This window comes from Battus philenor, unplaced genomic scaffold, assembly GCF_028537555.1.
Source record: "Battus philenor isolate CCGP_79_NKW_IND1 unplaced genomic scaffold, ilBatPhil1.0.hap1 SCAF_28, whole genome shotgun sequence".
Taxonomy (NCBI): domain Eukaryota; kingdom Metazoa; phylum Arthropoda; class Insecta; order Lepidoptera; family Papilionidae; genus Battus; species Battus philenor.
The window spans coordinates 5,260,671-5,332,759 of NW_027181691.1; the positions used below are offsets into that span (position 1 = coordinate 5,260,671).

General features: G+C 33.5%; 2 protein-coding genes across 2 annotated transcripts; one reads left to right on the forward strand and one right to left on the reverse strand.

The window, feature by feature from the left end:
- Positions 1 to 3,822: 3,822 nt before the first annotated feature.
- On the forward strand, positions 3,823 to 30,760 carry nst (phosphoglucomutase 3-like protein nst). Its single transcript, XM_068769314.1, has 12 exons — positions 3,823 to 4,014; positions 9,418 to 9,488; positions 20,128 to 20,260; positions 20,974 to 21,069; positions 21,936 to 22,087; positions 23,518 to 23,720; positions 24,459 to 24,583; positions 25,393 to 25,552; positions 26,180 to 26,334; positions 27,258 to 27,447; positions 27,853 to 28,023; positions 28,671 to 30,760. The coding sequence occupies exons 1-12, from the start codon at positions 3,911 to 3,913 to the stop codon at positions 28,755 to 28,757; spliced, it is 1,647 nt and encodes a 548-aa protein (XP_068625415.1). The 5' UTR covers positions 3,823 to 3,910; the 3' UTR covers positions 28,758 to 30,760.
- Positions 30,761 to 35,530: 4,770 nt separating this feature from the next.
- On the reverse strand, positions 35,531 to 38,554 carry LOC137925958 (2-aminoethanethiol dioxygenase). Its single transcript, XM_068769455.1, has one exon. It carries the CDS (start codon positions 38,552 to 38,554, stop codon positions 37,685 to 37,687), a length of 870 nt encoding a protein of 289 aa, XP_068625556.1. The 3' UTR covers positions 35,531 to 37,684.
- Between the last annotated feature and the right edge of the window lie 33,535 nt (positions 38,555 to 72,089).

The following is a 72,089-nucleotide window of genomic DNA, read 5'->3' on the forward strand; positions in this document are numbered from 1 at the left end:
CAGGGCCAAAAAAATAGCCGTACATGGTCTTGATCGGTTGCTATTGCCTGCCTGATAACACTATTATCACTCCGGGAAGCGTAAGCGCTGGGAGAAGTTGCGTAAGAAACTTCAGCAACGTTTCTTTCTAGTATGGGCATTGGGTGGCGTTCCTTGTGGTATACAATCCTTGTTTTTAACAAGGCCGGTTGGATATCGAATGGCGACGTTCACGGTGTGTAGTGTACGTGGTTTGTCTGATTGTGCTGGCGTCATTCGGAAACTTGAGTACATGTCACGGTGTCAGGACGGTGCCGCGTGTGAATGTACAGTGTGATATTGTATTAACACCTACAATCAGTGAATTTATGTATTGAACGGCAGACTTAAAGAAATCAATCAATATCTGTTTCAGTAACTTGACGATTGTTTATAGTTCCAGATAGACAAGCTGGTCTTCGTTACGTACTTAACACGGCGCGCCCGTGGACCTGTTCTGTACGACCAAGCGAAAAACGTGTCTAATATCAGCTTTGTATTGTCACCTTATTTCATTTATTCGACAGTGATTCTCCTACTGTTTAGAACGGATAGAGGCGGCCGAGTATAAAGGCTGTCTTCTTCGCGCCCTGTTTACGTGCACACTGAAAGTGAGTTTGTCAGCCAAGACGACGTTATAGGTGTCGCCCATGGCACGGTACTGTCCATGAGTGTGAGCGGTGCTGATTAGATAGCATTACTTAACCGTACACATGGTCGAACTGAAATTTACCAGGCAAACACTAAGTCGAAATATTTCACATATTAAAAATAATATTTTGACTTTAATTGAAAATTGCATGATATAATTAAATAAGGATTATTATAGTTTATATAGTCACAATATCGGTTAGAGGTTCTTCGGTGTTATGTTGAAAACGATAGTTAGTCAAAACGTACTGCAATATCCTATACTTTTTCAAATAATAATATACTTATACTTGCCCGGCATTCCTACGGTATAAGCGCACCGCTCTTAAATCAATTAGCTACGACATGAAGACATGTGTCCTTATTTATCTAAATTAAAACAACACAGGAGATATTATTAGAAGGCGGTTTTCTTTCCCCGTCGTCACGGCGCGTTAGCGTCCGAACGACTGCGGGCGCTTAAAAGAACGTAACCGAGGCGGGCTGTTAATCGCGCGTTTCCGAAGTAATGAGCTCCCTCCTCATTTGTTGTCGTTTCTTTAATGACACTTTTGTTAGCAAAGATATGATACAACACCGTGTTATATTAAAATTGTGGTTCGTCTCGTTGTCTCATATCGACGGACTGGCTTATAAACTCAGCACGGCAGCGTTTGCAATAAAAAAAGATAAGATCAGTCGCCGATGTGGATAACAAATCGCATAGCTTTTTCCAGACATTTTCGCATAATTACGTCGTAATGTGGTAACAAAAACACGATTTCTGGACTGCTGAAGAGAGATTCGTGGTTTAGTTTATTTGATATTCTTTATTGCACACGCTAGAATAGATATAAATGGTTTCATGAAAATAAACAGAAAAGTACAATGGGCGGTCTAATCACACGTGGTAATTTCTTACAGACAACCATAGCATAGAAACAGTAGAAGTATAAGCAATTGGTGGTTAACGTGTATAAATCATACAAATATGTGTGTAGCATATATATCGTTGTTTACAATTTAAATCGTAGTGTCATAAAAAAAATCAAAATATAGACTATCGCTTTAAATACATGTATGTAATTGTATTGCATGTATACAAAAACATTACCGATTTTCCCAGAGAACGTGACATATACAATATAAAAACCTAAAGTATACACGAATAATTTGTATCTAAGACTTGACTGGCCACCACGAGCTGTAAACAGCAAGGTTAGGTCCATGCACTAGGACCAACAACATGCGGTGCAATACCTGTCACTGTAGCGATCTTTGGGGGAAGCCTATGCCTTGCAGTGGGCTTCTATCAGTTGAAAAGAACAAGAAGGAGACTCGACTTCATTGGGTTAGCAAATTTTTCCTTTGGGCAATGTAAACACTTTTACAGTATAATACCAGGACATTTAAAACTCATTATTGGGTTACTATATTGAAGACAGAAGACCTTGGGAATGATAAGTTTGCGTGTGGTCTATATCAATGTTTATTAAATTAGGTAATTGCATATTATTAAATAAAAACGACGTAGACGTTCTCAAGTCTAAGGCATATCAACCGAAGAGGTGGTAAACTCAATTCGAAGTCAATAAGAGATGTAATCCATTGTATGTTGAATAAAGAATTTTTAATTTCGATTTAAATTGTGATCAAGCCCTTGTTTAAGCTAATTTATACGGCTACTTTTCCGTTATCTGGGTAACAACGCCAAATAATATCTGGTTTATATAAATAAGTTAATTTTTACCGACATGGCTGAAATTTTTGTATAGTGCACAAGCTCTGTCTTGCGATTTATTTAAAACTAGGAACATTTCTTTTTTTCAACTTCTTTTTTCTTGCTTCAATTTTTTTAAGAAAAAAACGAAAATTTAGAATTTAGCTTGAACTAAATATACATGCTTATTATACGGCTATGTTGACAATTAGAGATATTTGTGACCGTCTAATGGATGAATACATTTGTTAACAATATATTTTTATTGAAAATATGATAATATTAGGTTCGCTGACTAAAGTTTATATTACACTATTACCTAATTAGAGAAAAAGGAAATAAATCACCTAGTTCACTAGGTAAAAAAATTAATAAAAACCAAGGTGGTTATTAAATTTACAAAATCTTAGTTTTTCAATAAAATTTAAATCTAAATGTAGTAAAACCTTAAATGTATTTAGCATATTTAGTCACCTTAATTTATTAAATATATGTTTGATCATGACTCATATGTTGTTTCTATTCATTTCATATCAACGTTAAAATACAGGCCGTCTTTATTCAGCTTTGAATCAAAATATCAGGTAATTAATGCTTTGCGGCCATTACTTACTACATCATTCGTGCGAAGCTAACGGCATCTGTTGCAAAATTAAATTAACACTGACATGTTATCACTTCTGATTTATCACTTTAATTATATGAGTATGAACACCGATTCTAAAATTGAGAATCAGCAAAATAAAAATTAAATGATTTATATATGGTAATTAAAATAATCAAGTAAAATTAATTTTCTTAAATAACTGAGTATGGCTTGTTTATAAGTTACGGAGTTTTTCATTGCTTTTTTTCGTGATATTGGAGACCTATCATTCAAAACAATTTACAAAGTTAATAAACCAAATCGCCTCTAGCAAAAGATGGCGGTTACTTACGGTCCATCATTTTATATATTTTTTAATTTAAGCTTTTAAGGAGAAATAGATAATTAATTTGATAACTTTAGAAACAGTTAACAAACTTTACAAACTTTTCTCAAAATCATTTTGAAGAGATGTTTGTGACTGAGTCCTAGCAGAGATATCTCTTATTGTTTAATTTCAAAATATATAAAATTTTGATATTTTTAGCAAAAATTAAAACAATATCCACGACGGCTGTTTTATTAAAAATTGTGAATAGTGCTATCTGTTAAAAAATAGATACAAGATTAAGCCAATGCATTAAAACTGCCATCTAGCATAAAAATTTTACAACTTTGCAGAAAATTTTACTTGACATTAAGATACAAAGTCTATTAGCCTACAAAATCAAAGAGTACTGTTATTACTTCTATTCGTTTCAAAAATTAATGAAAATTAGTTAGTAATGTGGACATTTCAAAATAGTCGGGTTACACTATTCAAGTGACATTAAGCTTGGCATTTTGATCCAGTCAGTGGAAGCTTGCCGCTGTCAAAGTGGGAATGTAGAGTTCTTGTTTGTTGATTCCAAGTGATTGTATCTGCGCGGCCTTATAAATTAATTTCACCCAACACGATGCCGCCGAGTAGCCTTCGAGTCGTGTACGCGTTCGCTAGAGAAATGCATCCAAAAACAAGTGATGTTTTTATTCAATACGGAACCGCCGGATTCCGAACCAAGTGAGTAATATCTTTTGAATTATTTAACACAAGTGGTTTTTCCAGCCCAAATGTTATAAATTATCTTTTGAAGCCACTAAATAGTCGATATAAGCGCGCCTTATTCTAATTATGCAAAACTGTCACGTCGACAAAACGCTAAGTTTAGTATTAGACTTATTTGCAAATGCATAGAATAAAATGAGTCACGTATAATATTGTTTGCAACGGGAAGTTGCCCATCACTACGTCCGTATAATGGTCAATGACTTTACTATATATAAACGAAAACATACATATATTTTTTTACATATAGTCTAATTAAGAAAGCAACATGACGGTTTTAATTGGAAAGACCTCATTCACTCGATTGTGTTTTTGCAGTGGAACTCGACATTGAAACAAATTGAAACATTTCCAGTTTCCTTTTATGTAACTTTTTACAGCCTTGCCTGGAAACCTGCATTGCAGTGTTGGCTAACTCATATTTACCTTGATTATGTTTTGATTTACTGCTTTAAATTTCAGTGTAACGTAATAAATTTCTTTTTATCTTTGTTAAATTTTCTCTTAACTTATCTATCATTGTGTTCCAAATTAAGCATTTAAATTTTATTACCTTTGAAAAAATAAAGCCTATCATTATAAAGAACAGTTGCTGTATTATGAATAAATAAAAAAAGTTATTTTTATGTAAATTTATTTCACCTAAACGGTAAGAAATACCATTTAGGTGAAATAAATTTATGTTATGTTATAGAAATATTTTTTTTGAACTTGGTTTTTCTATATGCCTCTCATTTCATTGCTATGAAGTTGTAATTTATGTTATGCTTTTCAAAAATCCAGGTATAGCTAAAATGATGAAGATACCAGAAAATGAATGATTTGGTACAAAAATAAATAATACTTTATTGGCATCCTGCCATGCACTTAGGCATGATGGATTCTTCTTATCTAAACACTATTGGCAACCAATTGTAAAAATAGCATCCTTATAAATAAAATGAAATATGTTTTATAAACTTCTTGGAAGTATAAATTTAAATTGTCTATTTTACACATGTACTATATTTTTTTTTACAAAATAAAGGTACTAAAGATTTTTTAAATACATGTCATATTGTTTCGAAACTAAAACTGCCATGTTGCAAGGGGGGCCAGCCTACAGCCTGCAAGTCAGCTCTTTGACAGATTATATTTGACTCTTGATAAATGTACTTCACATTTTTGTTATTATATTTTAATATATTTTGCACAACTTTTGTGGCCTTTGATAAACTTCAAAATTTGCAAAATATCTTGGACTATCATAAGCTTGGCCACATCTGTAATAGTGCAATGCCTTGTATTACTTAGTTCTCCATACCATTTATACATATGTACAAAAAGACATTCTTAAAAATATAATGATTTTAAATTACATTGATTTAATGTGCAGTCATTGTGAAGGCCACATAACTGCAAAAACACAATGAAGGTGTGAATTTAATTCTCTTATACTATTCATTATATTAAGCTCTATGTTTAACAATTCTTCCACTGATACATTATCAACTTGTATATCACCCTCCATATATTTTATTTCATTGTCACTTGTCCAGCTCTTTTAAGGGATGAGTGCTTATTCCATGAAAATAAGATTGTTGGGAGCTTCCCATTTGTCATAGGTAATATCAATATCTAGAATATACTCTTAGAACAAGTGATGATTACATATCTGCACATTGTGATTTTAGCTGGATGCATCGTGCGAGCTGTATTCCGGGCTGATGACCCATATAGTAGATATAAGGAAATTTCTATTAGCATTCATCTTAACTGAGTCAAATCCTCTCCCGATCTAACTAAATCTTAAATAATCATACCAATGCTGCTTTAGCAGCTCATTCAGGAAAAGTGCTATTTCCTCTGGACATGCCTAAATTATTTAGTAGGTTTTAGAGAGATTTGGCTTCTGTCTCCAACCATAATTGATCCTTAGATTTACCATGGTTCCTTTAAAATATATCTTTGGTATCTTTCATTAGGTTAATTCTATACTTCAAAAATTACCAAGAAAATTTTGTCAGTAGAGATAGTATACTAGAATCTCTCTCAATTTTTGTCCTTTATTGCATATTAAGGAACAATATTTTTTTGAATTTTTTTTTGTGTAGAAGCAGTCGTGTTACACTTTACACTTTTCTTTTTTCATTGTATAAAAAGGAATAAAACGTTTTGGTAGTGTTAATCTAATTTAGAAAAATAAAAATACTAATAACTAATGATTGGTTTTTTCTGAGAAATAGATAATAGCGTTTGTATAAAAAGATAACAATCAGCAACCTAATGTTGCGGGACAACAGACATAACATTTAGATTACTAGAACACTGACGAGGGCAATATACGTCTTATCAACTGTTCCATGAAACAAATTGAAACGAACCGACGCGCTACAGGTGGTTGATATCACGAAATTTAATTCTGATGAATAATTATTTAGGTACAATAGGTATTGATTCTTAAAATCGCTATGGTTACGCGAAAACAAGTCAATATTTTGAATATCACAGTTTATTGATAAATTTTTTGCCATTTGTTAAAGTAATAGGTACATATGAAGATGTTTCTTATAAACTGTGCCATTTCCATATAAAAAATAATTTTTTGTACAACGTTTTTAATATATGTCAAAATTGTTTTTTTAACATTATCCTGTCAAAGATCGTTATCCTGATAAACTTGATGTACTTTATTATCAAGTATTTTTAATTATTGTGTGCGGGAACGCTATCAAACGCTGCTGATACGATCAGACTAATCGTCTACTGCTATATATAGGCCACCCCCATAAATTTCCAATAAGAGCGGTTGAAAGTGGACTGCATCTTGCGTCTTCTGAGGACCTTAATAAAGTCAAGTGTCCATCTTATAAGCGATCAACGTTGGGATTGCAGGTCCGTGGTATCCACTCCGAAATCTTTGGCCCTAACGGGCTTCTGTTCTGTGTGCTATCTGCCCTTTGTCCTTCGACCTCAATTTATTAACCAGCTATAAATTGGCTATAAATATTTTTATTTAATTTGAATTCCTTATGCGAAAAAGTAAGCAGTGATGGTAGGACGAAGGTTCGATTCCCACGATACAATCTTATATATTTCACACTTTTTACATTAATTTATATAGGATTGCCACTGCATACAAACATGTTTCCAGAGGATGGGCAGAAGCATTCTCCGCGTACCATAATACCACACTGCGATCGCCAACCCGCGTGCCAAGCGTGGCGATTATGGTACATCCTACCACAGCTCCCATCTTTAGGGGAGGCCTATATCTTGCAGTAGGTGTCTCTGGGCTGTAATGACGACGTTATGAAAGTTTATAATAACAATGAGCGAAATAATGTAAATATATACATCATCTGATATTTACAAAATGTTTTAGTGTTGTTTTCTTTCATTTGCGTAAACTTGTATTCATTCTGCTACAATAGCTGATCTTCTGACACAGTTTTCTAATGCGAGCGTTCTAAATAAGTAACAATATAATGCAACTACAGAAGCAGTAATGTAACCTACAATAAACAAAAAGAAAATAGCTGCGCTCGTAACAATGCATTCACAGTGCGGTGAATTTTGTGAACCATTTATGTGATCTACCTACACTGTACTATTTGTTGGACAAATACCAGAAAATGGGGAACAAATCTCATAAAAATAACTAGAACAAAGATTTGTTTTCACTGAGATTTACGGTAGATGACTAAGACTTGCGATCGTTGGTCGCGAGTTCGAATCCCGTAATCTTATATCATTCACATTTTGTGTATTCATTATATAGGATTGGCACGGCTTAAATAAGCTTACAGAGGACAGACAGCAGCTTTCTCTGCGTACCATAAAACTACACTGTGTTCCGCTACGGCCTATCCTCCATAGATATTTAATCCTATGTTCTATGTCTTACAGTGGATGTCTATGGGCTGAAATGACGATAGGCCTAGCCGAGGACCTCTAGAGGGCCATTGACTAATCACACTACTGAGCTTTCGCCTCTGCAATTTAAGAGCTAGGCGGCCTTGGTGAAACATAGTATGTTGCAGCGACCCGAGCCAAACGCTCTACCGGGAGCCCTTGTGCTTCGCTACTGTCAGAGATCAGAGTCCTAGGGAGAAAGTCCCCTTCGACTTGAACTTCCGGACCTAAATAAAAACTTCATTTTATAATTTAGTCATTTCACTAACTCAACTTTTCTAACAAGCGTCCAACGGACATGGTGCGGAGGGTTAAATATCATTTTTTTCCAATGTAAACAATCGTTGGCCTTTACTTTGTCTAAGTAACCGTCATAGCAGATGTTGAATGCGAATACATCACGATCCATATAACACCGATTGTACGTATTTGGGAGCATAGATAGATTCCGTCCTATTATGTATGACTAGGAGATATAAGGAAATGACACGGGTCCCGATCGTATTTCAACACTTAATAAATACCCCTTACTCATATCATGAGACATCACATAGTGTGTTCATATCACTGGCATATAACACACCACAGTTTTGCATTAACAGCACTGAAAAAAAAATGTATTTGTATGGAATGGAAATAATATAATGAACAGTCCGTTCACGTTTTTGCCTTTGTTTTTCGAAATTAGCCATAAACTGGTCACAATGAGATTTACTTCCTAATTACGATCGATTTAATTGCAGACAACGACGATACACTGCATTGTTAACGCTATCACAATTTGGTTCAAAAGGATTTAAAGTCAGAGATCACTTTCAGTTTGATTATGAACTTACTAACAATATCAAAGAGAAGTTAAAATGCCAACTGATCGAACAAATAAAAAATTAAAAGTTCTACAAACATGTCAAATTTGGTTTCCATATTTGAATTCGTTGATTAAATACTTGAGATTTTTAAAATTTTACGCAGTTTTTTAACGGATCCTGAATAGGAATATAAGATCATAGTATAAGCTGAGGTCTTAACTCTGTTTTCAATTACACCACGGTACTTCTCTCTAAGTTACTTAAAAGATTAGCTACCTCCTAAGTCAGTGGAATAAATAATGTAATGGAGGCTTCCCTTTGCCTTTTGAGGACGCTTTCGGGCTTTACTATTGCCAAGATATAGGCTAAGCGCCACCGGACGAATAACATTTGTCAATCATAACAATTAAGATTTTTTATCTTTCTGAAGCATCATCAATATATCAGCTAATAGATGCCCACTGCATAGTACAGGCCTTGCTAATAGGTCACCACCATAACTGGTATTTCGCTAACCGTATTCAGAGACTTCCCGTGACACTGACCATGTCGTCGGTCCATCTAGTGGAAGTCCTACCAACTAATTTTTCCTTTAATTTATAAAAGCCTAAACTGTATTCAAATGTTTGTATAAATATATTCTTTGTTTTACCAGAGCCAACCTTCTGGAGCACGTGGTTTATCGCATGGGCCTCTTGGCAGTTATTCGTTCGCGGGTCAAAAATGGTAAGTTTTATTTATTTACTTAGAAAAGAAAAACTTTTTACACATTTTAAGTACAACAGTGAATTTTATGCCGAAGGCATTCTCTACCAGTTAACCACTAGGCGGTGCAGAGATCTTGTAATAAAGGTAGGCGAAACAAGTCAATATCATAAAATAAAAAATTAATTAAATAAGTATAATCAAATTGAGAGGGAAATTAATCACATAAAAACCCTTTATGTAAATATACTAATGGGTACTACTTATTATAATTATATATAAATATACCATAATTTTATAATTAAATATCTACATATACCATTTATATAAATATATGTCAACTTGTCAAGCAACAGCTTTCGAAACTTCGATTTAAATGCGCCACGATTGCTGATCATCCAAATATCGAGAGGGAGCGCGTTTTAGAGAAGAATAGATTGTATTGTGAAGGAGGATTGAGTAAGGTCGGTAACTTGGGGAGGACATCTAAGTAGACTATTGTTCGTGGAGCGAAATGTGTTTTTTCGTATGTACTGGTTGGAATTGTAACTGGAATTGAGATGTTAAGCAGGAAGAATATGTAGGAGAAGAGATTAAAAAGAGAAAAGTGTAGTTAGTTTTACAAATACGTGTAGCTCTCTTGTTATCATTCTTGTGTCGGCATTGTTACTTGTTGAATTAAATCATCAAAGTCAAATTATTGTATACTGTTTATAATACCCTTTCCGTCTAATGCAAATGAAATTTAAGTATCATGTTGTTGTGCGGAAAATTAAAACATGAACAATTCTGTAAAGGCTCAAGTAAATTTGTAATATAGCGCTACAGAACTTTAAGTGTGCGCGTGACGAGACGGGTGGGCGTATCAGCCGGTCCGTACTGTTAGTCTACAGTAAACGCTCGCGTCGGGGCTGACGCACGTTTTTTCCTATCTGCCACTTCGCCGCACTTTCCCATAGAGTGATACAGCAGTTTCGGTGACAGATAACAACACTTGTATTCTCATACTAACCATAGAGTAAATTAAAATGTCCCGAGCTTCGAAACATCTTATGTCAATAAAAACCAAATAAAGGCGTGAAACGATTAATTATTACAATGAAAATATCTCATTATTACTAATATTTTGGCGTACGAAATACAAAAATATTTTTATTAAGTACCTTGTTTTTGTTAGACATTAAATTAACAATGTTACAATTTATTTTTTCTATTGGACTGCGACAAGGCAACAGTTTTAAAAAATACGAAGTCTGTTGGGGTAGCTAATTTATAATACGAGTGACTTCGTCGAATCAACGTAAATTGTATAAAATCACCTTAAAAATAAAGTTTAAAATCGCTTGCTCTGGATGTACTACAGGCCACAGAATCATAAACAAATCATTTAAAAGATTCGTTCCTAACACTGACAGGCGACATGTTGCGGCACACGAAGGGTTAATCTTATGTTTTTATATTTTATTTCATGTCTGCCTATTTTTACTTAAAAGCTCTCATTTATTCATTACGCCCTTTTTATATAGAGCTTATTGGCTATAGACAAAAAGGCACTTATTCCCAGATTCCTTACAAAGTGAACGCTGAAATATGTTACATTAATTTATTTTATCTAAAGAAATGCGACAGTGCAATAACTGGCATTACCAAGTTTGCAGGGATAGGTAGTAAACAATAATTGATTTTAATGTACAAAAATAAAAAAAATATTAGTTTTAGTTTTAATAAAAGTTTCTGAAACCATTAATTTTTGGATAGAGTGTACCATACGTAATTGATACCATGTATACCTATACATTCACCACTTTAAATTTTTTGCACCCATAACTCGTCATCCTGTATGTTGACTATATTTGTTTAGTATGAACAATCGATAAACATTGTTACGTTTAAGGAAGTAGTCGATTGTGTGATAACAAAAGGTTATTGAACTTCAACCGGACTAGGTCACACAAAAAACGTAACCGCAAACATTTCATGTAATATATATATGCATATCAATATCTTAAAGCATGGCAAATGAACGGTGATTGGTTATAGGTGTAAAAATTTTAAAGGGGTGAAAGTATTTGGTCTTTACAAAAAAATCTATGGTTTTCGTAATAATAAACACCGTTGTAATATTATAGGAAGGAAAAACATTTTCAAAATACAGATTACTACATATTAAAATTAATTATTGTCTTCTACTTGTCCCTTCAGTCTTTGTACTGCTAGAAGTTATTGGTCTGTCGCATATTTACGAATAAAATATAAATGAATGTAACATATTTTAGAGTAATCACTACAAAGTGATATATGAAAGGTTAATTGGGAATAGCTGTATAAGCTTTAAAGGTTTATGCTGACAAATGAGCTAAACTTTCGCCCCTTTTCAGCTTTTCCACCTATAATCAACTACTCTATATATATTTTTTAGTTTTAACAAAAATTTTTAAAAATGCGGTCGTATTACTTCTGTAACTTTCTTTTTTATAATTTAATAATCGGAAATTAAATCATAAATCGCGGACTAAGATAGTCATCTCCCGTATCGTTTGAGGATGTGGTCAATTGTTTGATTATACAGTTTGTTGCACTGTCTGGACTAGAATGCACTTATCAACTGCATCGCAAACATTTGATGTGATAATATTATATTTATTACTTTATCGGTGTTTACTTTCAATACAACTATGCTGTAACGTGTGCTGCCCAGACAATACCGACTGACATTTGGCAAACAGGCAAAAACTAGTGATGAAATTTTGACGACTTTTAATAAAGAATTTGTGTCGTAATGCTTTGGTTAAATAAGATTTAAATTATCATTCATCATCACTTTAGCCGTGGGACGTGCTGGACATAGGTCTCATCCATAGATATGGATGATAGATAAATATATTCAATTTTATTTAATCGTTAGTTTGTACGTTTTTCAATGTAACTGGACACAGACTCAGAACCCGTGACTCCAAGAATTAGAAACTAAAAAGACACTGAAGTAAGTTATTTTAGAAATCATAACTGTAATCACTATTCTTTTTCAACATAGCCATTTATTTGCAGCTGTGGTGTAAAGTTATATTGTGATTGTATAGTTTTTGTACAATATGGATTAACATTTGCTTTATTGTCGCTTCAGCAAGAACAATTAATGTTTGCTGCGGCACAATACCAATAGTAATTCGCAGAATTTAATAGCTATTCTGTTAACAGCTCAAATAAACGAATCTAGTAGTTATTATTTGCTGTTATACCCGTTCGTTCTTGTACCTGAATATGTATTTACGATGTAAAATCATTAAAATGTTATAAATAAAGATGACGGTAGGGGACTACAGACCGAATGTTAGTCAAACGCGATCTATTGTAATAAAGTGATTTGAAATGATTTGCCAGAACGTCCGAATTCCTGGTAACCGTAGGCGATTCAAATTTCAGTCAAGCGGCTAGATTCTTAACAGGGCGGGGGCTCGGCTGCGGAAAATGTCGAAAATTTCGATCGAGAGACCTATGTCCAGCAGTCCATCTGGACTGGTTGGAAGTGGCCTGCGACCAGCGCCTCCCGGTGACCTTATCAAGGTTTTCTGCCCACCTCGTGGTTGGATGTTTTACCCTACGGACTTAAGACCCTAGCGGCCATCACTTTATCGCGCTATATGGCCTGCCTACTTCCATTTAAACCTTACCAAACCTCTGTACTATATCGGTCACTTTCGTTATTCTACGGAGAAGATCCGTAGATCAATACTGCTTCGATCTCGTAGAGAAATAGCATGCTCTTCTCCATGGGACAACTATAACCTTGCTAAAAGATCCAGAGTTAGAGGCCACGTTTCACTGCCGTAAGACCTACCTTACCGTACCAATATAAATTTTAGATAAGATGGATTCACCAGTTCACCATCGTAAATGGGATTTTGCTCTGTTCTGCATAAAATTCTAAATTATATTTATACTGTACTATATTAACATCATACATAGCTAGTATGTTTTAGTATTACTCCTCAAAAGTTGCGTTGGGACTAGCTTGTATTAATATTCATCATGATATAAGCTAGATTTCAAATAGACCCTCTGTAAGGTATATACCTCCCCCAAATATCGCAACGATGACCAGTCTTGTGCCGACTTAAATATTATTCTTCATTTGAAAGATAAATTTGTGTTTTCTAGGCTACAAATTACATGTTACATGCTAAAATAAAACAAGCATGAAATGCGGGTACTTTCTATTTCAATGGCCGTGTTACCTCGCTATGATGTAGAAATATTCGGTACGAAATATTACGAAATGTCTCGTTATCGCATAACTGAAATAGAATCGCTTTGCGGCCTGAAGTTTGTCGTAACTATCTCCAGTGGGTCAATATTTTTATTGTCGATTTCATTGGTCGTTACTAACTCATGTGTTTAGTTTCTTTATATCTTACTCTATTATTAGCTCAGAAATCTCTTTGAAACTGTTATTATACAGAATGTCCCATAAATCAATGACAGCGCAGTATTATTTTAGGCAAGTCTCATGTCTATAAAGCGATTGTTCTAGTATCTACTACCTATTGTACAGGAATAAAACTTAGCAAGAATATATTTTTCTTTTCTTTTCTTCTTTTTTCAGCAGATAGACTTCCACTGCAACGCATAAGCCACCCCCAAAGATCACGTTAAAACTTACCAAGACTTGATTTTATGAATTTAAACCCACAAAAGCCAGTGTAAGTATCGCGAAACAGGCGGGGATATATCGTAAATAATAAAACTACCCTAGGCTAGGCACCCGGAGGATTCAAAGAGCTTACTGTAAAGATGTATAAGGCAAGCGTCTTTAACCTTTTATTTACAGCCTTTTTACAACCGGTGATGATATACTTGTCAACGGATAAACAGCAGTTAAAGTCGAAAGCGAGCGTTCATATAGCATAGGTGTGCACGGTACCTGCGTCCCGATCACATGTCCCCGTCGCAATCCAGGCCGAGCTAAATTTGGAAAACGCCTCCTCATACCGAGTCTCCTATCTGTTCAGCGGCGTCCTTAGCGGACAGATGCAATATTACATCGAACATTTTCTAATTTACTTTCTCTGCTTAAAACTTCCGAATTTTAAAATTACTTTTGACTCTAGTCTCTTTTAAACATCATACTGACCGACAATTGCATGAAAAAAACCGAATGAATAGTAGGTCAGGGAAAAAGTTTCTTCGCATTTTATATGAATATTCGAGATATATTTTCACAAAATTTATTTACATTTAACCATAGTACACAGGTGGCATTTTATTCGAGGGTTGGCCTTCTTATAGATACTTCTTTTCATTAAAAAAAACGAGACAAGTTGTTTTCGCAGTACCCTCTTGATGTTTACCTAACGTTACTTAACCAATCTATCAAGTAGAGACACAAGAAAGTGTAAAGATATAAGGTCAGGGCTACTTTTCTGATGCATTATCAGCTCAATCCAAACTTAAAATTTTTGCAGAGTGGCTAACGATGTATGTGGTCTTGCGTTACTATGATTTAAATCACAACCTTTCTATGAATCAATTTTTCTTCCAACTATTTGCTTTAACCCTTAATTAGGCGCATTAAGAAAATCACTCAATTAGTAGGCGCATGGGGTCTTAAATGACCCCAAAAAAACATTGGAAAAGGAGTATCAAAAAGGAATAAAACTTAATGGATTTCTATAGTAATTAATAAAGTTCTTTAATATACTTAACTTTAAGAAACAAATACTTACTATGACATTAGAAATATTAAAAAAAAAACAAAACAGTAAACCTCTCTTTAAACTAATTTTTTGGCATAGCCGAGATCAACTTAAGAAATAAAGTTTATTCAGCCTCATCAGCGGAATCTTCTGTTCTGCATCCGACGCAGTAAATCCTTGAGTGTTGCTGACAAATAAATTTACGACACTTGAAACATTTTGTTGGCACTTTTTTGACGTCCTTTCTAGGACATGGAGAACAGCACCCGCGCTTAGCTGTCGATTGATAAACCGCCTTGTTCACATTATAAACTTCATGGAGCCGTTTTTTTTGTTGTCGCTGGTACAGCACGTAGTTGTATGCGACGTTTTTGGTGATCTTCCACAAGTGCCGCAGCTATTTTCTCCAAGAAAATCCGTCTTGTATATGTTAAAGTCTTCTCAGTATTCGCTTTGTTTATAACAAATGGGTTGATGCCAGGTATGTTTATACTCCAGGTAAACGTAAAATAATATTTTGTCCTCGGGTCCTTACTGCGTTCGATGGTGGTACTTTACACCATTTCACTTTCGGGACATTTCTCTGAGTATGTCGAGATAAAAAATAATTTACTTCTGTTGTTACAGGGATGTCTTGAATATGTTCAGACTCCTCAATTTCGCTTTCTGAATTATGAGCACTATCAATAACAGCATCGTTTAAAGTTTCGTCTTGCGAATCCGAACCAGCAACATCTTACTCTTCATCAAGCACTTCTTCCAGCCATTGCACTTGTTTGTCGTTAGGTATTTCAATTCAAATAAAAGAAAAAGCATAGAAAAAAACACAAAAATACATAAAGAAATCATACCGTATCAAAATAGACACAAACAAAGATAAATAGTAAACAATATACTAATATAAACACAAAAAAATCACAAAAGTAAAAACTTACCTTTGCCAAAAAATGGAACGTAACTGGGCGCATGGGGTCAGCTTTCTAAAGGACAGCGATGTGTGCGCAGGAGTTAATGTTCTGGATGCGACTTATTTGCGTACCCCGCGGTCAGTGAGGAAGCTAGAAAGAGCGTTAGCACGCTCTGAAGACTGTAAGCCATTATTTTTTGAATTTCAAGCGGCCCTGACCCCATGCGCCTAATTAAGGGTTAATCGATTAGAATCGATGGTTCCGTGCGAAGGTTCCTTTTTTTAAATTGTGACCTTTTTGACGTCACTAAAACCTGCCAGTTACAAGTAGTAACACCCACAGAGATTTTATTTATAATAAAATCTCTGTGGGTGTTTATATATATTATTTACGAACCGACCTAATATTCCAGTTATGATACATATAATATCTATAATTGGTTTTAAAGATCCTAATAAAATTGAAGAACATTTGTATTATGTAAGAGGTGAGGTAAAATAAGTAATATAGCCTAGCCAATGTTTACAAGTGAGACCTCGATCTTAATTACTGCAAAGAGATATGGGCTAAGGGCTTTCAACGCTCTACTACACCAGATCCGGTAAAGCTGTAAATGTCAGGCTGGAGCTTCTGTTAATGAAAATAAAACAAAATAATATGCTTATATGACATACACGTCTGACATTCGTCCGAATGTACGCATATGTAATAAAATTACATATTAAACAAGTCTTATCATACTATTCGAATTTTTTTAACTAATTAAAATGTGTGGAAATTGGTTTGTTGACTTATTTAAATGATTCATTTAAAAAGAGCAAATGCGCAGTGCTTGTAAATGCCTACTCGAATAAAGATTTTTTGTAATTGTATACAGTGCCAATTTATATTTTATTTAAAGAAACTTTAATTTTATCACTGATATTTATATCATGTACAAGTGTTAAAACAATTTTGTGTCCATTAAAACGCGACAAAATGTTTATGATATATGTACACAGCTAGGTTCATGACCCGCGTCCTGTGGGGTTGGCAACTATATGTTATTACATATTATTATGACTCTAACAGTGTGCCGATGACATCGCTGGGGATTGAACACGTTATTTTTGATTGAATATTTTTTTAATACAATTCAATTACAAAGTAATAAAAATTGCACCATGTGTCTCAGTGTTAAAATAGAAAAGGAGGATAGAAGTTTGTAGAAGGAAATATAATTTACTTTAGTGTCAGAACGCTAAGTGGGTATTATCGACCAGTGACAACTGTTCATCCTAGCCACTCCATGGACAGTCAGCTGGTGATTTAAGAGCTTGTCGGGCTCCCTTTCGGGTAAAATAGGAGACTCTTCCGGGAACCCTAAAATCTTGCTACCTTTAGAGAGGTCTAAGGCTAGGCGCCTTCTGCGCCTTGTTGCCTCGTACCCGCGGAATTTGGAAATGTCATTTGAGCAGTAGTGAAAGTGAAACAAAAAAAAACGCATTTTACGATATTGAGTAAATATAAGTAATATTTTTAATTTTTACATATTTGGGAAGTTTACTGCTTATTTACGATATACGTTAAAACTTATATAATCATATTCCACGCGTAAAAAAATAGTACCAATGTACTTAACAATATTACTTTAAAGGTAACATATTTATGTTACATATAGATTATGATGACACAGATATCTTATAAAACAGTCGGATTGTTGATATATACTTGTCGTTGCTTCCACTATTTTATTATAAGTTTCCTCCTACTAGGATTGCACGATTCCTTTGTTCATTATTGAAAGCACCATAACACGAACCACTGGGTGAACACACACCTATAGTCAGAATATCGTACGAGCATAAAGAACTCGCAGCTGTCTCACCAGAAAATAATGTTTTCGACAACTCTTTATCGAAATTTAAACACCTCATTAAAAAATTGTATCGGTACGTAAACGTTGTAGAATAATTTCGAGCATTGATTTGTTGTATTAGGTCGCGGGTTCGATTTCCGAAGTACTATCTTTTATAACCTTCATTTTGTGCATCAATTATTGGACAGGATTGCCACAGCTCACAATCAAATATCCATAGGGTGCGCAGGAGCATCCTTTGAGAACGTCATCAATACGATCACCAACCCGCGTGCCAAGCGTGGCGATTATGGTATATCCCCCTATAGATATCTTTGGGGTAGGCTTATGCCTTACCATGGGAAACAACACACGACTGTTTGTTTGTCACGTACAATTGTTCAATTTTGTTTTTAATAATTTTATAATTTAATATTTCATATTCTATCTATTCTTTTATGTAATGCATACTGTGTTTTCTTTGACTTGAAATACAAAAAAAATAATATAAATGTATTGGTCTAAGATCGAATCATTGAACTACGTTGGGTCGTAAATAATATATATATACCAATAAGGTACGTCCCTAAGTCAAAATTCTTAATCACTAAGCTAGCTACCAAAGTACGAACACTGAGACTACAAAACTGTAATAGCCTTCACATCCTGTGGGCGGAGAACACTTGACCGTCTTCCAAATGAACTAACGACTGTCGCTCGACAATAGTGATTGATAGTTTATCCTGCCCTGCAGAACACGGAAATACTTGTAAAGGATATAAGCATCCTTTCAATTCTGGCTTTGAATATTCAAATATTATAAACAAGTATTTTTAACCTATTACAATACAGGGTAATTGGTTGTAGATATAAAGGTTTTAATTAGGTGAATGTTTAGTAGTGTAAATTATAGTCTGTCAATTAATGTATTATACAGCTTATATGAAAAACAATTTGTTTTAAAACTAATAAATATGGTATTGATAATATATTAAAAAGTGTCAAAAATCGGGTTACTAAATATTAAAGTTAATTATTGTTTAGTACCAGAAGCTATTTATTGGCTTATCGCATTCCAATGTAAAAAACAAAAAACAATGTAAAATATTTCAGAGCGATTCTGAGTGATATGAAGATATAGATGATCAAAGTTTTCATTCATCTTTTTTATAAGCTTTTCCTAATACTTATTGAAAGGTTGTTATTAAAGTATTCTAGTAGAAGAGAATGAAACTATTATAAATACAGGTATTAAAAGTAAATGTACAAATAAAATTGATTGTTATTTAGTTTCATGTTTTTAAACATCTGCATTGCCAAATGGGTTTGAAATTCCGCAAGTTTCCGTGAAATAATAAACCTAAAATGGGAGATCTTTGCCAAGTAGGTCTTGCATTCAAGAAGTATAAATAAGCGTTTCGTGTGTAATAATGTACTGAAGCCGTGAGTCAAAGATGCTCTGGTGGTTGAATATTTATGAAACATAAATATCTTCCTTTGTAGTTTATATGCTCGCTGTTTGTATCTTATGTGTGTCAGCGAGGCGCTGTCGAAACGTTAACCGGCACGAAGGTTAAGGTTATTGATTCGATTACATTATTTTCTTATTTTCTGACCCATTGAAGATATAAGCCATAGTATTGCTATATTTAGTTGTAAGTATTGCTATATTAAGAAATATGTTAGTAGCCAAGATTGGCAGCACACTTTATGTGAATTATACAGGATTGTTTGTTTTGAATATACAAACTACCAATCAATCTGTAATAATTGGCCAATAAGTTATGGCATTACAAAGTCTGATAATTGGATTTTGTAATTAAAAGTCCCAGATGTAAGAATGTGACTAATTAATATTAGGACTACATTCTTTCCGGGTGCTCAAAGTAGTTGATTTTTAATTGCGTTCAAAATATCATTTGAGCCGTAAAATGTCCATCACTGGACATAGCACTCCTCCATAGATATAGAAACGGCCTACTTCCAAAGTTTTCCGACGACTATTAAGATCCACCTTTTAGGTGGACGTACTACGCTGCGTTTGACAGTCCGTTGTCTTCACTCTAGAACCTTATGACGTCATCAGCTATCTGTTCTTTTTTCAAAATATATTGTTGTGTAACTGACGCGATACATTGATGATTATGTTTGCAGACTTTGTTTTATCTTAATTATTTTACGTACTACATAAGTAAGGTAATTAATATAATATTTAATTTCAGGCCGCACCATTGGCATCATGATAACTGCATCGCACAACTTGGAGCCGGACAATGGAGTCAAGCTGATCGACCCAGATGGTGAGATGCTGGAACAGAGCTGGGAGGAAATAGCCACGAGGCTTGCTAATGTCAGGTGAGATGCACACATTTGTGTCATTGGAATACATTAATGCCACATGACGGACAAGGAGACTATATAGAAGTCTATACAGTGTCCTTATCGTATTTTTTATTATTGACTATGATACATGATTATTGACTGAAATGAACATATATCAGGAGTCTTGTATAATAAGCTATTCTTAATGTCGATCGTATCACAAATGCGGAGACCAGGTTCTGGAGTGAAGACCGTGGAACATCAAGCGCAAACATTTGACTTTTACTTGTCATAAGGTAGTCAGACAACCATGCTAATGTCGGAAAAGGCTAGATGCAGCATAAATAAAGCAGTCATATTCAGCGACAATTCTAAGTAATTTGGTGGAACTGTTTCTCGAAACGCATTTAACATTCGAGTAAGCTCGAGAGAGCTGTACCACAGTTACGGCGACCACTGCTGGGAATAGGGTTCACCTATAAATTTCCTGTGAGACCAAGTGGAAGCGGCCAGCATACAGCGTCTTCTAAAGACCTTAACAAAGTAGTGTCTACCTTGTGGTGAATGGGCGTCAAATGATGCGCTTGCCCGTGGTGTTCTCTCTAAATCTGGATAGATCGGTTGCTGTTATCAAATTATTACATTTTTGTTTGAACACATAGTCAATTAATATTACAGAACACATGATTTTTTTCAATTCACTATAATAATATAAATATAAAAAATATACTTTTGTACTTCTTCAGCGACAATGACTTAGAATCAACAACGGAGCAAGTTATAAAACAAGTGAACGCGGACATGGCTCTCAAAGCCTCCGTCTACATCGGAATGGACACGAGGTTAGTATAATAATAATGTCTATGCCTACTGAATAAACGATATCGACATAGCACGTCACAGTCTATTGTTCTAGCTTTATTTCTCTTTCATTTGCATCCATGTGTGAGTACATATAGCTACTCGTCCTCACACATCTCTTGTGGAAGAATGTGCTAGATAAGGAAAGCAGCAATCTGGCAATGGATGATATGTACAGGGTGATTGGTTATAGATCTAAAAGGTTTATAAGTGTTAATGTACAGCTTATTTGTCAGCAAAAAGATTTAAAGCTTTTATGACTATTTTAAACTTTCACATTTTAATATGTGACAGGCCAATAAATACTGGCAGATGCCTTTTGATTTCTAGTAAACAAAAATTAATTTTCAAATTTAATAATACTTATTTTTAATACGCGTTTTCTCACTATATTATCATCACGTTATTTATTATTTTGTAAACCATTAATTTATTTAAGATATTTTGTAGCATTTGTTATTTATTCGTATTAATGTATTTTTTTTTCCACGGAAACATATGTACATATATAAGTATATTAGTAAATATGTAGATGTATATAGTAATGTAAGTATTTGTATGTATTGTACGCTCTACACTTTCTCACTGTCCTTTTTTTCATGTCTCTCATCTCTGTCTAAAGCTTGACTAGTAGAGATCGCCTCGTGCGATAAGACCGCCTCGTGTACTTCTTTGTGAATTGTTTCTTTTTTTAGTTATTATCTTTGCTGTACAAAAAATTGTAAATAAGTGAATAAATATTGGATTGTTTGTTCCATACTTTGTCAGGAAATGTGTAAGCTATTCATGTTTTTACCGCTTTTGCACGTTATTTACTCCGAAGTCTAATAATCAATTTATATTTTAGGTATACGAGTCCTCGCCTGGCGGCAGCAGCTGTACACGGAGTTATAGCGCTGAAGGGAACGCCCAAGGAGTTCGGTATTGTCACAACTCCTATTCTTCACTACTGCGTGAAGTGCCGCAATGACAACACTTATGGCACGCCCACCGAGGAAGGTACTATCAACTTAATCTTTAAATATACTCGCGAAAGATTTAAAAAAAGTTTTAATTAATGTTTCTAATCACGTTCAAACTATGAAGTTCTTTGGGACGTGGATTTCGGAATCGACTAACCATTACGAAGTTTCGTGTTATTAAAATTATTTTATTATTCAAATAAGATAAACGGATCCAGAGAATATCAACTATATGCTATCTTATATGAAGTCGATAACCAATGTTGTTGCTTATAAAATGACGTCAACCTGAAGCACATCTATTTACTCTCAGAATTTGGCGATAGTCGTACGAATCTTATTACTCTATAGTAAGCTTTTTATTACAATAATTTTAGTAATAACAAGCATGTAGATATATGGAATCCAAGTAATCTTATTTACTTACTAGCTGTTCCCGCAACTTCGTATAGAATTTAATGAAAACTTATTTGTGTATTTAGTTTGTTATTTTTCGTTTAAGAATTTTTATAAAATAAAATTGGTCTAAGTTAAGTTAAGGCTATTTGTCCCGTCAAAATCGATCTAGCCATTTCAGACTTTAGCCAGAACAAATTGGCAGACAGAAAACAAAAATTAAATTTTAATATTGCAAATAGACACTCCAATTTTATTTATTTTTATAAATTTACCCTTTTTGCAACTTACATAATGGCGAACATCTTCAAAGAACAACTTCTCATAAGGATTTTCTGCCAGTCGACTTAAGATTGTTCAGATATAATTAGTAGGCAGGTGTCTAAATACATACAGAAGTTAATTAGACATTTGAACATATCCTATATAGTCAATAAGATTATTCCAAAGTACAACGCTTTGATCGGACAAAGTCTAATGAACAAAGATTTGTGAGAAATTATAATGTATTTTTAAATCGTCGTCGTTTCAGCTCATAGATGCCCACTGCAGGGCATAAGCCTCTCCCAAAGATATCTGCGGGGGGATAATAACCATGATTGGCAGGCGGGTTGACGATCGACGAACGAACGAAATGGCTATGGCTCGGCATGGTAATCCTATGTAATTAATGCGTTAAGTGTGGATTATATAAGATTGTATGCCGGGAATCGAACCCGCGACCAACGATCGCTAGTTACAGACCTCTACAGTTGGGTTACCTCTGCTCCAAATTTGGGCGGTAATTTTAGATATTGACTATTCTTTTTGAAAGAAAATTTATTAAAAAAACAGTATAAAGGTTAGGTACAGAATCTACTGTTATGTTATGTCTTTACTCAAAGAAAACTAGTGGTTATAACATGTATATGTACAAGGTAGTCCTTTAAATAGAGGCTATAATTTGTAAAGAATTCAAGTAATTGTTTAAATTCAACTGTTTAACCATAATGGTTAGTAATGGAGTTTGTTAGTTTGGATTAGTGGCTTTCCGCCACATGTTTAATATATAGTTCAATAACGAAATTACAGGTTATTATGAGAAGATAGTCGGTGCATTTAAGAGCATCCGGCAGAAGCTGCCAGTGAGCGGGCGGTACAACACAACGCTGCACGTGGACGGAGCCAATGGCGTCGGCGGCAAGAAATTGAACATCATCAAGAAGACTCTAGACGGCGAGCTTGATCTCCTGCTGTACAACTTAGGAGGAAACGGAGGGAAATTAAATTTGAATGTAAAGTCTGTTTTTTTATCGGTGAAAGATTTTAGTGTTTAAACGAGTTTTTTATAAGAAAAATCTAGGTCACGTATCACAACTGCTTTTATCTGGTTATGTTACAATATATGTGTAACTAAAGCATGTTGATGCTGAAAAACCGTATTGTTTACGTTCTACTAAAATGTCTACTATTTTATATCTTCTATAAAGAAGTTAGCCATTTAGAAGTTTAATATTAAAAAACCATGGGGATGTCAATTGGAGTTATACACTGAGGAGATGCTAAGCTTCTAGCAATGGCCTATACCACATTATTGCTTTATTTTTCAATGTTTGCTTTTGATTTTTCAGAACTTTTTTCAGATGTTTCTAACACCACCTGAAATCCTCTTTCGTTGCTCGGAAGAGGCCTTTCAGAAAATGTCACTTTAAATATCACTTATTATATTTTCAAAAGTTTCTCGTTACTCTTTCTATGATCCTCCAAATAAAAATTATTAATTATAACGTCACAAAAGTCTAGCTTTACTTTACCCCATTGAAAATAATGGATATAAATACACTGTTAAATAAGACAAACAGATAATTTATTTCTTGTTCAGATGTCTAAAAGTTTCATAGTTTTTCTGAGATATCTACAATGACCATTGACGTATCTTTATCGTTTCTGTTAGATCACCCGAAAATTTCAAGATTAAATTGTATAATGACCACTAAAAATATGTAATGAGTAATAAAAATGCATGTTTGCAGTGTGGTGCGGACTTTGTAAAGGTGTCACAAAGGCCGCCTGTTGGGGTGGAGCATGTGCCATTTCAACGGGTAGCTTCCCTGGACGGCGACGGCGACCGAATCATTTACTACTATGTTGATGATAAGTACGTTAACATCAGTGTAAATATTTCACACATATCATCATCATGTCGGCCGTTACAACCTGCAAAGCATAACCCCCTTGTCCCTACACAAAAGATCGCCACGAGACGATCAATAAAATAAATTTCAAGCAGGAAGCCTCTACTCTTAACAACAAAGTTATAATTGTAGCAATATATTCAATGTCATTTACACAATTATAGATTTTGTCCTTTTAGTTGATAGCATTGTTGAAGTTCAGTTTAAATTGCCATATCTCTTTACACCATAGCTTATTGAACAAATGAAAGATTCAAACGACTAGTGTGGACAACAACAGTAAATTAATGTAAATATGCAAAACACGGATTAAACAGAATTCAATGTATAACAAATCCAAATCACTTGTTAAACAGAAATCACGTCGACGAAGTGTAAACAACAATAACCAAAGAACAAGATAATGTGTCTTTCTCGTGTGAAGAACAAATCCATGTAAACACACCCTTAGCTCCTTATCTAAATTGAGAATATTTAATCAACTTTGTCTGGCGAATACAATGTGGTTCATAACATACCAGACATCCATTACACTGCTAGACATAAGGCTCTTCTATAGATTTACAGTAGGTCCGGTAGGAAGATTCCTGCATCTAGCGTCTTCCAATGACCTTAATAAGGTTGTTTGTTCACCTAAAGAATTAGGACCTCTGGCTATTCTGCGCGCTATGTGCCTCCATGTGCCATTCCACTGGACTATGTCCGGTTACGTTTGTACGAATATGCTACCCTCTAATTCTATTTATAATTTTTTTGTTTAAATGCTTTCCAGAGAGAAAATACATCTTCTGGATGGAGATCGTATCGCCACGCTTCTAGCAAGTTACGTAACGGAGTTATTGAGCGCATGCAACGCGGAAGGTCTGCGCCTGGGACTCGTTCAGACTGCTTACGCCAACGGCGCCTCTACTAAATACATCACCGAGGATCTGGTTAGTCCTGGACCATCTAATATACATTTATACATGTTATTATCCACCTAAGATCATTTGTTACTTTTGTACATCATGAATGCTAGAAGAACTTAATTTAATTAAAACTTGAAACAGATATAGCTTTCTTATAAAACAACGTAACAGCGTAAAATAATAAAAATATAGCAATGTAATTTAGCGCATATTACTTATATCAAGTAAATGACAATATAATTGTTGTAATTTATAAATATCGTTGCTAATTACTCTGTTATTGTACATAGATTTTATGAATTGAATAAAAATATCATATTCATAGTTTTTATGGCACAAAGTATTAAAATTTTAGGAGCATAAATATATTTGCGCACAGTGGCGCCTCTTGCGTTTTTATGGTACACTAAGTTCTGTCAAAATAACCTCTCGTGTTACAATTTCAATTATTTTAATTCATTAATATTGGAAATTTTATAAATCACATATTAGTTATTACAACCAAAATGTAAATTTTGTTGTTAATATTAGATAGTCAAATATAAAGATTGTAAGAATTCTGGATGTAGTCAAAGTACAACTTCAAATAGTTTGTTTTTCTACAATAGTATATGTTATATAAAAGGTCTTATATTTTGATGTTGTTTGTAGAAAGTGCCAGTGACTTGTGTGAAGACGGGCGTAAAGCATCTACATCACGCCGCGCTCTCTTATGACGTGGGCGTATATTTCGAAGCCAATGGACATGGAACTGTAGTATACAGTGAATCTGCGAAGAAGACCATAAGGAGAATTGCTGATGAAGGGTAAATATGAAATACTTATCCTTTAGTTGTTACGGTTTGAGTAGCCAGAGTATAACTTGCCTTAGAATAGAGAAGAGTATTTCTTAATTAAAAATTGTTACACCTGTATCTTACACAAATAGTCACTTTATCCCTTAATAGGCGGACCGACGATATAATCAAGTCCTGCCAACGTGGCTATATTTGTGGGAGAAATATGCCTTGCAGTGGGCGTCTATCACCGTAGTGATGATGATTATCTAAATAGGATCACCTATAATGACCATTTGTGTGATGAAACGAATGCTAAAATTGCTATAAGTTAGAATCAATGTAACTTCCTCTATAATGGACTGGTAACTTAAAGTTACGAGGGTTAAAAACATGTCCTGATCTAAAATGAGCCTACAACAAATTTCAAAAACATCCATCAAAATCCTTAACATGAGTGGAAATTTGAGTAGATCATTGTGTTTGAAGTCTAAACGTCGTAATACCAAAACTAATTACAATGGCATTGACCATGAAAGAAATAAATAAAAATTTTATTAATGCTGCAATAAATACTGAAGCTTAATATGAGAATATTGGATTATTAACTTTTCACCATTTGAAAGTGTTAACATTTCTTCAGTATGACTATCACCGGTGAAAAATTTTATCCACAACCGGTAAATAAATGCTGATATATCATCATCATCATTTCAACCGTAGGACTTCTAACGCTTTACGTAAGCCTCCTCCATAGATTTCCAATAATATGGTACAGTTGGTAAGTTGGAAGCGGCTTGTGTCCGTCGATATTAACAATGTCTGTCCAATTTTTGGGTGGACGACTTATGCTATGCTTACTGGTGCGTTCTTCAGTCTTAATCTTGAGTTCTACGCAGTTAAGGAAGGTTCATACAATTTTTTTGCTTATTTCTATTATCAATTGCTTTTAGTGACGCAGAGGAACGCAAGGCGGCAGGTCTTCTACTCAATTTCATCGATATGACCAACGAGACGGTCGGGGACGCTATCTCCGATCTGTTCCTGGTGGAGACGGTTCTTTGCGCGAGAGGACAGGACGTCCGGGACTGGATGTCCTCCTACACTGACCTGCCCTGTCGGCAGCTCAAAGTTACTGTGCAGGTAAATCGTTTTTTATACCGGACTCTGAGTGGTGCACAAGTGGCATTTAGCATTCCGCGGTATTGAGGTGACAGGGCGTAGCGGTGACCTAAGAAATATTTAGGTAGTGGAGCTCACCTGAATTATGACTATTTCATAGTAAATATTGTATCTATATACCTACTGAAACTGCCATACTGTGCCTAAGGTATGCACTCTGTGTGACAAGGGGGAGTGCCAAGCTCGTGGCGGCGTTGCTCATGTTTTTCTTGGCCCTCACCACTACTACACATTTGAACATTGATCGTTAAACATTTATTTATTATACATGTATAATAGATTACATCAATTGTAAAAATGACACAAAATGAACATATTGAACAATCTAATTCTCCTAATTTTTATTCGTTTGTATTTTGATTTCAGGATCGTAATGCAATCTCAACGGCGGATGCGGAGCGTGTGTGCACGGCACCCGAGGGTCTACAGACCAGGATCGAGGAGCTGGTGTCCGGGTACAATAGCGGACGATCTTTCGTGCGCCCGTCAGGCACTGAAGACGTTGTCAGGGTGTATGCGGAAGCTGACACACAAGAAGTAAGTAACCTTCCCATTTTTAGGGATACTAAAAAGATTTTATATGTGTAGGCGATGTGTCCGGTCGACTGCCACTTTAGATGAGCCATTCGGTAAAAGAGGTCTTAAGCTAGGCGCACTCTGTACACTGCCACCCCAAACCCGCGGAATCTGCAAATACCATTCGGGCAGCAATGATAGTCTGTTCTATTATAATAAACCCAATATTTGTGAATTCTTTACTATAATAGCTTTCTAAGAAGGTCTAATAAGTCCTAAAAATTTTGCATTATCTTAAGTCTCATAAATCATTTGTTTTGTGTTGTCTGTATTGAAATTGATTACCTAAATAATTTCTTAGTAAATTTTCCTTTGCCCGTCGTTTTCAATGACTGTGATGCTTTTCAATTTCTATAAAATTTGAAAGAGTCGTTATAGTTAGTATTTTTTTAATGAAAAAAACATATCTTTAATATAAATATAATATTATTTTGTAATGACCTGCACATTCACATCTAAAGATTTTACTATCAATTTCCAGTCTAACTGTACATCTAGGGACAAACCAGCCAAATTAAAAAAGATTTTAACAAGTCTTACATTTTGTTGAATGCAAAAAATATTAATTAATTATCACCTAAGTACATAAAGTTATATTTTTTTTCTAGATGGCAGACAAATTAGCTGCGGAAGTTGCACAAGCAGTTTTCGACTTAGCGGGAGGCGTTGGCGAAAGACCGACATTACCAGCCTAGATAAAATAAAAATATATATTAAAAAGTACAATGAAAGTAAAAACAACGCGTATATCATCTCGCTATTAAAGATCTTACAAGTAAGAAAAATATAAACATTTAATTTAAAATCTTAGAAACAATCTTTGTTCTAAGATTTTCGCTCATTAACAAAGTTAATCATACAAGAGCTCTATAGGATATCTAAATGTGTTCATATTAATTTTAATTTTACAGCCTGTCTATCATATAAATATGTTTAATCGTTATAATAAAAATATATTATATTTCAGTAGGGATCATTTAATGTTAGTTTAACAAAAAATACGAATATATCTTTTTAAACTTTTGACTTTGAAAACCGCTGTTTTTCGTTTGGAATTTGTAGCTTCACAGGTTTTTAGGTGAAATAGTCTTATTTATAGCAACTAAGCTAGTAGGCTCTCTCGCTAATCTCGGCTCAATTCACTACATAAATATCGTCTATCATCGTATGGTACCATTAAATAACTGAAAAAATTTTAAAATACAAAAAAGTCGTTAACTTTCGTCCCTAAGACAAAAGAATATGTATTAGAAATTTATAAATAACCATATTATATACAAAAATTGTATTCATTAAATCTTTCTAGGCAGCTCTGATAAAATTTTTTTATAGAGTAATTCATTTTGTAGTGAAAATATCTTAGAACAACCCCGTCCAAACATTTACTTTGTAAATAAGTAAAATAATGAATAACTTGGTATCCAATTTTTAAATTAGGAATGTGAAAGTCAGTGTTTTTTTATCTCACCTAGTATATGTTGTATAAAATGAATAACTGCCATTTCGAAATATTACTAGTTTATATTACAAAATAACTATATGAACAATGACTTCTATAAACTAGTCTATTGAGATTATAAGTACAATCATTGTTTATATATATGCGTAATAATGTACACGCCGATAAATTTAAATTTATACATGTGTATTGCCTTTATTCTGTTTTTGAACGAGAAAGTCGTTTAGCTCAAATTATTAAAAAGGTTTAAAATATTAATATAGCCAGTCGTTGGATATTCGGATACATATTTGTCTAGTCTAATTATTGAAGTTAAGGAGGAGGCTTCAATTAGTTACTAATCAATAAAATGACTATATCTACAGGATGATCGGTTATAGATGTAAAAATTATAAAGGGGTGAATTTATAGCTCATTTGTCAATAAAAGTTAAGCTATTTTCAATCAACCTGTGTAAATTAATCACTGAAATATGTTTGGTTTTTTCCTATAAAAGCGCGACCGCGCAATAACTCCTGAAAGTACAAAGTCCGCAGGGATAGATAGTAAAAAATAAATAATTTTAATATGTGGTAATCAGAATTTATTGAATTTTATTGAGGAAGCTTTTTCTTACTTTGTATATTATTTTTGAATTCATAGATTTTGGGATAAGGTAAAATATACATGTACATCTGTTGACAGCAAATGTGTTATACATTCACCTATCGAGAGCTTTAACATCTATAACACATTAGCCTGTATATTTGAGTCTACCAAAGTACACGCGGGTATAGATATCTGTCTTACTCGCCAATTCGAATCTAAGAATATTTCTATACAAAAGCACTCTCCATAATATACTAATTTTGCTATTGGAACCATATGCATAAGAACATACGATCACTGTTTCATTTTAAATAACTGATGATAAAACTTTTCTCTATTATTCACATATATTAGTAAGAAATTTATAATTTGATATGTATAATTTTAACTAGTCTCTTGAATTGAATTGAATATTGTATAAAAATTTATGTAAATAAACATTTATAAAATAACAATTGTTGCACCAAGACTTAATCATTAATATGAGTCCAGTCATTTGTGTCAGCGCGCTTAAAAAAAAATCAACCTAATTTTTTTCCCGCCAAAAAAAAATGTCAGCATTTTTGTTTTCATAGATAAAAGTATAGGATGCTTTTGATAATTTTAACCATATATACCCAGGTAGGGGTACTAGAAAGATAAGAAATATTACGTTTAAAACTTTAGTATGAAAAAGAGTAAAGCTTGTAAAAATATGATATTTATAAAATAAAAAGAAAAATCCTTTAGAAAAAAAAACTTATTTTTTGATATTCTCTAAAGATTATTACATTTTTAATAAAATATCTTTAATAGAAGTTGAAATCTTTGGGTTATTTTTTTTTTTTTTGGTTAGTAATTGTACAAGATGTTTGTTGGTAATAAACCATAAGATAAACAATTTTAATTTAAAGTTTATTTCAAATAAATCGTAATTTTACTTGACTTCGGGGTACTGGAATGCAATAAAACAATGTTGATTTTAATTTGCAATTAACCACTAGTCAATGGATGAAAATCGAGCTTACAAAACATTATTTTTTTTAAATTAATCAATAAAAAAAAATTGACAACTAATTAGCTGTCAAAAAGTGTTTTTATTTGTAACGTTGATGTTAACATTAATATCATTTATTATCATTGGTTAAATTAGGCTGTTTTTTCTTTAACTATCTTTTCAGAAACTCAAGCCATGGTTACAAGAATTTAACAGCTGATCTTAATTAACATAACATTATATGATTGTTGCTTTGATTGGCCTTCCTGAAATTGGGCGCATTTGTTACAGTAAACATTATATATCAGTCGAAAAGCCCCTTTATACCATTAAAGAAGGAAATAAATGATATTATGTCAACAATTTTAACGAGTATTTATTTTGGTGAAATGGTTGTTTATACTAAAACCAAAATTTTCGAAATTCCATATTGTATATCATTTTTATTGTATGAGATAGTTTGCAATGGAATATGCGTATTTAATACAATAGAGTTAATTCTTAATGTATAATTTAATGATAATCAAATTCATAATAGATAAAGCACACATGTTACTTGTATATCACATTTTTATTTAAGTTGTAATAAGGATCTATCATTTAGTTCAGTAGTTGCTAACAGTTCATTTTATAACTCATCATGTATTAATTACACAATAAAGAAAAGTAATTACACAAATAAAATTATAATACCATCAGTTACTCTACTAGCTATGGAATGAACAGATGGCTGCTGGGACACTAAAGTTCTGGAGGAGAGACCACGGATTGACAAGCACAGCATAGGACATAAAATGAACAAATCACCTTGGACTAAGAAGACACAGGGTTCAAACTGCTTCCTTTGAGAGAGGTCTATGTCCAATGGAAGTCCTACGGCTGAACTGATGATGAAGAGATTAAAGATATTTTTGAATTATTCATTATGTTATTTTTCTAGTCGCGCTGCCAAATTCATTTGAAAAGCTGTTCGTATGTGCGAGTAATGTCCAATCCAACCAACGTGTAAAAGTAATAATTTGCATCTTATTTCTAATTTATTAACAGCTTTGTAACAGCTTTATTAACAGCTATGTAAGAAATTTAAACTTTTATTGCTAAATATTGCATAATTAAAAAAAGAATATATTTTCCGTATTTGGTATTTATTTTTAAAATCATTAATAATTTTTTATAAACGTTTTTTTTATGTCAGTGTGTGTATATGTATAAAGTTTAAATTTTACAGAACGATAAACTATTCCAAATAGCATTTTATACTGAATAAAAATTGTATTGCATTTATAAAAAAAAAAGTTCTTGTTTAGATAAAATCGGTGTTCCAAGATCGATTCGTGTGTGTTTGTTTACATTTTACGAAAAACGCTCAAAAGATTATTGCGATATCGATATCAGATGATAATGTTTTGTCACGTAGCTTTTTATCAAATATTTCTGTTATCTTGCGCAAAATTTGTTGTGCCCAGCGAGCTACGTGCTAAATTAATCTTGTGATGTTTATTTTATGTATGAACGACATCGTATCTAAAAAAGTTATTAATAACACCAGATCTTGGATTTCGCATGCTAATTTGCGTGAAGTTATTGAAGCTTTATTTATATTGCCCCAAAAATCTCTGTGCCGCGTATTCCGGTATTTAATTGACGGGGGTCGGACGGTACCAAGCGCCAGATACTCCCCCCCCCCCGTCTCGCCGCGTGCGTGCCTTAGGCGTGGTGCAGCAGCTTCGGTAGCACTACAATAGATATAAAGTTATAATAAGGAATTAGTTTTGGTTTGCCGTCTCATTTACAGAAGCACTTATAATTCATTTCACTCGGTAATTCGCAATATCATGATCTTTTTTATATAAAATTGCCTTCCCACTATAGGTCAATTCCTAAACTTTAGGTTGATACATTCGAATATCTCTATCTGAATCACAAATTCAAGTAAATTTTTGGTATTTGTATATGAAAATACTGTTTGATTTTAATTAAAAAAAATGTATATAGCTAGTGTAACCACCGGACCTATTATAACATTTTAAAAGAATTCTAATAAAAATAATATATTTTTGATTCAATTTCTTTATTTTGCTATGTGGTGCTGATCAAAAGTCTTAATGCTAATGCGAATTAAATTATTCATAAACTATTTTATTCTCTTTATAAGCAATTTGTTTAATCTTTCGCGTGCTATTGTTGACGGATATGTTTATATTGTATGATTTACTTTGTGACATTATATCATTTCAATAAAATAATTCTTATCATAACATTTGTTTCATTTTTATCGTAAACGATAACTTGAGTTGTTTTCTTACTGTGTTTTTTTTAATTCCATTTAAACTTTGTTACGTATTCTCGGGGCTTGTTCGGGGAACAGTACACTCTAAAAAAAATATTATTTTTTTAAATCTGGCTTACACTGTAACTCGTGTTGAATTTGCAAATTCCGTAGCAGTGCCTAGAGGGCGCATAACCTAAAACCTATGCTAAAATGGCGATGCTCGAGGGCTACTCGAAGAACCCTGCTCGTACCGCTATATACTACGACCGAATCAGGATATGGCTATGCTCGTAAGTCTCCCATGCGTATGCTTCATGGAATGACTTGACCTAAGGGGACTTCGGCTTGGGATGTCGTCGATAATACCCGCTTAGCATTCCAACTCAAAGGCGAATGGACGATTGATAACATTTGGTGCTTTTCGTTCGCTGGGCGCAAATTTCACCACTGGTGAACCAAATGGGAGCGACTTAAAAAGCTTTCTCTATGTTAATAACCTAACGTAATAATTCTGATCATCATATTTTGCACTCCCCAATATATATTTCTCTTGCATAAAAAGTCTGTATCATTTTCAATTGTAAATCATATTATTTAATATTTCGCTTTCTTCCGGTTTAAGGAAAAAGTTACTTATTTCATCATTATAATGTCAGCTAATAGACGACCCTTGCTAAGCATAGTTCTCCCAAAGAATGCCACGATGACCGATATTTGACATACCTGAACAATGAACAAATAGTTTATATATCATCAGTTAAAATCAAATTGTAGAGAACAAGTATCCATCCTCTATGGTCATACTATAGTACCACATACTGCCATAGCAAAACCGTCTGCCAAGTGTGGCGATTATGGTAAATCACCCCAAAGATATCTTCAGCTCTCCTGAAGCTGCTTTGTAATTGGGTTGCATGGGCTGAATCGACGACGACGACGAATATCAAATTTAAAAATATTCTATTTCTTTTATTATAATGTGTGAATACACATAAGCCAATAATTTCTAATAATACATAATTTATAATATATTTTAAAAAAAATCATTGATGTAACCTTAAGTAATGCTATTGATACATCAAGCCTGCTAGGTAATTAAAAAAAAAATAGTAGAACAACAATTCCAAGATTTTATTTAACAAAAACATTAATACCATGTACAGAAAACGAAACTTAACTCTAATTACAACTTATACAATACTTGTTAATTATCAAAGTTCTAGACAATCAAATTGTACACCGTAGACATTTTAAATAATTTTAGAGATCAGGTAATTTGACACTAAATCCATATTAAATTTAAATCTTAAGAAAAACAATAAATTATTTAATTGTGAATATTTGGTGCTTGTCATTTACTTTATTAATTTTCTTAATATTATTTACACATACCTATACATAGAAGGGAATGTATGTTGAAAAGTTACCTTTTAAATTGGAAAGGAGAAACAAAACAATATTTTTAACAATAAAAATAAGTTTGCTAACAATTCGAGACAAATGAGCTATTACAAAAACATGTTTTTCTTACTGCCAATAATGGTAAGTAAAATAAATTGTGATGTATTCTACTCCATAGAAATTGACCAGTCTTTTTATTATAGAATATTTGATGTTGGTTTAAAAGTATTTCATTAGACTATTTATAATTTTTTTATTAATACTGCACTCACAATTGTTTCAAATACCTTGTAGAGTATACTGTACATTTACATATTTTAATGTTAGATGTTTGATTTTAACAATAATAAAATTGTTTATTTATAATTTTTGTGATGTATTGTGTGATGTGACACTCCTTAAAGTTAGACAATATGGCAATACATGCAATAATGGGAAATCTAACAAAGTAAAATGTTTCATGACACAATCTAGCTGCAAACACAGCAATAATCACTTTTTTGTTTTTATTTTCATTCTTTATTACTTATAGTAAATGTATACATTGTTTTACAATGATTTGACAAATATTTTTGGAATTCTGGTTGTATTATCTAATATTTATGCAATGTATATATATAAATAATCAATTATCTACCTCAGAATGTAATCAAAATGTTTTCTATAATCCAAACAAAACCCAACTAACAATAAAGCAGGAAAATATATGGAAAAACAAATTAGAAAATTTTAATATACATTTAATGTAAATACATAGTATTTGTTCTTCACAAGTTTTATGTTAAATTTCAGATTAGAATATAGATGGTCATGATAAACCCTGATTTTAATTAATATAGATTCATAAAAGATTTTATTACCCTAATAATAGCAGTAGCTTGATTAGATTGCACAATATTAGCAGATTTTGTAAAATATTATATTTATTATAATGTGTGCATTCAATTGCGCCATAATATTGTTGAGCAATAGCAGTCAGTAACCTAGTCAAACTGAATTTAAACAATTATTTTGTAACAATACATAATACTTTTAACAGATAAACACAATATCTTTACACAACATGCCATAAATAAAAAGATAGTAAAAATTAGAAAATGCAAAAATTAGAGAAAATCCTATCATATAAATCAATGATAAATCAAAATTGGTTGGTAGGGTAGATAATGGAGAACCCCAAAAAATTTATTAATAAATTTGTGTCAATATTTGTAATGCAGAATAGACAGTCTCTTCAGTATCTTTCTTTTGTTGCCTGGTGATGGTCCACATTTTAAATCTGTCTCATTACCATTTGTAGGGTGAAACTCACTGATCATGCATAATAGCAATAATAAACTTCATTCCAGCCAAATCAAATGCATAAATGCACCTGATTTGGGTCTTTAATCTTGAAAGATGTAAGAGCTGTGTTGTCACAATTACCTTATTGGAAATTTACCATATGACATTACAAGCATGAGTAGTTTCAAGGCTATAAACTAAACTATATACAATAGAGACTTTCATTGTCAAAAAACTTTAAATAACAACAATAAACTGCAGAAATACTGTTAAATATTCTGCTAATTTTACAGTTTCAGCATCCAAATATTTTTTCTCATTGAACTTTCAAATACACATATTATTTATACTTTGCATTAATTTAACCTCTAAATCAGTACAAGTGAAACACTTTAGTATGATAGTAAAGGCATGATGGGTTAAAATGGTCTTGCAGCGAGCCTCTAAGAAAAATCTAGTTATTCAAATTTCTTTTGCAATTAGCTTAATATCTAATAAGAAGTTTTGATTATCAAAAACCATAAAATCTTTTAAAAACATTTGCAGCCCGAGGTTATAAAAAATTCAATTTTGTTAGAAATATTATTAAACATTTAATATATACCTATGACACATCAACTGTAGACATTTAAACATTAAATATCCATAAAATATTTAACTACTTTATGTCATAAAATATTTGGAAACTGACTACAATTAATTTAAATAGAGCAATGTTTTCTATCTGGTACATTAAGAGTATATATTTTGTGATGAAGTTTATATGACCAGATGAATTTATATGTTATATTATAAATGTTGTAAGTTTATATGTAAATAATGCTTCAGTCATAAATTATCTATGGCCAAGTGTTTTTAGCTGGCAGACAGGATTCTCAAGGCCCTGAATTAAATGAAGCTGTGAAAGCCATCATGGTTTACAGGGCTGAAAATCCTCAGATATTGAATCAATGATACCTTAAAGTCTTGCAGACCATTCACTAGAATACCAGCATAAAAAATGTGCATGAATGGAGAGATAATATGAAAATGTTAGTAATGAACTTTTATGTTGTGACTGAGTGATTACTAATCATATATATATATATAGTCATATGGGCTATACATAGTGAGAAGTTATAATCTTATATATTTATAAAAGAACATTAATTGTAAGAGATTTTTCCATTGCACCAAATGCTAGGTGCTCTATTAATATGAGACAGGAATGTGTAGTAAAGACATAGCAAATACAATTGCACTGAAGATTAGAAATTAGAAAAAAAGAGTATTTACTTAGGAATAACAGAAAATTGAATATCCTATTTATGGTGGTATTCTGAAGTGACCAGTAGTCTTCCATAAAACATGGTTCACAATTTAAAAGAAAAATACTTTATGGATCATCAGGAAACATTCATATTATATTTTATATATGGTAACTTGTGATAAAGAATAAATGTATTTAAATATTTGCTAAATAATCTTAATATAACAAGTCATTTGCCTTAGGTGAAAGCACAAAACAATTTGCACTATACAAACACAGAATGATCTTTATTAAAGATGGAGAATGATATCATGGTAACAGTTGTGTAATCTATAGAACATCCAACATCAAAATATCTTTATAATTTTATACTACCCTATTCCTATGTGACTCTTAGCCAAGACAGGGGCCTAAATATGGTAATTGATCACAATAAAAACATTCTGGCACTTTTGTTTCCTGCAACTCCACCAAATTTGTGCTTATTTCATTTGCTACATAGTAATATCGGCAACGTCTAGGACCTACCTCTTCTATCAATGTATCATATGGTGGTGACAGAATATCAAAAAATGCGGCAGGCATATTTAACGCCTCTATTTCATGATAATTAGAAATACTAGGTGTTAATATGCATGTTTCCGAGTTTGCTCTGCACACACAGTTTTGTGATATAGTAGCAAATAATCTCCTGCGCTTGTGTAGGCCATGCGCAATGCGAGCCGCTTCGTGTTTCGCGCGTATAGTAAAATCAATAGTATTTACGGCTTCCTTTAGAGGATATTCGCTAAAACTCCTAATGTTCACAGCACCGGCTATCACTTTTAACAGACCGTGCATATGTGGATGATCATGCAGGGGCATTTTAAATCCCGGCTTCAATACGAATATACTCATATTAACAAGACTATTTTGGAACACCTCAACGTACGTACAGGGCGCTTTGTTTGGTCTCTTCCATGTGGCTGGATCATTTAAACTGTTATCGAATCCCAAGTCCTCCGCTTTCAAATTGTCCATCATTGATTTCAACTTAGTTAAGTTGATATTTAAATCGTTTTTGAACTTATCATCAAAGGTATGCAACGCGTGTCGATATGTGGATACAATCGGTGGTACGTTAACGATTTCCATAGTGGACTTCGCTTCATCTCTTATATCCATATGAAATCTGCTTGCACTAATACACGAGAATTTTGTTCTGATAAAATAAGTCGAAAATATTCTGCACGATAACAAAGCACAACTGTCAGCAAACGTCATTTTCACACAAAATGATACATCGTCCGGATATCAAGTTCGGAAACTAAACAACATTTATATTTGACTAAATTTTACATGAAGGGACAATGTAATTAAATATACTTATTACAATAACTTATGGATCATTCAAAATCACTTGGTTAAGGAAAAGGGTTTACTTCTTAAACATCTTTGCAATCTTTTATACGACATTGTATTAATTTTAAATTAATTTTCCAATACGATTCATTTTAGAATTAAACTTTACCGAGTATACATTTTGAAATCATCTGTATATATATATATGTGTATATAAATATATATAATAATACTACCGTGGTGGGCAGGTTGAAAGTAATGAAAATTTTATGTAAGCAACAACTATAAACTAAAAACCTCGCATAAAATACTCATTACATCTAAAAACTGTCTTACATCAGTAAAAGAAATAGCTTTAGAACAATTGAAAACCGATAAAATCCAATAATAAGTGTCGAATAGGCAATGACTTTCGAGGTCACATTTTATGTGTGGTCGATGTAAACACCTTGCCGCGGGTGGTGCGTCCGTTTGTACCACTTAAATAAATAAGTCGCTCATCGCTAGAGCGGATTGCGTTTTATTTGGCTTCGTACAGCCGTCTGCGTTTTATCGATTTCGATTTAAACTGTTTAATCGATTAACTGGCAGCCCTAAACAGATAAATTCATCAGTGCACACAACACAGTTATAAATACGATTTAGCGTTTTGAAGTACAGCCAATTGATTTCACTAAACCACCTTAATTAATTTTTGCACCTTTTGGCTTGGTAGAGAAGATCGTTAAAATTCATTGGAAGATCATAATAGCCTGCTAGCAATTATTGCATTAAGATATTTTAATTAAATGTCTTAGATAGAACTTGAATTATTGTATATCTTTATCAAGGTAGTGTGCATTTCTAAACCTTATTTTCTTGTATATGATGACATTTGGATTCAGATCGCATTGCAACTAATTAAACTTAAAAAAGATGCGGCAATAAAAAAGTTTACAGAGAATCATGCGAGGAAGTCGGCTACCGTGCTCTGGTGTTTGTCAGGTGACCGTGGGTGGTCTACCGCGAACTCTCCTGTGCTAAGCTCTAAGCCGGTAATAAGAAATGAGTGTTGATTGCTTCTCCAGTTGTTACTGTTAGTCATGTTTATTTAATTCTTAGGTCAGTAGTAGACGAGCTTCTTTTTATCTTTAAGGAATCATATGAATTGAATTTTGTTATTAAAATTCTCCGTAATGTATTTTTGTCGTTAAAAATCGACTGGTAAAACGAGGTTTTCACCCAATCGAAAATGAATTGATTTTGAATGAACAATCTGTACGTTACCTTTTGCCGCGCGTCACGTGATATGACATGACATTTAACATCTTTAGGCGATTGTGTCATAGAAACTAATTGAAAGAAATAGCAACATTGATATATATAATATGATGTATTTTTCCATTCGTGCAGAAAATCTACGAAGACAAATACATCGTAGTCTCATAGGTAAAATATGAAGACTTATTATATATTGTCCTAAACGATCTTTTACTACTAAACTGTACTTAGCGGACAGAGATAATATAGCGTTATTTTATCTGTTCTTTTGTAAGCAAGTATAAGGGATGGGTATAGTTAGAGTTAAAAAACTGTGAAGAAATTTAAAAATGAACTAAGTGCACGTAGTTATTCATTTAAAACGTGCGCAAGTAACTATTTTTTTTACATAATACTCAAAGGTTCTTAATTTAGCGAATCGCTGTCCTTTTCTGTAATTCTTAAATCGGATTTGTATTATAGTTTTTTATTTTTATGAAATTCAACAAAAACAACTTTTTATTTTTGAAGGATGCAGACAATTTAATGTAAACGCATACTTGTTTTTTTGACAGACCAATCAGATAAGTTGACAGTTTTAGTCGTAAGTGATACTACATTTATAGGCGGTTTCTTTTCTCATCTCAGCTCTTAAATCTCATTACAAAATGCAATGTTTATGTATGGAGGTATTATCAATGGCATGTAAAGAAAGACATATGTTCAACGAATAGTATGTCAACCAAAATAGTATGTAAACATTTCTAAAAACGATCACGGTAATTTATGTGTATTGCTCTAAACAAATGAAGCTGTTATTTAACGAATCTAGTCCGCTGTACGCGTGGAATTCTGATAATTCGAATAAAAAAATCAAGTAAATGCGGACATTTTAATTGATTGTTGAAATAGCCATAAAACTTCAACGTTCATTAATTTATGTAGAATTTAGGTTAGTGATGGCGTAAAACGGTTTATGTTAATAAGTAGTGGACGGATGGAAGCTTTGAAACAGACTGTTTTTATGTATTAAATTATTCAACCTTAACGTTTATAGATAGGGCTTATTTAGTTAGTTCATTAACCTAATAATATTTAGCGGATGAAAATACGGAAATTTCCATATTTTCTCCTATTTTTAAGAGATTTCGACATGGCCGTAATAGTGTGGTGTTTTCGAAGGTGTCGTCTTAGCTCTTGTTGTGTATTCCCGCGGAATACAATTTCAGGCCTTGTCACATTTAGGCAAAGTGATGAGTACTTATGTCAACGGCCTCTGAAAAGTAATAGAAAAGACAATCTAACATTTAATCTAGAAATAAGTACACCTTTTTTAACAAGGGCTTTTACAAAACAAATTTTGAAACAACGCGATTCACCAGTAATATTAAATACACTTTTTAACACGAATTTTTTTTCTATCACTCGATTCCTTAAATTTTTTTATTATACATGGTGCGTGAAAGAAAAAAAGAGAAGAGAAACCAAAAAACAGCTGCTAGAAACAGACTTTATAAAAAAAAACAAAGGACAGCCGTTAATAAGAAGCGAAATTCTTTAAACCCAACAGTAGTCCTAGACATTTCTAAAATACGATGATAGCATTTGGGTCCAGCGATATATAGTAGCAAAATAGATTGTTTTCCTAATATCAATTTATAATTTAATGTTTTGTACATATAGATTGAATTTTCACTGTACGGCAATTTATTTTCTTGGCATATAAATTATTTATTTATATAAACTATGTAACTTAATTATTCTTTATCACACCATTTTTCTTTCTTTTTTTATTACTTCCTTTGCACGGCTTATGGGGTGAATATTTAGTTTTTTTAAACTTAATTTTTTTTTCAGAGTTGTTTAACGTGTGATTTGGTTTCTACGCTTTTCTAAGGAAAGTATCTACCACGTATAAAAAGAGTCGGGTCTATCATATTATTACAAATTAGAGAATCTTTTAGGAACAAACGTTTGAGTACTTTACAAATTTTGAATTTTCTAGAATAAAAAGTCAGTCGTTTCAATTACCTAATGTTTTAGTATGTACTGAACAATAAATTTATATTAAACATTATGGGTGTTTAATTTTATATATGTAACTAACATTTTGTTTATACCATTCACGACTTTTTTAAACAGGTTTTATACTATTTTTTATTAATATGGGCATATACCGTCAAAGCCATTTTGCAATAAAAAAATAACATGAGATTTTCCTATTTATCGATTGTAACTAAATTAAACGTTAAAACCGAATTACAATTATTAAAGACTTAAATGAAAAAAAATAATTGAAAAGTACCGATATGTGTTATCAGTTCACAAAATACGTTACTAAAATATGAGTCGAAAACGAAAAACTGTATTAATTATATAATAATAGTTCATCCAATTCAAGACTTGAATAACGTTTAAATATATGATGTAAGCATAATATTGAACGAGAAGCTAAATATAAAATTGAATATTATTAACCTATTTAAAAACCGAATCAATAAGAAATCTAAACTCGTCTAAGTTTTGACATCTGTCATTATATTTCCCGCAATTTTTGCGATTTCTCTTAACGCAGCAGTTTCAGTGAAATTCCGTCACGCGCGAGCAACACATGCATGTAGAAACGTTTAAAATAAATTATTTATTTTAATTACATTTCATTTGACATGTAGACATCGAATTACATAAACATTGGAGAGTTGACAAAAGTTAATTATTTTTTTATTATACATTTTGTTCTAATTATAATTAATGTTATTATCAGTAATAGAATATTTGAAAGCAAATTTGCCTTATCATATATTACTATGATAATATGGAGCCGGTTTTAATGCTTTGCTAATAGATAAAATAACAAAAGGACATATTTTAGGAGTTTCTTTCTATTCGCAAACAGGATCAGGTTCTCCTGTTAGTCGCACAAATAGGTTTAAATGGACTGTCACAGAGTACACTATTGAATCTGAAGAAAACGTTATACAGGGTCACTTTTTGATGTTGTTTTCTAGATAGCATTACAAACATATATATATTTGTAATATTTTTTACTGCCTTTAATCTACCTAAGAAGTTGACAATGCTTGTTTTAAATTTTTGTCAGCTTAAACTAGAAAAATATCGGTCACCTTGTAATACTGTTATTTTTGCATCATCATTATCGTCATCTTTTTCACTTGCCTATTCATTCCAACACTTCAAGTTTTGTTAAACTGATAGTAAATGTATACTTTTGCCTATCACAATACGTCGCTACTTCACTGTTGTCAACCGGCTTAGTTACAAAATCTGGACAGGGGACGTATTCATTTTGTAAACTGACAAAAGGCTCGTCTACATGCTTGGCTCTCTTCGTAGCTTATCAATATAAACCGCTTTCGAATTTACTATGATCTTATTGGTCATATTTTTTCTTAATGAACTCAACACCCCCTTTCCTTCAACACCCATTGCGGGTCGGATTCAGTAAAATTCTTTGCTATTCTCTGCTGGTTTTTAATCGGTGAAAAGAATATTTGTTCCAAATTTAAAAAGTTTAAGCCCTATGGTCACGTACCCATCGTGATATGTGAAGTGGAAATCTTATACACGTTCATACGACTAGTCTTCCCAGAGGGATACGACTTTTCTACATTTTTATATTGAACGTTCGTTAAGTAAATCGGAAGTACTCAGCCTAAGGTTAAAGGCGTTTTCATAGATTAGTTCCAGTGTTAATTAGCCGATAATAATCTAAAAATGTTTTCAAATATAATTTGCATATTTATTTGCTAAAATCGCATTTAGTGTGACCGAGCGCAGAATGAGCAAGCTGCACGGTTACTGTATGCAGGTTTCAAAGGTTTCGTTATAAACCGATGAAAGAAAAATGAAAGGACGCAACTTTCCGAATAGAAGTTGCAAACAGTAAATTATTCAAGACATATAATAATGGACCTTGACCTCTAGTGACAGCGATCTATCGCCAGTAAAACGTCCTGATATGTTACATGTAAAAAATTGATATGTGTGTAAAAACCCAGAATAGCTTTTTTAGTACTCACGCAGGTATGTCTGGAGTAACTCTCAATATTGTATAATGTTGTATAATGACATCGTTTATTGCGTGAAATAAGCTGGCACTATCAACAAAGAACCGGTTAGAGGTCTTTATAACGTTCTAAATTTCCTTTGAATTGCAGGTCGGATTGAACAATCTCGTACCATCGTGTTGGTACTAAAACAATATGGAGCCATGTTTATTGTTCTAAGGCGGAAACAGTAGCACATATCACGTGGGTATTTAATAGAAATAACTCGCCTCGGTTCGATTGTTCAGGGATGCAAAATAGCTCGCTTTTTTTGGTACATAAATAATAAAACCTCATTTGTCTACTGTCACGATTGGCAGTTTATATACTAAGGAAGGCCTGATTGAGACTGTAGGCGATCAAGCACTAGTTGATTTTTAAAATGTCTTTTAGAAACAAAATACGTCTTCATCTTTTTACTGCTTTTTGACATTTCTCTATTGCCATCTGTCATATGCCATACTCCGACTGAAGAAACACTCGGCCTGATTCTAGTATTACGGGGACTTGTAGATTTCTACTGTGTGAATGGTAGAAACTGGTCATTGATGTCGTATTCGTACTGGCTTACGTACACACACATATATATAAAGATATTAGAATCATAACAACGTTTTATTTACACAGTGATCAATAAATATTTATCAATTTAATACAATAATTAAGGTTATTCTACGTGAAAATATGCTTTTTTAGAAGTCTTTGCGTAAAAAAAAATCTGGTACGCAAATTTTTTTTTCGGTATGTCAAACAATTATTGCGCAACCCTGATTACTAAAACAGTACTACGGCGGCCATTACTGGGACTACAAAGCGCAAATGATACGAAAATCGTGTATGAATGTAAATTTAAATAAACATAAACAAATCTAGCAGAGCAGTACGCGTATTGTCTATTTGTAATGCTCCGGGAAAAACATGCCGGATGGTTGCGTTGAACCGACGTTGTGCGCGAACAGAGAAAATTATAGTATTAAAGGTAATTCGATTGACGAAACATCGCTAGCAACATAGTATCAAACAACTCTTTGTTAAATGATCTCTTTTATCGATTTTAAAATAACGCTGGTCACAAATATCATAATAACAATAAAAACGCTTTTACAAGATTTTATTTTATTTAATTCGAATTTATACATTGTTAATAATTGTTAGTAACATATATAAAGCAAGAAAATACAATTAATGGAATGCTAAGTTTTTCAAACTCAACTGTTGTGCTAGACCAACATTTGCATATGCGAAGTATTTACTGATGATATAGCATTTATGGTCCAGTTTGTTATAAACGTTCTCGCTTGTTATTAAGTAGCGATGAAAGGTAAAAAACTGAATTTTATTTCCAATTAAAATTTGTTTATTGTTTTGTACTTATGAATTGAATTTTGACTGTGTTTTTTGAAAAAAAAAATATTGTTTCCGTTTTATAAATACTTATTTAATGTGGATTTAATTATTAATTCTTTTGTACGGTTTTTCAGGAAAATATTTAGAGATATCTCGCAATCCCGCAGTGGCCTCGAAATCTAGAATAGAGACTACAAACCATGAAGCATTTTAGCATGAAAAAAATCGGCGTTCATTAAGTACGTGAAGCGGATGGTGGTGGAGGACATCTAGTTTCTTTTTATTAATTACGTCAATTATTATTTTTTATTAATATTCATACGCAACCTATGAGTGAGCACTGGTAGCCCAGCGTTAGAGGACTGAGACTTGCGATCGTAGGTCGCGGGTTTGATTTCCGAGATAGTTATATAAATCAATCACACTTTGTGCATAAGTTGTACAGGATTGTCACTGCTCACAAACAAGTTTCCAGAGGTTGGGCGGCAGCGTTCTCTTAGTATCATAATACCGCGCTGCCATTGCGCACCCATATTTGCGGGAGGTCTACGGCATTTAAGGGCTGAAACGACGATGACAATGATATAACATATAAATTGAATATACCATTTAAAATACGTAATTTAGAAATTCCAATAACATGTTTGAATTTGGAATTCTAAAACAGGGCCATAGAGCACGCGGAACGTCAATAGCAACGCCAATAGACGCGGAAGTTTGGCAATTATAGTCGGTACAATTACAGTGGCAACATAGCGCCGTGACAGACGGGCGGACAGACGCGCCGGAGACGATCACAAAGGATTAGGACGTTTCCGCCGCACGTTTAAACGCTACCGCCTGTGTTTATGTTTGACGCATTTACTTCGGCGTTCTACTCACTACTAAGAACACTACATTACGCTTCTGAAAATGCAGAGCGTCCACCGCCAGAGACATGCAAATTGTATTATTTATTTTATGATAAGAAGATATAATCATATAGAAATATTGTTCATATTTTTAAAGGATATAATAAAATAAATTTTAGAAACATGCAATTTTGAAGTTAAATATTTTTTTAAGATGAGTACATATGTAAATAAATCTATTCCGGAAGATTTGCTTTGAAGAAAATTATACGTTAATTAGCGTTAAAAAAAAACTTAAATTTTGTTTTTTAATATTTCTTCTGTAATATAAACACTTAATTATGATTCTTCAATTTTCTTATAATTATGGCGCGTTTTCCTCTTCTTCTAGTATGGATTAACAAGTGGTAGTAAGCCCTCTTGATTGTAGTATAGGAGGGAAGAAGATGAATATCTGTGTGTACATTCATTATCTATATCATTTTGACCGTAGAATTAAAATTGTGTACTATTATATGACCTTTCTTGATCGTTGTATCTGAATACGGTACAGGATTGAAAAATGTTGAAAACTCAAAGTATCAATATTCTATTTTTACTTTTATATAACAGTTTATAATTTTCAGGCCGCAATAATACATGTACCGAATGTACGAATTAACCGTTCTCTCTGAATATTTTTACTCTGTATTCATAAGAATCAAAGCCCTGGCGATATTCCAGGCGCGGTTAAAGACAACTAAATCTACCGTTTGATTAAAAGTCCTACAGATAATCTTTTTGGCAATTAATAGTATCAGACTAATAGAAAATTTTCTCATCAGTTGTTATTATAGAGTTTCTTGAGGTGATTTTTGTAAATAGTAGCTAAAATGAAACCACTGTAGCGCTCCTTAGGAAAGCGCAGTGAGGTGGGAAGCGTGGAAAAAGAAGTATGAACGTCAGTGTTGACGACGAACTGACGGAACGAAGTGATCGATACTGCCCCTCCTCCATCCCTCCTGTATATATTGCATACGTATAGAGCAGCACATCGGTTTCAGTAGCACTATAGCACCTAATAAGTGACAGGTAGTACCTGCTGCAGCTGCTGCTTTGCTTATCCATAATCCAATAATAATCACAGATCAAGTCATCGTTCCCCGCTCTCGGCGATCCTTAAATCGATAGCTCAAGCTGAGGTACCTCCGACTGACTGCCGAATAAACCTAAGCATCAGCCGGCGTATCCCAGGAACAAAAAGGATTAGTACGTGAAAATAGCAAATAACAGTGTGCCAAATGACAACTATACTAAATAGCATATACACGCATACGAGACAATAAATAGTGAAAATAAGGTTAAAGTTTATAAAAAAAGTATTTAAATTAGACGTAAAGAATGCATTATGTTAATAATTTGCCTTAATGCTATCTATTTAAATGATAGATGGTGCACACACAGCCAGTAAGGATATAACACATAGAGAATGGTTGACAAAGTGAATAGATAAGTAAACAATAGTATATTAAAAGAATATAATAATTATAGGAATAAATAAATGTAAATAATTAAAATGTAAATAAGAAAATAGTGAACCAAGAAAAAGGAACTTGGTCGCTTAGACATAAATTAAAAATAAGAAGAAATCTTTATTTATACAAAAATGAATGTCTGTACTCTATAGATTCACACACCATACATTCTATAGCCGCAAAACTTTAATAAATTATTAGGAAATTCCCCGGGAAAGTTTTTGATTTTTTTTTCAAAACAGAGTTGGGGTTCTAGGTGAATATTTAAATGGTTTATTAATGGATTTCATTGTTAATTTATATTTTAATGTATAGTTTACATTTGATCATTAATAAATTATTTTGAAGTATGAAAGCTGTCTTTTCGTTCAGATTTATATTATATGCATAACACAGCAACACGTGATGCCCCGTTTAGTTTTATATACTTATAGTTGTATATAAAACTTAATGAAAGTTCTTTACACCAATACAAAACGTGTCTGTCAATTGCCGGCAGAGATTAAATGAGGAGGGGGAAACAAGAAGGCTAAATAAATTAATTAAAAAGCAATTTTAGATATTTATTTAAGTTTTTCCAACTTTAAGCTTAAATAGCCGAGTCGTGTATATACTATTTATTAAAGAAGAGAGTTTTCTTTTCAACTAAATGTAAGTGTAAATATTCGATAAAGAAGATAGTAGTATTGTAGGTTTCGAAAACGTAAGGCGGCACATAGCGTTCTATTTATGTACAAAGGTACAACAAACATCTAAAAGTAAAAATCCTGACATAAATTATTAAAGCATGATCTGGTCTCTACAGTTTAATAGAAGATAAATAACAGGCGCAAAAATAAAACGACTTTTAGCACTTCGTCGTCGTTTCAGCCCATAGGTGCCCACTGCAAGGAATAGGCCTCGTCCAAAGATAGCTATGTAAGATATACCATAATCACCTCGCTTGGCAGACGGATTGGCACTCGCAGTGTTGTTGTACCATATACACAGAGGACGCTGCTGTCCAACCTCCGAAAATTTGTTCGAGCCCAGTGGAATTCTGGGAGACTGTATCCTGGGAGTCGAACTCGCGACCTACGGTGCAAATTTTAAACCGCCACCGCTGAGCTACCTGCTTTTCGCACATGACCAACTCAAACACGGTGAGTCGTTACTAAATATGCAAAAGGGCATATAACACTTGTCTTAAAATTACATGTGTCATTACTTGGTGTTTTGAACAACGTGATCAATGTAAGTTATATCTTACAGAAAAACAAAGTAAGACGTTAATAATAGAATGTTTATTGGCATTTTATGAGGATGATGTTGTGAATTATTTTTTTCGAATTTTGATAATTTTTAATGATTTATTAGAACTACTACATATTATTGTATTTTATTAAATACGTTAAATAAATGAAAAATAGAATGATGATCGTATAATAGATTTCGTTAAGGAATGTTATAGGTATAACCCGACCTGTTATTTAAAAATTATAAATAAATATTCCTCAAAACGCATTTAACGACTTTTAAAAAACGAAAAAATAACTCCATGCGCGTTAAAAAAAAACTTAAAGACCTATTAAATCCAACCCGACTCTTTTCGTACCAGAGACTTTATGTAAACATTGTCTTAGTCCGAGCGACAAAAAAGTTTTAAAATAAAATTAATAGAGGACGTCACGTGTGCTCGTTCTTGGAAACTTGTTAATTATCTGTTGTAAACTAATAAAATGTAATATAACGTGTCCGAGAACGTTCAAATATTATGGGCGAGGTGCTGGCGTGCTTGTCGGCCTAGCTTCTCGTTATTTCGTATAAAGTTGGCCATCTTTAATCTTTCGTAATGTTGGAACATCCTAAGATTTTCTACGAAAAGGTTTTAATCACAATTTTTTTTCAATTTCTAGCCAAGACATATCAAGCAGAGTTAATAGCTTTTTTATCGTTTACTAATGCTAGTCACCAGTTGAAATTGAAAGATTAACGTAAAGGACTAGACCTTTTAGTGTTTATAGATTATTTGTCTCAGACAAAATCAGATAACTCCTCATCCAACAATCAAAACAAGTCGAAATTTTATTGAGAATAATTGGACTTGTGTTTTATTTATTACTAAGTTTTTTTAATATATGTGTAAATGTATACAATAAATTGTTATAAATATATTGGAGCTGGAATGTATCCGCTTAGTCGTTACAGCTTTGTACACCTACATGTATAAAATCATTTCGTGAAATTCGTCGTTTATACGCTAGAGTACGATTTCTAGTTTAATAATAAAAAAATGTTGATATTTGAAAAATAACTTTAACTTTGATATTCTGAATTTTCTATAGTCAATGAAAACTTTAGGTAAGAAACAGAAGAATTGTTGACTTAAAGTAGACTAATTTTTCGTAAAAATCAAAGTTGTTATTTTTTTATTTTTTTTAATGGCTCTTGTTATTAGATGTATAGTCTATGGTCGAGCCATTCATTCATATGTAAGCCACATTAACATTTCAGTAGCATAAACTTTTCATACGCTTCCCCCTACCTGTTTACAGGGCTCGGAAGTATTGAAGGCGCATTCACATTTCGTAAGTTACTTGTACAAGTAAATGAATAAATTTTCAACTTTAACTATCGACCGATGCATTCTAAATTCCTGAAAGAGCAATAACATTTTAATTGTGTAAATATTCACTTTTATTTTAAAAATATAAAGTAACTGAAGCACGAATTTGAATCTAAAATCATTTCATGGTATTATATTGTTTGATTACTAATGTCATGTTATTTAGCTAGTCATATAAAAAGTGCACGTTGAAAATCATAATATATGAAAGATACTTGTTTGAATCTTTGAGAAAATCCTACATATAAAATATATGTCATTTAACTTTTGATAAAAACGCAGGAGACAAGGTAAATAAGGTTTTTCTTCTACTTTTCAGCCGAAGCACGCCCACTGTAAGGTATAGGCTTTCCCAAAAAATCGCCATGATACCGGTCTTGCGTTACCTGCATTCAACTATGAATAACTAAAATAATTTCAAAAGATAAATTTTTACAACTAAGGTTCAATCAGCGTTTATTTTGGTGCCATTCCCAACAATGACCTTCGTGATAGTTATGTGTAGAATAAATCAGTTGTATACCCTTTCATCCTGTGTAAAGAACAAAAGTCAAGTACATGGTAAGATCGTAAATCTGTTAATGTGGTTCCATCGATATAAATTTAATTTTACTCGTTGTATTATAGTGTTATCACCATACGCATAAATATAATATGACACAAAATTAAACCAGGTTTCTTTTTTGTTACTTACACAGTTCATAATAACTCCTTAGTTATTCAAGCTTATGTTCTCAATGAGAGATGATGAGGACGAAGAAGCTTTATATATTATTTTAGTAAGGTCATGAAATAATGAGAAAAAGCGTATGAAATGAGCAGGACTTTTCATGTTTCTTTTGATAAATCCTGCTTTTTCATCGGGTACTTGTCAGCACATATATAATTTTTGTTGTCTTTGTACATGTTGATCTACAATATAGAAAGTACTTTGTTATCGAGTAATGTTTTCAGCGCTTGCTTTGCATGTTTTTCAACTTCCAGATCCATTGGCAAGCTCACAGTTGCTCAATGAGCAATGGACAGGCCTATGATCAGGGTTTCTCAACGAGAAACCGAATCAAAAATAAGGAGATCTTTACACGATAGAAATTAACGAATACGACATGGCTAAGCGGATTGGCAAGTTGAAGAGACGGAGTGTAGGTTAAACAATGCATAATAGACGGCCTCTGGTGCCTTGATATTCAGAAGACGCAGGTTGTCCACCCCCAAGGCTGGTAGATGGCCTTCTTAAGGTCATCGGAAAACATTGAAAGCAGGCCGTTTCAACTGATGTCATTGGAAATCTATGAAGGTCGCCTATGTCCAGCAGAGGTCCTCTTATGACTGTTGATTGTGATGACGGTCGCCAATTTTTATCCACTATCTTACGTAAAGTAAAGTTATAAAATTATAAACATTGTTAAGTTGAAAATAAAATCGTGTAGTAAAATTGATCGCGTACTAAACGCGGCACATTTCAGATTAGACGAGCGGACTGTCCGTTTTATTTTTATAGCAACACACACGTGTGGATCGCTCCCTCAGATGAGGTTAATTCGGTCCGCTACGACGCTTTGTGGTCCGCTAATTGATTTCTAAACGGTTTACAAAATGGCTGCCTTGTGATTGCCATTCGTTGCTTGCTGTTAATTGAGATATTCTGTATGAGATAACTTGATGCGTTTTGATTGATTTGTACTCTTGGATTTTTCATTTTCGTGGTTTTAACAAAAGATGTACATTACTAATGACATGGGTTGCAAGGGTCAACAAAGAATAAATACGATATTCAACAAACGCTAAATTCTTGCATGGCATTATGTGATCTAAATAATAAATTATGAACTAATACTTAGTGGGTTTGACAGTTCTAATGTCTACTGCGCATAAAATTCACTTCAATAATTTGTAGAATAAAAGTTTTTTTTTTTATCTTTTAGAACTAATACTTAGGTATTTATTTAATTCGAGTTCATTTACCATTTAGTTTCTAAGAGACTGACGAGATATTTTTTTTGGTTCACATGTCTGGTAAGATGAAGCAGTATTAGTCTTAATATGCTGTTTTAGTAAAAAGAAAATTAATAAATAACTCCGGAGACTTATGTTTGTAAAAGGAAACAAATGAAAACATTTATTTGGTGATTAGAGCAGATGACGTAACATCCGCTGTGGTCATTGCTTGCGATTACGTCGAAGTTGTAATAAAAATGACTCGCGCGTAAACTTCATAATCATTTCTATTTTCAACTTTCAAATGTGTTTTCATCTCGTAATTATGTTTGTAGGAACAGTTCTCACTTTTGAATCCGAATACTGAGCATTACGTAAATTAAAAGACACTTTAGGTCATTATCATCGTCATCATTCCAGCCATTGGATGTCCACAGCTTGGCGTAAGCTGCAACCGTAAATTTCCAATCGGACTAGTTACAGTTATAAGTAGCCGAGGTATTCCTTTATTCATATTATTATCCACATAGGAACGTTATGAAAAGTATGCCAGAAGAGCCCAAGTTGATAGAAGTCTTATTCATTATAAGGCATCTTTAAAACCGTTGTAGACCATTTCATTTCCAAGCTCTATTATCATGTATTGTTGTATTATGATATGTAGAGTAAACTACAACCCATCCTCTGGAAATTTGTTTGTGAGCAGTGACAATTTTATATAATTAATGTTAATTATATAACATTGTATCTCTGGAATCGAACCCGTGACTTATAATTACAAGTCTCACATCTTTACTGTAGGGGGTCACTGCCCATGTCAACGAAATGACGAGGAATAAATTTGCATATTGTGGAGGTTAGTGAGAGGTATAACAGAGATAAACAGTGACAATAATAATTATGTGTATAGTTATTATATAAGTAAATAATTAAATATTATTATATACATAAATATTTACGTGAAATATTGTTATTAGCTATGAGTTGAACTGATATTGTTGTGTAAAAAAAACGCCTTTAAATATCAATATTACTTCCGCCAAAAGAAACTGAATCACTGGATCTGTCATAGATGTCTTGTACCATTGTTTTTGATAATCAGGAGAATCTCATTTTGTGGAACAGTCCGAGTCGAAATCCCCTCTTGATAGCTTCCGCACCTAGGCCATGGAGCATAAAATTCTTAAACTAATTTGCTGTAGAGATTTACGCCGTAGAGATCAAGGCTGAGCACAATCAAATTTCCGCAAACGGTAATCCTGTGAAGCTCTAAATGCCAACGAGCTTCTCTGTTTTGCTACACAGAAAAAAGAAAACTAATTAATAGTGTTTTATACTTATTGACTATATTTAGTTTGATTTTTTCACATTTACTAATACCCCAGGCTTTGCTTTTGGTAGCAGAGTTCCGGGGCTTCCTCTGGATTTCTGTTGTAAGCTGCGCCATTCTGAAATGGTATGTCTGTATAATAATATATGTTATATAACAGTACATTTCAACCACAGGACTGGAAAGCCATCAAGAGATCGGCGAAGTACATTTGTTCTCGATTCGTTGCGAATAACTTTTTTTTCTTGCTTTATAGACGCAGCTTTCTCTGAAAACTTGAGAACGTGTCTCAGGATGGTGGGACGTTTGCTGAAGGTCTCCGGAAAATTCGTTTTGTAGGTTATGGCCTCTACATAATTTACGTGTGTGACAGCAAAGAGTAACGTTTTATGAACTGGGCTGTAGAAGTAGAGTAGAAAGGTTCGGATTTACGTCTTCACTAGGTACGACTCGCGACAGCGTGATTCTGTCTGTCTACAATAAACTCATTTTCTGTTTTTTTCTAACGCTTCCGCTTGTCTGATTGTGGAGTTTGGTATTTAAATTTAAACTTGCTGGTAAATTCATTACTACGAAATTCATTATTTGTACAGCGTTCAATCGTTCGTAACTAAATAAAATAATCCATAAAAAATTATACATTTAATGAATTGAAATCAAAATTTACATCTTGCTTTAATTTTCTCACAGTAGATCATTATCGTCCGGCATTTACGGCAACAAAAACATTTACTATTTATACGGACTGAAAATCTGAAGTCAACACACGTGCGTTTCGTGTTTGTTTGTTTAGCGATGCGTGCGTGTCACTATACATGTTTTTATTGTTTTACGGCAACAATAAACGTACGCGGGGCCGCGTATCGCGAACGTTGCGGCCGCACATCATTGTCGGTAATTAAAAACCCAACGCCTGTTATATGTACGATGTTTTACGAAATAAAGACCGCGGATTATATCGGCGAGTCACTAGTTATTTCAGGTGAACTTTTTTTTTATTTTCATCGTTGATTGTATTTAAAAAAGGAACTCTGTGTTTTTAGTATCTGATTTACTTTTTTTTAATTCTCAAATTAAAATGAAATAAACTCTTAGTAATTAAAAATATATATATGCTGGCTAAGTTTTATTATAGCCCATATATATAGTTCAAAAACATTCATTTTTTAAATGAGCGCCTCCCTGATCCTTGTCTAATTATGTACACTAAATTTCAAGTCTCTAAGCTTTATGGCTTCAGAGATATCGTGATGAGTCGGTACATAAGTAGAAATCTTACTCTCTCTACCCCTCTCTTACTCTTTCTCTCTCTCCATATGTATAAATATTTTTATGCCTGCCGAAAAACCACTTTTGGAAGGAGAAAATTCCCGGTCAGCAGCAGAAGAAGAATTTAGCCTAAATACAAAACCCCATATAAAAATCCGCTCGGGAGCCTTTGTCCGACCCGTTACATAGATATTTTATAGGATTTTAACGCCACCGTGGTTTTAGATAGTTTGGATAGATTATTACATCCCTACCAATAAATGCAACTTTGTAACTACTCGACATTTGATGACTTAACATTATATTATCATAAATAAGCACGAGTACAAACCACCCTAAACGTTATACATCGTTTACACCATCAGTTAGATAGACTTTTTTGGTGCCTAACAACGTTACCCGACAAATATACGAACCAAACGGCCAAATAGTTAGTATAGCATGTTTTAACTGAATAACTGTCAGTCAGTTGTAATGCTGTATCGATCTATTCTCTAACTTACAGTCTCTCTCCATGCGAAACTCCAGCAGCGCTTCTCACGATGTCTTTCAATCTATTATCATCATTTTAGCTGTAAGACGTTCACAGCTGGACATTTCTAGACATTCTCCTATAGATTTCTTATGTAACCAGTTGAGAGCGACCTGCATCTAGCATTTTCCCTGTTATTTATTTATATGTCACATTTAAGATATCAAAAACTTTTTTCGAATAGCACGGATTTACATCACTAGTGACATTAAAAATATAAATAAATTATGAAATAAAAGCCTGAAATAGATAATTGTAGGCGCGTAACACAAAGAACGTTTGAAATGCCGGGCGAAGTCGTACTCGGATACGTTTATAACTGCATGTTTACAGATCCACACAGTTTTTAAACTGTAAAATATTATTTGTTTTGCTTTCCTCTCATTTACTGTTCGTCTTCCGTCCGCTACCGAGCTCGTGTCATTTAAGGTGTACTTTCATTGTACGAATACCACGAAAAGTGTTTATTATATATTTATTTCCTGCTATTACATTTGTTCTATAATAAAACAATCTATTACTTTTTCGTTACGTTTACAACAAATATCAAGAGTTTAAATATTTACAAATCAAAAATGTCACAAAAGCATAAAGAATTCTGTCAATTTTTTATTTTATTTATTCGTTACTACAAATAATCCAAAAATACATTAATTCTCTTAAATTAACTTCATTAAATTTCACCAAAAATAACACTAGTTAACATTAACTATGTAACACAAAACAACATGGGTCTTAACAGCCAGTAAGCAAAAAATTATCTTTAAGTGTTAAAAAAACTATGAAATATTGAAGTTAAAACAAATAAACAGTTAAATTTAAATTGTCTTGAAAATGTTTACGAATTAAAGAAATTAAAAGACGAAATTTCATCTGGGAAAATTTATTATTCTATTTATTAAACATTTGTAAATTTTAACAAAATTATTATTTCCATCATAAAAGGTTATATTACATCTTTAACAATTATTTAAATCGAAACCACAGAAATTATTTACATCGAGTGAATGTAGGTTCCAACGAGGGTTTATTAATTGTAGACAATAATATGTACAATAAATGTAATGACGATTTAATATTATTCACTTAGTGAAAATGCAGCTTAACGCTTGCGCACAATTAAATATCATTCACTGGGACAATGCGTATAAACTTTTGGACGTTGATTAGCGACCGCATATTGTTTTAGACGGACTACGAGAAATGTCTAAGCGTGAACGTGATTTTATTTTACGGTTCCCTTTAATAAACAACAATTGTTTTATGCTCTTTTAAAATTATAATATAGATTGACAAAATCTCCATAAAAAAGAGTTACTAACAAATTATAATATTTATAAATATTTTTGGTTGAAGTTAGACTAACTTTAGCTTAGACACTAAATTACCAAAATAATAATAAAACTTTAGTTTTTGAACTTAAATTCCCCACCTTGTCGTGTAGGCTTAGTAGCCGCGGTCTTGTCACCCACGGTGAAGGTAAGAGAACCGTATATGACTAGCTTAAGCTAAGCCATAAAACAGATTCACTGCAGGAGCCTATATTTATGATATTTCTCTCTGGTTGCTCTTGTTCTCTGAGTGTCAGACTTTGGGAAGTTCATTACTTTTTATTTTACTGGTGGGAAAATCCTGCATGGGATCCCCTCCACTGGGGAGGCAACGAGAACGCTTTCGCATACCACCGCAGCTTCAACGGTGGTGGTCCAGTGCCTCCACTCGTTACTTGCGGCGGATCATCCCGTCTCCGTCGCCAAGTCCATGCTAAGGGGGTTCGAGAAAAGCGCGGTATAACACCCTCAAGAGCTGCGCAGAGAACTTACCGATGCCGTGGGGAACGACCTCTCGTTACCAGGCTTTGTTAAGGCGATGGTACAAAATGAGCAGTAATGGAGCACTGGTATAACCTCTTGCGAAAAAGTGATGTTGCAGAAAAAGCCCGTGGAGAGAGAGAGAAAGAACATACCAGTTCCGTATCTGCAGTCGAAGACCTGGACGTCGGAGGGTGTTATACCGCGGGAAGTTACGTTACAGAAACTTACGTTAAGTGGAGAGGCCAAGATATAAGATGTATTAGGTTACTCCCTATTTTGCACGCCCTTACATGGAATGAGATGGTTTTTTTTTCACGTGACGGGGCTGCATGGGCGGCCGCCGCTGGCTGACTGCGGATATGTGAAATATTCCCGTGACCCGTCACATATCAATAACGTAGGAATATCGACGTGGTTTTCGTCCGTGCAAGTCTTACAAAAACTTTAATTGCCCAAGTTTGACATTTCTCTAGCTCTCCCCCATTGATTTACAATAAAACCGATACATAGGTGCTAATGTTAAACTTTAACGTATAAATGACTACATTATTATATCATACTCTGATTTATCTCCTCTTTGCAACAGTACACAAATTTTTAAAAGAAACATCATCTTAATATTCAAATAAATATATAAAGCGGATGGTTCGTATGACGTCATTATACCAGGAATAAAATTTGCAATCTCATCTTTATAAGTTTAAACTGGATAACCTAATTCGTTGGGTAACATACGTCGTTTAAGAAATGGCCGATAGTTTAACGGCTTCCGACATAAGGTGCAATAACTTTGTCGAGAGAACACTGCTACGTATCTTCAAACACCGATTTTTATCTGGTTTAAGCATGTAGCATTCTTATGAGAACGCTCCTTATTGCCGGCCATTACGAGCACAATACTTTTGAGTTAAATTTATATTAAACGTTCGATTTCAATTTCGAGTGCCAATCAAAAGTATATAAAAATGAAAATTGAGTAAATATTCTTTACTTAATCATAAATGTGGGAGTAAGAACAGAACAAAAGTGAAACCGAAACAACATTAAAATGATTTAACCCGGTTTATATTAAGAGCACCCTCGGAAGAAGATCATATCGATATTTAGTCAATCGATACGTAATTAAATGAAACGTCAGCGCTTGTTTAACATTGCTTGTAATCATTTTGATCTTGGCATTTTGACACTTCGGAATCCTGGAAGCGTCATCATTACAGTGCTGCCTGAACCATAGATATGCGCGCCATATGTATGCGTCCTTAAACCCTTTTCTCCCAGCCTCCACCACGCCATCCTTTACTTATCAACGCCTGAAGCAGTACAGATCGCACAATAATAAAGTCGTTTCAGGGATTCCAGGTTAACATTGTTCGGCCTACCTACGCCACATAACCATTCAAATGGTTCACATTTCACTATTGTGTCCAAAAGTATGCCTTTAACTGTTCACTGTGAACTTGTCTTTTTAATTATAATAATGATTATTTTCTTCACTTTTTACGCGAATGGATTTAGTGATGAGCCCGCGTATGATTGTAAAACCCAGCGAAAATATTTTTTATCACTACTTCTCCCAGCGCTAACACTTTTCAAAGTGATACTTCCTATCCAAAAACAATCGTTTCTGAAATAGTAAATAACGTAATGATCATATAGTAAGAAAAAGGGTTTTAAATTCGGAATATTGAAATTATTCATGTTTACCATTGCATGCAGATTTTGTACTGCCATTAGTTGATAGCCTATCGTATTTCAATAGAAAAAAATAATTATTGTAACGTATGACACAGTGATCACCTTATACAAGGGGATTGGAAATAGATATAAAAACTCTAAAAATTATATTTGAGAACTGATTTATACATTCGCTTCTTTGAAGCTTTGACTCTTCTAACGAATCACACTGTATATGTATAACGACAATTGCGTTCTCAATAAAATTCAGAATGCATAATATGCTACTCTCAATCAATGACGGCGTTGGAATAAAATGATGCATTTTTCATTATTATTTCAGTCCATCCGCCATTCAAGCTACCGATCAATCACATTATCATTAAAACAAACAAGCACAAATGGGTAATGCGGGATGATCCCTTCAAATGGCAAATAAACAAATATTATGATCAACGCACTCGTAACTACATCACTATTTTGACATACGTTTTGGCCGAAATCTAAACTATATGCAATTAAAAACGTGATTCCGTTCCGTTGAATTATTGAATGGACTATTTTTAAATTTCGAATACATTTTGCATATAGAAATAGAAGGATATAACTGTTTTTTTTTTAATGAATAATTCTTAAACTTTTTTATTTTGTGACAGATGGTCTTTATTGCCGGTTTGGCATTTGCTGATTCTGTGGGTTTAAGTAGACGGGGCGCAGATAACATGGCATAAACCTCGTTTTTGAAGCAAAAGGTTTCTGCAAGAGTACAGGCCGCTGTACACTATTTTATTACCTGATAAGGTGACAGTCCTCTTAGATCGCTTGGACGCTCCATAAAGTAATGTGGTACATAGTGCCTCAAGAGAGGAGCTCGGCTCGGGCTGTCAGCAGGAACACGTTTAGCACTCCCACTAAACGATGTCTAAGAGGCTTTCATCGGTTGCTATTGCCTGGCCAATGTATATTCCAGCAATAATTTTATCTAGAATAATTTGAGGTTGTCTTTCCTAGTAGTTTCGAGCCGATCTCTCTAGCGGGAACACTTTATTAAACAGTGTTATAAATAAAAAACTAAGCATTGATAATTATGAACTAGTTATATTATATGTATTGTTTTTATAATTGCACCGAAATATAATCTAATACAAACTAATAAAACGTCATGGTCCTACTGCCCCGGTACTATAATCGCACTATCAATCGGTAAAGCCTGATTTCTGCTATCGGAGCGGATATTGAACAATCTGAAACATTATGAATGTCGTCAAGCTAAAGAAGCAATGTCTACAATAAGCTGACGGTTCTTCAAAACTCTACTTCGGCTGTCGCGACCCCGATTGCCTCTGTTTCCGAGGATTTTATCTGGTCATTGTCCCCTTAATAAACATCTGTTAACTTCATGTGTTACGGATAATCCTCAGGATATACCTTGACGAGGTCGAGAAGACTATCACGGCCAACAACTCGGTTTACTGAGGAGCCGCTTTGAGATCGTCGGCGACATCAAAGGTCTGCTGGAATATCTTAATAGTTGGGTGGGTTAGATTAACGTTACTATAAAAAGAGCGCAATGTCGCTTGGTGGGAATTCGCTCGTTGAGACAAGATACCAGCGGACCGAGCCAAGGCTTTCCTGTATGTCCCCGAGGTACTTTAAAAGAGGTGTTATGCTAGGCGCCCTATGCGCCCTGCCACCTCAAACTCGCAGAATCTTCCAATGTTATATGAGCAACAGTGAGTAATCCGTTCTGAAAAAAACGCCCAATTTGAAAGAAACTATAATCAGATTGAGTTTCCCTATAATGACATCTCTCAACTTAAACCTACGAAGACTTTAAATTATTTTTGGAGTCTCTATCTAAACACAAGAAGTCATCACCAGTCTTACTACGCACCATTCGTTTCTCCTTCCAAAATTGTTTTACATAATACGCCAATACATCAACGTTATGGAAATATGCATCCCAATATCGATATCTTTTGCTTATTATTATAACTAAACAGATAAAAATAAATAGTTTTGACTAAATCTTTATATTCTACACGTCATCAATGATATTTTAAGTTCACCTTCGAATACAAAAGCTGTAAAAGTTATACGATGTGCTAGGAAATAGTTAGGTCTTTGGTCCCGCGGTCACGATGCCCGAGTGCCCGTCACCGGAGCATCGACAAATAAAAAGCTGAGCCAGAGTCGTCCAATAGCGTCTCTGCACTCATTTGTATATACAGGATGTTTGCTTTTTATGTTAAGATTATTTTATTTCTATTTCTTTTATTTCCTGTAATCTGAACCTTATACATTGCAATGTATAAAAATAATGAAGTTTATTTTCGCTTATGATTCTTATGGATACATTAAAGACGTAAAATATGTATATTTTAAATCTTAGTTCAACTGTTAAATTTCTATTTATTAATTTTGTAAAAACATTTGAAAAATGGTGCCTGTTCTGACACTTTTTGCTTAACAAAAAGAGAATAATTTTTGTTGCGTTTTTTTTTTCTTATATGTTTATTGTGTTTGACAAGTACTTGTTAAAATTGATTAAGATAGCAATTTGACTAATGTATTTGTGTCAGATGATATTTTATTTTATACCATGTTAATTTTGAATCAAATATAGTGATACCGTAACTGCTGTACCGCGCCTTAGGACGAGAACTGCCGTATCGGAAAGGCTGTTTTGCCGCAAGCAAGGCGTGTTACAGCGGTTTCGGTAGCATTTATCGTGTCAGACAAACACAGAACCCCATTGCTATTGCCTCTCCCAAAGAAAAGCAACGTTGATAGTTTCAATGTTACCCGTAACTTCGACTATGTAGTCGGTCCAACTAGTGGGGACCCACTCACCCACGATAGCGGTAGCATCATAATTATTAAATTTATTGACGGAAATTGGAACATCCTGTAGGCAAAAAGTGCCTCGCCAATGGCTTACAAATCGTCCGGTCAGGTGTGACGGTGACCGTTGGACTAGCGGAGGGGCGGCAAGGGGGCGCTAAGCGGCTAGGGTGGGGACGACAATCGCCTCCTAATGAGTCCCGCTCTAATAATAATTATCTACCTACACTTTCTGTTACGACTTTCCGACCGTCCTTTGTTATAGGGTTGTCAAAACATACAAATTAAATATTTTTAATTCAAATAATTTAATTTATAGTAAAATTTCACGTATATGTAATATGCGAAATCATTACTAGTAATTGTTTTATTTTCGGATGTCTTTATGACAAGTTTAGTAAATTATGTGTTTTAATTTGAAAACAATACAAGATTTATTGAAGGTTTTTTGTGCTATTTACACTTTTTAACGTTTTTATACCTATAACAAGTCAACATGTATAATATTGATGCAGCATTTTAAAGCCTCATGGTGCATGGTGGCAACGGTATTGGCCAAATGGGCACAGCCTTGTATATTCCTATATAATAAATACTTTTTGTGTGATACGTTTCCATAATGGTCTTATTCTGGATATGGCATGGTACGTTGCACTGGACACACAAATAATCTAGTATACATCTTTTATTTGAACTTATGAATATATAGTTTACGGCTAGATCATAGATGTGACACATTTTCATATTGGTTCAAAAAATATATTAAAAGAATTAGAGTTTACCATATTATATTTTATTTTTACAAAAAATTCTTTCGTCAGTCTTTTCGACCGACAACATCTATTATCATTATCTTGTGAAAATCAAATATGGAATTAATTAAGGGTTTTTCTATAGTTGACGTAAATAATAAATAGATAACTGCCTATACGTCTGCATACATACAGTCAGTCATTGAATACAGCACTAGGATTTGTAATAAACTTCATTTATACTTAGGTACATATAATAGTCTATTGTAGAGATAAAGTAGAATAAATAAGTAATGTAAGGAAGTCATATATCATAAAGAAATATAGATTTCATTTATAAATTTCGAGGGCGAGCATTGCACCAGCACTCTTAAGAATGTGCAACCTTTAGTCTAGACAATATGATCATATATTTTTTTAAAGCCATTAAGTTTTATGTTCATCCCTATCGCACAATAATAGGAAATTTGTTTTCCGGTTCGGTAGCGGGCTCCAATTACGGGATTAACGAATTATTTCCACTTTTTTTCCCTCCGCCCACCCGGCCCATATTCCCCTCATCCCTGCTTCGCCCCTTTTCACTCCTACGTAATTCCTTGAGGCGGTTTCCGCCTATTGACTCCGTTCTTTTGATTAGCCTCCTTTCCCGTTTGAGACAAAATTGATTTCGCTCCGTCACGTTCTGAGGGTAATCGTGAATTTATTCTATTTTTAAAAAGTGTCGCGCTACGACTGTTGCGAATGCTTTGCGGCGAATAAAAAGACGGAGGATTTTAAATGGTTGGAATTTTAGGCTGTGAATGGTACAGATAAATATGATTTCAGGAAATTATAACGAAACGAGTATATTTATATATGGTATGAATGCTTTGCCTATTACAATACGACTAAAATAAAATTCTGGAACCAAGTTTTTTTCACTATATATATCGTGGATAATTCACTAATTGCATTTGCTATAGTATTTTGTAAGAGAAATCTATGAGTAACACTTAAAAGATTTTTATTATATGAATTGAAACATTTGGTTACGTCTGTTACAAGTATAAAAAAGTTAATTGAAGGAGTTCAAAGCAAAGGCAGTAGACTAATGGCATGTATCAATAAAATAATAAAATATTAAAAAATACAATGAGAATTTTACATATTAAAAAGTCGTTAATTTTTTACATTTAGAACGTCTTACACTGAAGCACCGATCTAGAGGCACTCTTCCATTAACCCCAAACGCCCGATGTGGTCTAAATGTGGCCCTAATAGAACACTTGAGTTTCGCTTGCCCAATTCAACAGCACTTCTTTCTGATACTGTCGCTAACAAAAGTGCTTCTTATTAAATTAATATACTTTGAAAAAATTATTCTATACAGCGACTACCGTTTCCACTAAAAAAAAAATTGTCATATTTTTAGGAAAATAAATATTCCGTAAATAATACTTTTTTATTGTCGTTTCAGCCCATAGACGGGATGTCCCTCTATGGGGACTTATGTATACCATAATCTTGACAGGAGAGTTGGCGATTGCAGTGTGGTACTATGGTACGCAGATAACGTTGCTGCCCGTCCTCTGGAAACTTGTTTCTGAGTAGTGGCATTCTTATTTAAAATACACACACTGCGTAAATTATATGAGATTGTATCAGGGGAAACGAATCCGTGACCTACGATTGCAAGTTTCAATCCTCTACCATTGGGCTACCATTGCTCTGGCTACCACTATGTATCAAGACTAATATCTTAATTTGTTTCTTATTTATGCACTAATATAGTTTATTGTCATTCCAAAACCATTACCGATTTTACCGAGAAGACTGAGATATACCCAATGTAAATACCAAAAGTAAAAACATATTTTGTATACCTAATAAATAAACAAAATATTTGTCTTATTCAGACAATTTTGCATATACACCTATTTTGCATGTACCCGAAATTTGATTTGGGACGACGGGCAGAAGAATAAAATTTACGATAAAGATCAGCCGACAGATTGCGACAGATAGATAATACTTAACATAAAATAATCAATTCGAATTTCTCGCTCTTATTTCCGATATAATAATCCTATATATAAATTAAATGTGGGGTACCATTTTGGTGATTTGATGGAATGATCATCATCTATCGCTGGTCATAGGTCGCCCATATAAATAGCCAATAAGACTTATTGGAAGTGGCATTGGATTGGATTGTCTACGCAAGCATACGTTGCCGATTCTTTTGGCAACGGCACGCTTCGTGTTGTGCTCATGAGTTTTTCCGACGCACTTACAATGTCGTTATCGTAAATCATTCATACCCGGAGGTCGGCATTAATCGAGCCCCGTGTACAATCCGACCACTTGTTGCCGACAGTAAAGTCTGAAGAGGCGACCACCGATTAAATGTATTGCGGTTTCGGGCTCTCGTATTGCGGTGTTTCGTTTGACCGAACTCTTAAATATCGATTCGGCTTATCGTTGTGCGTACCTTGTCGTTATTTATTGTTGAATAATTAAAAAACTCTTCGAAATTAATGCTTTAATGAAACCGTTAAAGATACCCTTGACGTTTCATGCGGAGATCGAACATTCATTATCATTATCATAACTTTGGCTGCAGGACGACCATTGTTCTTTTTTTTTTTTTTTTGTATGACCCCCGCTATTGGGGGCCTCTCGTACCCCTATTTATGTTGGGATAGGGACTTTACAAGCATTAAATTTATTCAATTCATTATTTTATTTTCATTCTCTTCTCTTTCATTCTTCACATAATCTTTCTTTCTGTTCTAATCTTTCATGCCACAATTCGTCTGTCTTTCTCTTTTGCTCTGATCATCTATCATTCTTCCCTTGCTTTTTACATTTTCAATAGCTTTTATTTTATTTTACATTTTTGTTTCTTATACAATAATTATTTTTCATCACAGATTTATATATTTTAATAGTTAATTATTATATTTTCTATTTTATTTTTAATATATATTTATTTATTTATTTCCTATATTTAGGTTTTGTTTCTTTTCATTGCACTTTCCGCTATTTCTCTGCAAAGGGATAGGAATGATTGTTTATATTCTCCGCCTATCAGGGAGGCTATTGTCTCCTCCCTGATTTGAACCCCAGACCGGCACTCGAAGCCGAACGACCATTGTTCAGCAGTCATAGGGTTCTCCGAAAGATTTGCATAAAGACCGATTAGAGGCGGCCTGCATCCAGTGCCCTTTGACGACCTTGACAAGATCGTCTGTTCGACTTGTGGCCAAACAATATGGTGGTGAAGACAAAAGTCCTGTCGGCAACGTGGTTTTAATTATTCATTTACCATATAAGTGATGTCGAAGCCAAATTTCGTTTTGATAATAACAGACTAAGATATTTTATTAGATAGACGGATGACCGGAAGACAAGGTCGCGGGAAGCTAGATGCGGCAGAGCAAGATGGATCATCGTAGAGATCTTTGGGTAAGCTCTATATTTATCGGCGGACCAGCCTGGATTAATTAAAATATAGTTTACAACGTCACCGAGTTAAAAGTTAAAAAGTTTAACGCCTTTAAGCTTTTTTTTCGTTCTGGATCTACACTGTTTTGTTATTGACATTTATATTTCGCACGTCTGAAAGTGCAAAGCACGTTTTGTGCTCTAAGTGTGCTGAACATGCACTAAGACTTAATTCACATGTATTAATACAGGAGAGGCCGGGTTCTTAGATAGCTTAACCGAGATCACACGCGAAGGCACCATGGAATAACCAGGAGCCTTGGTTTTTGTCACACAAAACACATTTAATTTTCCGTCTAATTCCGTGTCCGATGTGGGATGTAAAGTGCCGTGGATCACCAAAACCAGTGCTGTGCTAATCTATACGGCTTTAAAAAAAGCCAAATTAGGCCTACGGCTTAAGGCAATTATGTTAATAGATGATGTAATGTTTTGTTGTATAATGAGTTTTTTTATTTGTATTTGAAAGTTTATAAATTCACAAAAGCATGTTTCATTATGTACATTCGATGTTTAAGAAATATAAAGTTCTTATGTAAAATCGTACACATAAATTTCTTTAAGGAATTCAATAATCAACGACGAGATAAGATCAATTTCAGCCTACATATTATAATAACACATATTTTTTTAAAATTTTGAAGTTGTGTTTAGTGTTACTTTAAACGTTCAAAAACACTTGTTATCGATAACTTCTGGAGCATCTATTTCGCCACCGTACCTTCTGTGTAATGTCACTGATAGATACCAACTCACATAAATATCAGGTGAAGTGCTACACTTGCGAGTTGCTACTGAAGTATGTCCTCTTTTTTGGCGTAGTGATGGTCTATAGCATGTTTTAGTTATCGATAGATTAAGTCGATAATCGAATATTAGTTGCTCAAATTCGAGATTTTTAAATTATCGTATATTATTAGGTGTTACTTAAAAATTGTTTAATAACACCTAACATATTATTTATGAGTAATTTTTTAAATATTTTTTTTTATAAACAGCAGGTCTTTTGCGATCTCTGGTATACCTTTGTGATAACATAGGACGTCCATCAACAAGGTGGAGTGGTGACCTTAATGTCGTCGGAAAACGATGGATATTTTTGTTTGAAATTATGGGAGAGCCTTATATCCTGCACTGAATGTCCTCTATGATGATAAAAAGGATTAGGAGCTTAATTAACACGATGAAAATAGTTAATATTTTTTTCTAATTTAATTTACAGCAAACCATGCAAAGGAAAAATACGTCGTAGACTACACATGTAAAGATTTTCTTTTATATATAAAAAGAGGTTCATATCCTTGCCGAGTCACCAATACGGAGAGCTCTATTAATCAATTTGACCAAAGGTTCGTTCTATATTGGTCTAAAGCAATCGGTGTGTCACCTTGGAGATTCATGATTTGGGAGTCTTTTGTACATCCAATCACGAATTGTTGGAATGGCTTTGAAACAGGCATCATTTAAAACATATCACAGTCATTCGAAAACCAACCGGTCGACGGATTTTAGGTCAATTCGTGTATCACAGGGGTAGCTAAACCCCGATCATTCTACATAGAAGCGTTGCTGGAGTTTCTTCCGCTGATTTTTCTCCCTGCGGTAATGCTTTCCGAAATGGTAGTAATGTTAGCTAAGTCTTAGTATTAGTGGTAGTAATCGACTAAATCGAAGTTCGGTCGGTATTCTTAGTGGGTATTATCGACATGTGGCAGCCCAAGCCGAGGTCCTCTCGCGGTGGCCCTAGAAGCTAGTCATTCCATGAGGCCTCACTGAAGCAATCTGAGTGCTCAGCTGCCTTTCAATCCGAAGAAATTGTCGTACGTAGCGGCCCGAGATGTGGCTGTTCAGGTAGCCCGCGAGCTTCGCTACCTTAAAGGAAGTTTAGGCTCTTAGACTATTACGCAGAATTATATGTAGGTTTTGCCCACACACCAATAAAAAAAAATTTCGTAATAAGAAAATCTTGATTGTATAACAAACAGCTTATGATCGGCAATTGTTTCAACCGAGCACATCACTAGACGCGTTGGGCATTATAACCCTTAAGTGGCCCTAACCCATTGCCTGTTATCTGCTATCGCTTGTTCTTGTATGTTTACGTCTCAAGAGACCAACGTCGAAACTCACTCGTCTTAAACTTGAGAAAACTTCTATTTTGTTGAGACTTGAAAAAAGGAAAGATATGTTTTAATTTTTCAAGTTGTGTTCTACAAATGATTAAGTAAATGGCAAAGTGTTGACTTTTTTGTCACACGACTGTTAATTATACGTTGTTATTACGACTTCGTAATGTTTAATCAAATTTTCTGAGAGCAATTTTAGTTAAAATAACGGTTTTAAAATTAATAATAATAGTAAATAATTCGTCTTCATTGTTTCAGCTCACAGATGCCCACTGTCAAGGTATAGTTCCTCATAAATCTCTTCCGAAGATATCTATAGGGGACATACCATAATCTCTACGTTTGGCAGGAGAGTGGCGATGGCAGTGTGGTATTATGGTAGCATAGGACGTTGTTCCTCATGTTCTGGAAACTTCTTTGTGAGCAGTGGCAATCCTATATAATGAATATACAAAGTGTGAAATATTTAAGATAGTATCACGGGAATCGAACTTACGATCGCAAGTCTCAATCATCTACTGGGAAGTCGCTGAATACGGGCAGCTCAAAACTGGTGGTACATCTAGAAGAATCATCTTATATATTATACTAGCTGATCCCGCAAACGTTGTTTTGCAAAAAAAATATTTTTAATTTTCAATTTAAAAATAAGGGTTGATCGTAGAGGGGTGAAAATTTAGGGTTGTATGTATTTTTGTATGTTGTATCATAAAAAAATAAAAACAAAAAATTTCGTCAAAAAATTAAAAAAAAATTTTAAGGGTGAACAATCATTATCACTTAGGGGTATGAAAAATAGATAGTAGCCGATTCTCAGACCTACTAAATACGCATATAAAATTTGGTAAAAATCGGTCAAGCCGTTTCAGAGGAGTTCAAGTTCGAACACCGTGACACGAGAATTTTATATATTAGATTATAACGGGCCTTTTTTAATACATATTAATTTTACCATTATGTATAGCGATAGAGCAGTAGCGGTAGAGAACGTCTTATTTATAATTTGTTTCGTGCATTAATTATATAGAATTGCCACTGCTTACAAACTGGTTTCCAGAGGAGGGGCAGCAGCGTCATATGCGTACCATAATACCACACTGCCACCACAACCTGCTCCTCCTGTCCAGCGTGGCGATTATGGTATATCCACAACAGATATCTTTGGGTGAGGCTTATACCTTGTAGTGGGCATCTATCACGGTTATGGTTACAGCAAATTTTGGATTATTCAATTAATTTTAAAATCCTTCCTCTGTATTAGTAACACCAGTCGTTCTTTAAGACATTGATCTTTTCAAATAAAACAGTAAACCAAAAAAGAAAATTCTTACATAAACAGTTATAAGAGTCCTTGATAATTGTAAATGTGTTTAGCAAAATGACAATTTTGGCCAAAATTCATGAAAAGCAATTACTTGTTTATTTCATCTGACGGTTTGAAGTGGACCTATTTTTACTTTACCACCCGAACCTTACGTCTGTGTGCGTGCTTATTTCATTCACAATCGGGTCTTGTTTATTTTGGCAAACTCTTCAATAGCCCAATTGACAAGAGAAGCCCACTAATTCACGTCAAAAACCACTAAAAACCGAATGAAACGAAACTCCATTGTTTACGAAGATGAAAGCATTCGAATCGAGAAATCGACTTGTTATTAGAGTCGATCATGTTAGAATCGATTTGTAGCCGTTCAAGGTGGCCCATTGCCGATGAAGTGGAGATTCGGTTTTATAGGTACTTATCTATTTGCATCGCTTACGCATGTAACGGTGAATTGTACGTGTTAGGCTGAAGTGCCGGTTCTTGGTCTAGACTTAAATAGTTACTGCGATTAGAATATGGGTAACGTTTTATATTAATCGAAACATTTGAGTTTGCTTTTAGTGAATAATGATTGAATTGCTGCGGAATATGTTTGTGAAATATATCGCCATCATATGCCGTAGGTAGTCCAGTATTGGATATTAGCCTTCCCAATATAAAACCAAAAACGAGGCTTTATACCTTGCGGGTGGAAGTCGTACGCTGAACTCGCCGGTTCGTGGTCTCCACTTCAGAAACTTTATGGCCCCAGGGAACATCTATTCTGCGCGGCATTTGACCTGCCCACTGCGTTATAGTGCGAAGTACCTTTATGTAATATTAAAGCTGGTAAAAGGCTTGTAAAAGTAACCAAAACAACAAAACCCGTCTGAGCTTGTTGTTGCCTCTTCTGAGATCAGTGTTCTTTCATAACCATCGTTACCGTTAAAGGGAGTTCAATATGATTCTAATTTATATTAAACTTGGCTTCTAGCACTCTTTCCGTGACGTACATACGGTTCTAAGTACTGATATAAATATAATAATATGAATGAAGATATAAATTTAGGTATGTTAAGTATATTCTCTCTACTTATTTTTTTATTTATTTAATAATCTTTATTATACACGTTAGGATACATTCAAATAGTTTCATAATAATAAACAAAAAAATACGTATTATGGGAGTATATAAGACCTTATAACACGAAGCAATGTTTTACAGTCTACCAACCTATCGACATGGTATGGAAAAGGTAGAATTATAAATAAAGTGTAGTTAACGTGTACAAAACATACATTTGTATATAACATATATACTTATAATAAATAAGGTATAATACATATTATAAACATAATAAATAAACACATCTAACTGATTTGAATCGCATTTGCCTCAGAAAGAATAAACAATCGGAAAAAGAAAAAGAAATAAATTAACGCATAAATAACCATAGGTTTAGTAAAAAGTTCTTAACAATTTTCTTAAAAACGGGTAGTGAATTGGCACGTCTTATATTTAGCTGGAAATTATTTCACAATCGAACGGCTTGTGTGGTAAAATATTTGGTCATAAATGAAGAAGAATGCGCCGGAATTTTTAATTTCAGATTCTTTGATGCTCTCAAATACTACTCAGGTGTGTTATGAAGAAATTGAAACCCTGATTTGCTACTTATCATTTCTCTTTGCTCGTTCTCCTATGCCCAGTAATTTGAAAAAAAAAAACATACACAGATATCAAAATCTACAAGACATGTTCATGAGTCACTTATAAATATAATTAAGGTACATTAATCGAATGTAAATGGCGTTTAAGATGTATCGATGTTTAAAGTACCAATTTATCTCCATTAGTACACTGGAGATGTTCGTTACATGTATTACGAAATCAATGGCTCCTGTTTATTGTAGAGCATGTCAATTACCGTTAAAAAAATAATAAAGATAAAACCAAATGTCGATAAGTGACTTGTGGGGGTCATCATGCGCGTCCTTAAGACGCATTAATACTTCCAAACGAGAACTAGAGACTACGAAAGTAATAGAATAGACAATGAATAAATATAGCCCCTATTTACGGCCTATATTTAAATTAAGCTTAGTCGAATAAAACAAAGCTGTCTATATAAATAAGAATGTATCAGCGCAAAACCCGAGAATCTTTTTCATGCATGGCATGGAAGTTGTTATAAAGAGAAAAAATGAATCGGTAAATGTGTAGCTAAACACAAAACTTGAGAACAGAAGTTCTTACAGTTAAAAAAAACTACTTTGTTGTCCGTCAATCATTTGACATCAACGAAAAGAAAAATAAGGTATATTAGGTCGTAACCAAACAAATAAAACAGCGACGGGTGTATTAACAGAATATAACATTATTGTTAAACTGTTAGAAATACAAAAATGGTTATTGCCAATGATCATTATTGTTATTAACGTTTTAGATCAATATATAAAGTGACCACTTCAAAATGTGTTTTTTTTTTTTATTATTTTTCTATTGAACTACTAATTAATATATGTCATGTCTATCTGGGAAGTTTATAATTTTTTTTTTATTTAATATTCTTTATTGTACATGATAAGATACATAATATACAGATACAATAATATACAGAAAAGTACAATGGGCGGTCTTATCACACAAGGCAATCTCTTACAGACAACCATGGTAAGGAAAAGATAATAGTACTTATGAAGGGTAGTTCACGGGTACAAAAAAATACATATTCACAAACAAATGAACATAAATATACATAAACA

Excerpts from the sequence above, each read along its gene's own strand:
- nst (XM_068769314.1), top strand. The coding sequence starts at position 3,911 with ATGCCGCCGAGTAGCCTTCGAGTCGTGTACGCGTTCGCTAGAGAAATG. Across the intron at positions 25,553-26,179 it reads AATACATCACCGAGGATCTG|AAAGTGCCAGTGACTTGTGT; the intron begins GTTAGTCCTGGA and ends TGTTGTTTGTAG. Across the intron at positions 27,448-27,852 it reads AGCTCAAAGTTACTGTGCAG|GATCGTAATGCAATCTCAAC; the intron begins GTAAATCGTTTT and ends TTTTGATTTCAG.
- LOC137925958 (XM_068769455.1), bottom strand. The coding sequence starts at position 38,554 with ATGACGTTTGCTGACAGTTGTGCTTTGTTATCGTGCAGAATATTTTCG.